The sequence below is a fragment of the Oncorhynchus nerka genome, linkage group LG24 (assembly GCF_034236695.1).
Source record: "Oncorhynchus nerka isolate Pitt River linkage group LG24, Oner_Uvic_2.0, whole genome shotgun sequence".
Classification (NCBI taxonomy): Eukaryota; Metazoa; Chordata; class Actinopteri; order Salmoniformes; family Salmonidae; genus Oncorhynchus; species Oncorhynchus nerka.
Window position 1 is genome coordinate 72,034,231 of NC_088419.1, and position 72,089 is coordinate 72,106,319.

At 43.1% G+C, this 72,089-nt stretch overlaps 2 protein-coding genes across 2 annotated transcripts; both read right to left on the reverse strand.

Moving 5' to 3' along the window:
• Nucleotides 1–10,992: 10,992 nt before the first annotated feature.
• On the reverse strand, nucleotides 10,993–13,118 carry LOC115107425 (regulator of G-protein signaling 5-like). Its single transcript, XM_029630828.2, has 4 exons — nucleotides 13,009–13,118; nucleotides 12,587–12,732; nucleotides 12,007–12,173; nucleotides 10,993–11,844 (listed from the first exon to the last, which is right to left on the reverse strand). Exons 1-4 carry the CDS (start codon nucleotides 13,050–13,052, stop codon nucleotides 11,644–11,646), a joined length of 558 nt encoding a protein of 185 aa, XP_029486688.1. The 5' UTR covers nucleotides 13,053–13,118; the 3' UTR covers nucleotides 10,993–11,643.
• Nucleotides 13,119–23,891: 10,773 nt separating this feature from the next.
• On the reverse strand, nucleotides 23,892–53,533 carry rgs8 (regulator of G protein signaling 8). The gene is made up of 6 exons (XM_029633050.2): nucleotides 53,248–53,533; nucleotides 31,686–31,777; nucleotides 30,475–30,579; nucleotides 30,182–30,243; nucleotides 26,984–27,150; nucleotides 23,892–25,943 (listed from the first exon to the last, which is right to left on the reverse strand). Exons 3-6 carry the CDS (start codon nucleotides 30,573–30,575, stop codon nucleotides 25,749–25,751), a joined length of 525 nt encoding a protein of 174 aa, XP_029488910.1. The 5' UTR covers nucleotides 30,576–30,579; nucleotides 31,686–31,777; nucleotides 53,248–53,533; the 3' UTR covers nucleotides 23,892–25,748.
• Nucleotides 53,534–72,089: the final 18,556 nt, after the last annotated feature.

The window sequence follows — 72,089 nt, forward strand, 5'->3', positions numbered from 1 at the left end:
TTTTCTGTTTCCAAAAATAGAATCTATAAGAAACAGAGTCCTCTAAGTTAGGTAGACTTGACATACCTAATTGTTTATAGAGATGACTTTGTTAAAAACGTCTTATGGCTGCAATCCCGTTAACGGGATCGATATGACAACAGCTAGTGAAAGTGCAGGGCGCCAAATTCAAAACAACAGAAATCTCATAATTAAAATTCCTCAAACATACATGTTTTAAACATACCGTTTTAAAGGTAATCTTGTTGTTAATCCCACTAGTGTCCGATTTCAAATAGGCTTTACAGCGAAAGCACCACAAACGATTATGTTAGGTCACCACCAACTCACAGAAAAACACAACCATTTTTCCAGCCAAAGAGAGGAGTCACAAAAAGCACAAATAGAGATAAAATGAATCACTACCCTTTGATGATTTTCATAGGACTTCATGTTACACAATACATGTATGTTTTGTTTGATAAAGTTCATATTTCTATAAAAAAATCTGAGTTTACATCATCATAAATGTAGATGATAATACAAGTTATACACATGGAATTATAGATATACCTCTCCTTAACCTGTCTAGGACATTCGGAATGCGGACCCCCCCCAACATTCCGCTGAAAAGGCAGAGCGGGAAATTCAAAAATATTTTTAGAAATATTTAACTCGCACACATTAACAAGACCAATACAGCAAATGAAATAAAAACATCTTGTTAATCTACCCATCGTGTCTGATTTTTTAAATGTTTTACAGCGAAAACATGACATATATTTATGTTAGATCACCACCAAATCCCCAAAAACACACAGCCATTTTTCCCAGCCAAAGATAGAGTTACAAAAGCAGAGATAGAGATGAAATGAATCACTGAACTTTGATCATCTTCATCAGATGACACTCATAGGACATCATGTTACACAATACATTTATGTTTTGTTCGATAATGTGCATAATTATATCCACAAATCTCGGTTTACATTGGCGCCATGTTCAGAAATGCCTCCTAAATATCCGGAGTAATTACAGAGAGCCACGTCATATAACAGAAATACTCATCATAAACTTTGATGAAAGATACATGTTTTACATATGATTAAAGATACACTTGTTCTTAATGCAACCGCTGTCAGATTTTTAAAAAACTTTACGGAAAAAGCATTCCATGCAATAATCTGAGACGGCGCTCAGAGGTACACAACATTTCTGCGCCATGTTGGAGTCAACAGAAATATGAAATTACATCATAAATATTCCCTTACCTTTGATGATCTTTCATCAGAATGCAGTGCCAGGATTCCTACTTCCGCAATACATAATTGTTTTGTTCGATAACGTCCATTACTAGTGTCCAATTAGCTACTTTTGCTAGCACGTTTAGTTCACATGTCCAAACGCTGGTGCCAGTCCAGGCGAACTCGGACGAAAACTTCAAAAAGTTATATTCCAGGTCGAATAAACTGGTCAAATTAAGTAGAGAATCAATCTTCAGGATGTTGTTATCATATATATCCAATAACGTTCCAACCGGAGCATTCGTTTTTGACTACAGAGTAATGGAACGCATGGCGATATCATGAGAAATGCGCATGACCAGGAACTGGCATTCTGCCAGACCACTGACTCAAATAGCTGCCATCCGGCACCACATCACACTAGAGGCTTCATTCCACGTTCTACTGACTGTTGACATCTAGTGGAAGGCGTAGGAAGTGTGAACAGATCCATATCTTACTGGGATGTGAATAGGCGATGAGTTGAAATCAACCAGCCCCAGAATTTCCACTTCCTGTTTGGAAGTTTGCCGGCCATATGAGTTCTGTTATACTCACAGACATAATTCAAAAGGTTTTAGAAACTTCAGAGTGTTTTCTATCCAATAGTAATAATACTATGCATATATTAGCATCTGGAACAGAGTAGGGGGCAGTTCACTATGGGCACGCAATTCATCCAAAGTGAAAATGCTGCCCCATATCCCTAAAAAGGTAATGCAACTGCTGTGTCAGATTTCAAAAAAACTTTACGGAAAAAGCAAACCATGCAATAATCTGAGCCGGCGCTCAGAAAAATAATAAAATTATCCGCCATGTTGGAGTCAACAGAAACCAGAAATCACATTATAAATATTCCCTTACCTTTGATGATCTTCATCAGAATGCACTCCCAGGAATCCTAGTTCCACAATAAATGCTTGATTTGTTCGATAATGGCCATTATTTATGTCCAAGTAGCTACTTTTGTTAGGGCATTAGGTACACATATCCAAACGCTCGTGCAGGTCCAGCATAACTTCGGACAAAAACTTCAAAAAGTTATATTACAGGTTGAAGAAACATTTCAAACTAAGTATAGAATCAATCCCTATCATAAATCTTCAAAAACGAGAATTCCTTTGTTTCTAGAGAAGCCATGGAACGCAGGTCGATATCATGTGAAATGCGCGTGACCAGGAAATGCCTCTCTGCCAGTAACCTGACTCATTCAGTTCTTATTCAGCCCCACAACACAGCAGAAGCCTCATTCAAGTTTCTAAAGATGGTTGACATCTAGTGGAATCCATCGGAAGTGCCACTTCATCCATATCCCACTGTGAATTCAATAGGGCCTGGGTTGAAAATCGACCAACCTCAGATTTCTCACTTCCTGTTTGGATTTCTTCTCAGGTTTTTGCCTGCCATATGAGTTCTGTTAACCTCACAGACATAATTTAAACAGTTTTAGAAACTTCAGAGTGTTTTCGATTGGAGATGTTTGATATGAGTCTGGAAGGAGAGTTTGCAGTCTAGCCAGACACCTAGGTACTTATAGATGTCCACATATTCAAGGTCGGAACCATCCAGGGTGGTGATGCTAGTCGGGCATGCGGGTGCAGGCAGCGATCGGTTGAAAAGCATGCATTTGGTTTTACTAGCGTTTAAGAGCAGTTGGAGGCCACGGAAGGAGTGTTGTATGGCATTGAAGCTCGTTTGGAGGTTAGATAGCACAGTGTCCAATGACGGGCCGAAAGTATATAGAATGGTGTCGTCTGCGTAGAGGTGGATCAGGGAATCACCCGCAGCAAGAGCAACATCATTGATATATACAGAGAAAAGAGTCAGCCCGAGAATTGAACCCTGTGGCACTCCCATAGAGACTGCCAGAGGACCGGACAGCATGCCCTCCGATTTGACACACTGAACTCTGTCTGCAAAGTAATTGGTGAACCAGGCAAGGCAGTCATCCGAAAACCGAGGCTACTGAGTCTGCCGATAAGAATATGGGGATTGACAGAGTCGAAGGTCTTGGCAAGGTCGATGAAGACGGCTGCACAGTACTGTCTTTTATCGATGGCGGTTATGATATCATTTAGTACCTTGAGTGTGGCTGAGGTGCACCCGTGACCGGCTCGGAAACCAGATTGCACAGCGGAGAAGGTACGGTGGGATTCGAGATGGTCAGTGACCTGTTTGTTGACTTGGCTTTCGAAGACCTTAGATAGGCAGGGCAGGATGGATATAGGTCTGTAGCAGTTTGGGTCCAGGGTGTCTCCCCCTTTGAAGAGGGGGATGACTGCGGCAGCTTTCCAATCCTTGGGGATCTCGGACGATATGAAAGAGAGGTTGAACAGGCTGGTAATAGGGGTTGCGACAATGGCGGCGGATAGTTTCAGAAATAGAGGGTCCAGATCGTCAAGCCCAGCTGATTTGTACGGGTCCAGGTTTTGGAGCTCTTTCAGAACATCTGCTATCTGGATTTGGGTAAAGGAGAACCTGGAGAGGCTTGGGCGAGGAGCTGCGGGGGGGGGGGGGCGGAGCTGTTGGCCGAGGTTGGAGAAGCCAGGCGGAAGGCATGGCCAGCCGTTGAGAAATGCTTATTGAAGTTTTCGATAATCATGGATTTATCGGTGGTGACCGTGTTACCTAGCCTCAGTGCAGTGGGCAGCTGGGAGGAGGTGCTCTTGTTCTCCATGGACTTCACAGTGTCCCAGAACTTTTTGGAGTTGGAGCTACAGGATGCAAACTTCTGCCTGAAGAAGCTGGCCTTAGCTTTCCTGACTGACTGCGTGTATTGGTTCCTGACTTCCCTGAACATTTACATTACATTTAAGTCATTTAGCAGACGCTCTTATCCAGAGCGACTTACAAATTGGTGCATTCACCTTGTTCCAGTGGAACAGTAGTGCATCTAAATCTTTTAAGGGGGGTGAGAGGGATTACTTTATCCTATCCTAGGTATTCCTTAAAGAGGTGGGGTTTCAGGTGTCTCCGGAAGGTGGTGATTGACTCCGCTGTCCTGGCGTCGTGAGGGAGTTTGTTCCACCATTGGGGGGCCAGAGCAGCGAACAGTTTTGACTGGGCTGAGCGGGAACTGTACTTCCTCAGTGGTAGGGAGGCGAGCAGGCCAGAGGTGGATGAACGCAGTGCCCTTGTTTGGGTGTAGGGCCTGATCAGAGCCTGGAGGTACTGAGGTGCCGTTCCCCTCACAGCTCCGTAGGCAAGCACCATGGTCTTGTAGCGGATGCGAGCTTCAACTGGAAGCCAGTGGAGAGAGCGGAGGAGCGGGGTGACGTGAGAGAACTTGGGAAGGTTGAACACCAGACGGGCTGCGGCGTTCTGGATGAGTTGTAGGGGTTTAATGGCACAGGCAGGGAGCCCAGCCAACAGCGAGTTGCAGTAATCCAGACGGGAGATGACAAGTGCCTGGATTAGGACCTGCGCTGCTTCCTGTGTGAGGCAGGGTCGTACTCTGCGGATGTTGTAGAGCATGAACCTACAGGAACGGGCCACCGCCTTGATGTTAGTTGAGAACGACAGGGTGTTGTCCAGGATCACGCCAAGGTTCTTAGCGCTCTGGGAGGAGGACACAATGGAGTTGTCAACCGTGATGGCGAGATCATGGAACGGGCAGTCCTTCCCGGGAGGAAGAGCAGCTCCGTCTTGCCGAGGTTCAGCTTGAGGTGGTGATCCGTCATCCACACTGATATGTCTGCCAGACATGCAGAGATGCGATTCGCCACCTGGTCATCAGAAGGGGAAAGGAGAAGATTAATTGTGTGTCGTCTGCATAGCAATGATAGGAGAGACCATGTGAGGTTATGACAGAGCCAAGTGACTTGGTGTATAGCGAGAATAGGAGAGGGCCTAGAACAGAGCCCTGGGGGACACCAGTGGTGAGAGCACGTGGTGTGGAGACGGATTCTCGCCACGCCACCTGGTAGGAGCGACCTGTCAGGTAGGACACAATCCAAGCGTGGGCCGCGCCGGAGATGCCCAACTCGGAGAGGGTGGAGAGGAGGATCTGATGGTTCACAGTATCGAAGGCAGCCGATAGGTCTAGAGGGATGAGAGCAGAGGAGAGAGAGTTAGCTTTAGCAGTGCGGAGCGCCTCCGTGATACAGAGAAGAGCAGTCTCAGTTGAATGACTAGTCTTGAAACCTGACTGATATGGATCAAGAAGGTCATTCTGAGAGGGATACCGGGAGAGCTGGCCAAGGACGGCACGTTCAAGAGTTTTGGAGAGAAAAGAAAGAAGGGATACTGGTCTGTAGTTGTTGACATCGGAGGGATCGAGTGTAGGTTTTTTCAGAAGGGGTGCAACTCTCGCTCTCTTGAAGACGGAAGGGACGTAGCCAGCGGTCAGGGATGAGTTGATGAGCGAGGTGAGGTAAGGGAGAAGGTCTCCGGAAATGGTCTGGAGAAGAGAGGAGGGGATAGGGTCAAGCGGGCAGGTTGTTGGGCGGCCGGCCGTCACAAGACGCGAGATTTCATCTGGAGAGAGAGGGGAGAAAGAGGTCAGAGCACAGGGTAGGGCAGTGTGAGCAGAACCAGCCGTGTCGTTTGACTTAGCAAACGAGGATCGGATGTCGTCGACCTTCTTTTCAAAATGGTTGACGAAGTCATCTGCAGAGAGGGAGGAGGGGGGGGGAGGGGGAGGAGGATTCAGGAGGGAGGAGAAGGTGGCAAAGAGCTTCCTAGGGTTAGAGGCAGATGCTTGGAATTTAGAGTGGTAGAAAGTGGCTTTAGCAGCAGAGAGAGAAGAGGAAAATGTAGAGAGGAGGGAGTGAAAGGATGCCAGGTCCGCAGGGAGGCGAGTTTTCCTCCATTTCCGCTCGGCTGCCCGGAGCCCTGTTCTGTGAGCTCGCAATGAACAGTTGCATATCACGGGGACTCTTCGATGCTATTGCAGTCCGCCACAGGATGTTTTTGTGCTGGTCGAGGGCAGTCAGGTCTGGAGTGAACCAAGGGCTGTATCTGTTCTTGGTTCTGCATTTTTTGAACGGAGCATGCTTATCTAAAATGGAGAGGAAGTTGCTTTTAAAGAATGACCAGGCATCCTCAACTGACGGAATGAGGTCAATGTCCTTCCAGGATACCCGGACGGGGTCGATTAGGAAGGCCTGCTCACAGAAGTGTTTTAGGGAGCGTTTGACAGTGATGAGGGGTGGTCGTTTGACTGCGGCTCCGTAGCGAATACAGGCAATGAGGCAGTGATCGCTGAGATCCTGGTTGAAGACAGCGGAGGTGTATTTGGAGGGCCAGTTGGTCAGGATGACGTCTATGAGGGTGCCCTTGTTTACAGAGTTAGGGTTGTATCTGGTTAAGAAGTTAATTAAGGACGAGTGCACTAGATAGCGGGCGTTTTCCTAATGAACGTCATGCATATTCAGCAAGGCACAAATGGTCTTCATTCTCTTTGGTGGTGGCTAGCTAGCTTGTCCCAAGTAGATATTTGGCTAGCTAATTCACATTTATTTTATTTTTAAATACGCACATTTATTTGCAAATTTTCCCACTAATATTAAGTTACTCCTGTGAATCAGCTTTTTTTCACGATAGAAACATATCTCATCAACAAATACCTTGTTTACTGTAAAATGGAAGGGAGTTACATCCTTTTCCCAGTTTTCAACAGACGTTGAAAGGTATGTAATAAACAATGAGAAGATGCATTTGGAGTAATTGTTGCATGGTGAGTCACGCGTCCTTGGCTGTGTAATCAGTAATGTGCTGTATCCATGACTACCCATCGAATCAATCGGCAAAGCAATGATCACTGATAGATAAAACATGCTAGCTACCAGTAATGAAACACATTTATAGCTGGGTTTAACACAACTAAGTAAACTCACCCCATTCCGTACAAATGTGCGCAACCGCAACATTCAAACGAGGCTACAAAGAAAACTAATGGGACTGTAGCGACTGTGTTGACGTCAAAATCAGGGGTATGAACTAGGTTTCTATTCAAGCGTTGATCAACATGGTAATGTCTCTATAGTATTGGAGAAAACTTGATAAAACTGACCCTCTGTTACATCTTGACGTGTCATGTCGTAACGTACCGCACGCATAAAGCAACTATTTCTGTCTTACAATCTCTCTCCACCAGGTGTAGCACTTCTATCATCGTTTAAAAACAAGAAATGGACAGTGACGGGGGTAAGTGGGTGATACTTAGTAATTTTTTGTCATCATTGCATGCGGTCATCATTCTCAAAGCCGCTGTTTACTTCTAAGATCACTTTAGCACCGCCCTAAAAAACCTGATTCAAATTCGACAAAAACCTTCAAATAGGTATGTAATGACACATTATATAACCTCTTTATAGTGTTTTATTTACTTTTTAGAGGCGATAAGGTGATAAGTTGGACAGATCGAGTGAAAAAAAGCAATTGTCCCACACAAATCTCTCCTTCTCACTATCACGCATTAGTTTCGCTTCCCCACCCGCCATTTTTTTTTTTTTACCGACGGGGCTCATTGCCTGCTTGAATTATGCAGAAACGGGCAATGTGGGGGTCATGTAATTGATTCTGTTGGAAAGGGGAGTAATTGTGCTTTATAATTGTATTGACATTACAGTTGATCTGGAAATATGACGTTTTTGGGGCACTAAAATAAGGGCATTTGTACGGACCAAGGCGATGTAGGAGTTTACGTGAGTTTACGTTAGCATGAGGCAGCATTTACCAATGTGCCCAGCCATATTACTATTCTGTAATGAAACAGGGAGGAACCCATCTGACTGACTTCTGATAGACCAATAAACGCGACATTGAAAAACCCATCTCGACACTTGATCCCACCTACTCGGCTCACTTGCCTTCCATTGAAAACGACAGGATGTAGTCGTTAGATAGGCGTGACTGACACTCCTATCTAGCTAAATCGACAACACACATCAATTCGCTCAACTTCAAGGCTAGCTAGCTAACTGAACAACAAGGTGACTCTTTGAGTGAAGTTGCTAGCTAGCCATTGTATTTCAGCCCGCCTTGAGTTAGCTAACGTTACCAAATAGCGTTAACTAGCAACCATGCCAAACATTAACTAGCTAATGTTAGCTATAACGAGTCTGCAGTCAGGCAGCAGCAGAAGATACAAAAAACGATTAGCTTACAACGCAAGTAAATGTTACATGTAGTCAGTCCCACTTACCGGTTGAATAACTAGATTTCCAGCTCCCGTTGTCTTGCCAGGACATCTCCAACGTGAAGCGCCTGAATGAGAAATTGTGTATTGTGCCCAATATTGAATGCGTATGCGCCCCAGGTGGTATATGCAACTGGGTCCCAGAGACAACCTCTGACCATATTCACGCCAGATAGCCCACTGGGGACCTATGTTGCCAACATGGGTTTGCCTGTGTGTGACCAAATTGGTTAACCCGACTAGGTTCCAATCATAATTCCTGAAAAAATAACACCAGATGACTAAGTTACAGCCCATTAAAAATATATATTTTTTGAGGCCCATTTCTGGCCCAAAATATTAACCAGTTAAGATCATCATTAAACCTTTTACCGCAGTGGGCTAAATAAGGTTCACACAGAGTGTTTATTTGTAGCCTTAAACAAATCTACTTTGAAACAAAAATATACACCTCACACACATGGTTATGGGATTAAAAAAAAGAAGACACCTGTACCATGTCAGATATAGAGTTCAGTTTTTATATTTGTTACTTTTACCTTCGAGGTCAAACAACCATTATCTCTGGTTTGGAACATTGCTTTCCCAGTCAGAACATTGCCTGGTGCCCCACTAAAGGGAATTTACATCTGTGAGTCCATGCTGAAGAGGCTTCATCAAAATAGTCCCGAGTACCCCTCTTCATTATCCCCAATGCATTGAACAGCTCCCAGCATTTGCCTACAAACTAGCTTTATTGATACTCCTCGGCTGGGACTAATGGACATTTAGTTCCAAATAAGATCAGATCTAACTTAAATACAAATTCAGCAGCTCTGAGTTCCACCTGCGCTAGGTCCACTCCTCACTGATGACATTTAAATAACCATGACTTGGACACTTGTCATCAAGACATTGGCTGATTAAAAGACATCTTCAAAATTACATTTTCTAAATCAGATAATCTTTCTTATCACATTTGTAGTGGGTACTATGCAATATTGTGTAGTCTACCAACAAATTCATTACTTGAATAGTTACCATGTCGTTACATTGCATGTATTAGTGACAGTACTTTAAAAGTGTTACCTCAACCTTATCTAAATTAAGTCTTAGCAGGATTATGAACCATTGTGGATATGTTAGATGGCTGACGTGGTTGTAGCAGCTGAGGAGTGTCAATAATGCTAGTTCGGTAGGCATATGATATATGCTGAGAACTGTTCTGCCACAATGCTAGTTTGATTTATATCATTGGTTGCAAACATAGATGACTTGATCAAACAATAATAACTAACAAGGCTTTATGACTCTATATTACGTAGATGCTCTCACACTATCTCTCTTTTATTTCCTGTTTCCAAGAACTAGCTTCCAGTTCACACCATATGAAACAAAAGCTCAGATAGTCTACACAATGCACATACAATGCACAGTTAATAGCTGGCAGGAACATTTGGTGTTCCTGGTGATATGGAATACATCCCAAAACGGTTGCCTTGGTGACCCAATTAGTGTAAAGTTAATGTCACTGCCGATTGGGTTTAATGAAAATAATCCCAGCCTCATAATAATCATAGTAATGATAGAGTATGAGCAAACATGTTCTATCATCATCCGAAGATGACCGTTGTATTGCATGTCTGATATCCTGTTACACTGAAATGGATGTTGTCTAGCTTCGTAAGGAGAGGCTCTGATCGGTATTATGAATAGTAAATATATAGAAAATCATCGCTAAATTACATATTTTGTGCTACTTAGTTATTAACTACAGTATATAGTGAACATTTTATTAAATGGCATGTTGCCAGTGTTGTACTACGCAGGCATAATCATGTACTGATCACCACAGTTGGGTAGGCTACTTTATGAATGTAATCCGTTACATTTTGTTGGTAACGTAACTACTGTAGTTACCTGTCCAAAATTGTAATCAGTACCATAACTTTTGGATTAGCCAAATTTAGTAACGTAATCTGATTACTTTCAGTTTCTTTGGGATTGCTTTCCGTCTAAGAAGTATTAGAAGAAGACTAAAATGATCCATCAAACACATTTGATGTGTCATCACAGTGGTCTGAATTGTGGTCAGACTCGCTGAGGTGGAGAAAACTTAAACTTGTGCCTTCTGTAGGGTGGCAAGTAGCCTAGTGGTTAGAGCATTGGGCAAGTAACCGAAAAGTTGCTAGTTTGAATACCTGAGCCAACAATATAAAAAAATCTCTTTATGTGCCCTTGAGCAAGGCACATAACCCTAATTTTCTCCAGGGGTGCAGTACAACTATGGCTGACCCTGTAAAACAACAACCTATGTGGTGTATGTGACAATAAAGCACAATTTATTTTCAATGCTGAATTGAATGTCATTGAGAAAACATAAAGGTGTTAATGTATTTTTTCCCGCATACATTACCAGCAAAAGTATCTGTAATATGATTACCATAATTTTGCTGGTAACGTAACTGATTACAGTTACAGTTCTTTTGTAGTCTGATTACTCCCAAACCCTGCTGATCACAACCTACTATTCAGTTACCTCATCAATATAGTGAACTGACTCAAAAGTGATATTGGAAGTGATATTATATATGACAGACACTGTTTTAATATTGTGGTTTTGTTTTTTATTCAAATAACTTATAATTTTTTACAGTAAAAAACATCACAAATCAGATAACAGTAGAAATATATTGCACAGTTTTTCATCATTTGTTGGTCTTGTCAAACAGAATATTTAACACAGAGACAACAGAACAGAGTAGAAACAAATCAATAGAATAAATACTCAGTTCCCCAAAACATTAAAAAAACATGTAGAAAACATGCCTAGTCATGAACACAGTGTTAGACATTGATGCAGTAGACTGGGCCACTATAACAGTGTGTCTTTGATTGCAAATGTCCAACTTGTCAATGCATCCTTTATCACCCTTCCTTCAGCCCACTCTGTATCTCTGTACATTCACTGATGATAGTCGACATCATGTGTTGATATTGCCACCACAGTTCTTGTTCAAGTCTCATCTTCCATCCTCATGGGGTATCACTTTTCTCTTTCTCTCCTTCAGAGCTTTATGGTGATTGACTCTCATCATCTTTCAGAGTAGCTGGCACCAGAACCTCTGGTTCATGACGAGACATTCGTCCATCTGTACAATTCCCGTCTTGAGGTTTCACGCACGGTCAATGCTCATGGACGATGCATTCATTTTCTTATTTAAAATTTTAGACGACCACAGTAGGTCCTCTATTACTAATTCACGCCTTCTTGGAGATGGATGTGCACTTTGCACGGAGCTGGCTGATCAGGTCTTTGTAAGCTGGGGAACGAAGGAAGCGAGGGTAGCAGTCCTTGGCCATGAGAAGGTAGATCCTATGCTGGGCCATGTCGAAACAGGATGTAGATGGATCTTTCAGGTTGGCCCTGGTGATGTCACGAGTCTCGTGGTCAATGTTCACCTGGAGAGAGATAATGGAGAGAGGGAGGTTAGTCATCTGCTGCAGTTTGAATGAAGGTTTTTTATTTTCACTTTTGAGTTATAATTAAGATTATTGAACGTGGGATGCTATGCAAATTCCATAGGTGAGGGAGAGTAAAGTAAGCTGTTGAGGGATGCATACCTCTCGGGGTGCGTCGGTGCAGATGAACTCATCATAGATTCTCTGGGCTTTTGCCGCCAGCTTGGCAGCAGACTTAGTGCTCCTGAAGTCCTCACAGGCAACGTAGAATGCAATGTTCTCCTCACTGAACTCTGACACCAGGAAAGCTGTAAAGGCCATCAGTCCGTCTGATGAAGAGAGAGAGAAAGAGCGAGAGAGATTCATATTGGTACAGTGCAATAACAATGACGCTGTGCAGTGGGCTATCCTAACATCTGTGTCCTTGCATTATCTGCTGTGTGTCTGTACACGTGTATGCATGTGTCTATATCTTGTGGTATAGCCACCAGCAGAGTGCCAGCACGTGTGTTCTAATCTACAGTAGCGGCTGTGTGATGTGGTGAGGATCAAGTCTTCTCTTATCTTCGTAATTAGCGAGCTCCCAGTAATACTGGGGCTAAAATCTGGGGCAAAAATCTGGGGCTAAAATTGGACAAAATGTCCCACTCTAATCTTAAAGGATTATTTATGTCAGAACTAGGCTAATCGTGTATATGTTTGCATGTGTTTTTGCAGTGTCTTCAGAGTAAGGTTTACTTACGTTTACTGGACAACAGCTTTTCGAAAGACTCTTTCCACCTCATACATTGTTCCAGAGTAGGTCTAGTTTTGCCTATTTTGCATCTTGCTAGACTCCAGTCGGGTTTTTGCAGAAAGCTGCCCAGCTTTGCTTTTAGTTCCTTGGCCCTAGAGAGAGAGAATAACATCATAGGTTAGATAAATACTCCACAAGCCCTTGAATTGTGTCCTTGTTCAGCACAATATTTTGCTACAAACTAGTCACACAAAAATAGACACGTCTCCGCACTGCAAGGTCTAAATTTAGAATCTACCAAAACCGCCTTCACTTTCACCATTACAGAAGCTACAACACCCAATAATGATCCCCTTTAATCCTCTAATCCAAATGCCAGAGACAGCAACAGTAAACCTGTGGATGGTAAAAAAAAAAGTTCTATATACCTTTCCAGGCAGGTGGTAGGCAGTAATGCTAGTCCTTTGCACATAGTTGCTGTGGATGATAGAGAGCGATAGCAAGATAGGTAGATGTGTAGCAGCTGAACTGATATCAACAGAGTGTGTCTGCATTGAGGGAGCAGAGAGCTTTTATCCTCCAGCCTGTGACTCATCATCAGCCTGCTCAGCCAATGACACGGCCTGAGGACTCTGCGTGTGTGAGAGAGAGAGAGAGAGATAGGGAAGGAGGAAAAGGAATAGGAAGGGATGGAGGGTGGGTGGAAAGGAAGGAAGGGGAGAGAGAACGAGAGAGGGATAGAGAGGAGAGAGGGAGCGAGAGATGGAGGGAGGATGAAGCTGGGAAATGACTGTGTGACCTAATGATAAAAGCTTCTGATATTTTTTTATATATATTTTTCGACATCCCTGAAATCACACGTCCTTCATGTTGTTTGTTTTCTTTCTGCTCCCTGAAAACATGTTATTGTCTAATTGGACAAAATTAATCTCCCACTTACATGGGCCAGTGGGCATTTGTGTGTGTGTCCATTTCAGGGTGTGTGTGCATCCATTCATGTGTGTGCGTGCATGTGTTCAGTTCATGTGTGTATGTGTGGCAGTGCTTACTAACCATAAGGAAGAGGTGCCAACATGTGCACTGTTATATCCGCCACCTGTTGGATGTCAGCACAATTATTATGCACTTCCTTTGTCTGCTGTATTTTTGTTAACCTTTATTTGACTAGGCAAAGTCTGGGGCAGCTGTTTTGTCTGCTGTTAATGATCACTGCTTGGACACAAACACACAGGAGATAACAGGGAAGATAAGATGAGAATACAGTAATAATACTACATCTTACAACGGAGGAATTACCCCTCAACAAAGATGATCTCATAGATATAAAAAGTCCAGGGCCTGTTTCAGGGAAGGAAATGTGGTTTGATTATTTTGTAAAGTTTAATGCTCATCACAACATTTGATTGGATAAACAATACCAGTAAAAATGATTTTTACTAAGCATACCATGGATCATTTTGCTACTTGATTTTGAATTTTTGGACCCCTGTAGGTATCAATTTTTCTTACTTTCTTATTTGATTAAACATTGAATTTGACCTTACTGCTATTAGCCCATAGAAACACATTGAATAACATATTTAGACATGGCAAACAGATAGTCAAAAAATAGATCAGAAAGAAGTTTGTGTGGAAGTGTCTCTCCTATATCTGAGCGATATAAGTCAGGAAACAGACTGCCATAAGACTCCTGAACAGCTAATCAAAGGGCTACCCAGACCCCTCTTTTACGCTGCTGCTACTCTCTGTTTATAATCTATGCATAGTCACTTTAACTCTACCTACATGTACTGTACATATTACCTCAATAACCTCAACTAACCGGTGTCCCCGCATATTGACTCTGTACTGGAACCCCTTGTATACAGCCTCGCTTGTTATTTTACTGCTGCTGTTTAATTATTTGTTGCTTTTATTTTATATTTTCATTTTTTTTTTACTTAACACTTATTAAAAAAACTTCTTAAAGCATTGTTGGTTAAGGGCTTGTAAGTAAGAATTTCAATGTCAGGTCTACGACACCTGTTGTATTTGGTGCATGTGACAAATAAAATTGAAATTTGATTTGATATGTATATAATTCAACCCATGTTTAACCCCTTTTTTTGGGGCACTAAACTACTTCCATATATTATAATTCCATAAATTGTTTTAACTAGTACTAGGCCACCTTGTGAGGCTTGTGGGTGTCTTAGAGCAAAACAACCAACATGTACTGTATGTGTTCATGCGAGTCTCATCTTTCCATAGTGGGGAAAACATATTAGTTTGGAGCGGTTTGGAGCTTCAGACGTTTCCGTGAAAAGACCCATTTTCGGGACATCTCCTGCTCTGACAAACACTGCTGTAGCTCTTGCACCGTCCACTGCAGATGCAGAAGGCCGACATCGGCGGATGCGGTGGATTGAGATGCAGCCCATGCAAATCAACAGATATCTCTAGCTACCTCTTAGATGTAAGGTCCCCTTTTTAGGGGCCCTGCGTGGTTCTGGTACCGGTTCCGACTGACCAACATTTACGCTTACAACTTTGGATTATTAACTGTGGATTATAAATTGATCTGTAGATCGAAATGGTTTGCATTTAGCGATAGCCCTGGTTCCCACAGACTAGTAGTCTATTTTTCTGAGCCTGTGTGACATAGGATGTGACATCTGAAACCACTTGAAGCTGGCATGTCCCTCCTACCATTTTGTTTGCTCTTCCAACTGTCCATCAACTCCTGACTGAACCCTACAACACAGCCACTGACAAAGCACATACCTGCAATCGTTACATCGTAGCAAGAGAGTGTGTTTTCATCAGGATAGCACATTCATGGATCAATTTATAGCCATTAATCAAAAATATTGTAAACACAAAAACGGAAGACGAGTTCCTAACGAGTTCAGGAAGCAAAGCAGGAGTTCTGTGAGACGTCCACAGCGATGGGGAAGATATTTGGATCAAGACGGAGCCTTAAAAAATATGCAGATTTTCTCTAACTAAACATAAAATATGTATTTTACAATTATAAGTAAGGTGAAATCTTATTGTGGTTTTATAATTTGATTATGCTATGTTTAGAAAGTGACTACACCTCAGCAATGTATTACTATTTTTTTTAAATCAGAAAGGTGATATTTTAACCTTTCTTTGAGTATGCAGAATTGCTAGTTATTGTTTATGGCCCTCTCATGATAAATTATTCCTTTTGGGGATTACGTAGATTACATTTTCGATTACATTTAGTTACGTTTAACTGATTTAAAACCGATGGATATAGACGTTTTTTAAAATTATTATGCTAATTAGATATCCACATTGACTTTAGGGGGTTTAAAAAATAATGCTCAGGTACTATTTAAAAGAAAGTAAAAAATATCATAAAAAAGCTTCAGAAGGGTTCTAAGTAGAACCTTCTTGCATTCCAAAAATCATCAAAGAACCCTTTCTTCCTAAAATAGTTCTTAGGATTTTAAAGGTTCTAGGTAAAACCCTTTGCCTTACAAAGAACACTACTCTTCCAAAAAGGGTTCTTCAGATGAAAATCGTTCTTGGTAGAAGCCTAACCCTCTGCAAAGAACCCTTTTGGAAACACTTATTTCTAGGAGTATCTTCATAACGTCGTCAGATAGATGCATCATTTGTATTACCCATCCTTCTTATACGATCGTAGAGAAAATAAACATTTGACTGTGCAATACACAAACATAATGACTGCACAATGCACAAATGCCATTTTTTATTGCAGCATTAATCAAGGTTAGTTTGCATTGATGAGGATGATTCACCTGCATCATCAGTGTATGGCTCATAAAATAGACCATGGGGACTGTATGGGTATACCACGGGGAACATTCTGGTAAAAGACCATTCAATTTCATTTGAGGGAATAAAAGGTCTCTCCGGTTCCTAGAAAAGCCTGGGAGAACCTGTCCACACACAGACACACAGTTATCATTGTGATGTCATCACACACAAAGGCCTGTCTGTTCTAACATCGGAGAACGAAGGAGGAAAGAAGTGTCTGGAAGGAAATAATACTGTGCTTGTTGTGTAAGGTGTGGGAATTACAAAAGGAACTCTCCGGAAGCTGTGAAGAAGCTGTCCTTGAGGTCTGACGCTGTCTTCTCTAAGGTTGGAGTTGCCTGGGTGATGTAAGCTAGGGTACTTTCTTCTATTCTTTACTTGGGAGCTATTTGCTCAAGCAGGAGGTGTGGAGGGAGGACATAGCCCTCTGTATTTTCTTTCCAAATCTCTCTTTCTATCTGTCTTGCTGCAACCTCTCAGACGTATTTTTGTTACAGGTAAATGTGCCACTCACGATTTAATTGGCAATTTAATTGACACTGAAACATCACACTAGGAGAAACTACCAGACAATAAGAGTTATTCTTTCCCCTACAATGCATCTCCTCCTGTAACATACTCTACATAGAAGCCTACAGCACTGGCATATACACAAGTAATTCAAGATTTATGCTAGGATAATGGTTTCTTTATAGAGGTGAAGATCAGTTATTGGAAGGCAAACCATATAAGGGATGCTTTACCCAGGTCCAGTAGCAGTTAGTAGTAGCTTTTCAGTCTTTGGTTGGGATTCTGAAAATATACACAAGCAACTGATACTCTGCAACAGTTAGATGCTCAATATAACACACTCACAAAGATCTGATTTGTTAGAAGATCCCCTGATAAGGACCTATTCTGGGTATACAGTACCCTAACCCTGCAGACAAGCAGAGGAGTAGACAAGATATGACCCAAAGATATACGTTCACAAAACAGACAGTCATTGAGAAGGACTGTCACACATAATTTCATGCCTCCAAAGGGAAATATTAATTGAAAGCATCTTTCTTCTTTTATCAATTCTGTTCTGGTCTTCCATGGAATGTTCTTGATAATCTCCTGACTTAGCTTCTCTGAACAGGTTTGCTGGCGTTTTGTAGTTTTCCTGTGTAGCAGCTGAGGGTGTTATTCTGTGCCAAATAACCATCTGTTTACCTAACTGTATATGGTCATCAATGGATTAATAATGTTTTATCATCCTGAAGTTTTTTGACACCGCAAAGCCGAACAACACTGCATAAAACCTAAATTGACATTTCAGTTCAGGGCGGAATACAGTATCACACAAGTTTTATCTGTGGTAATTATTCTTCTCTCCTTGTGTGACACCATGAGGGGTAGCCGTTGAGGACAAGTACCTTACAGTACCTCTCCATACCTTCTTAGTCACATTTGGTATCAGACCACCTGACCTCACCTTACTTAGGTGCTAGGTATCATCATTCTACATTACGCAGCCCATAGGTATTACAACATATTCTACGTTACCTACCCCTGGGTATCATAATTCTACATTACCTAGCCCCTTGGTATAATTACTCTACCTTATGTAGCCCCTAGGTATTATCAGTCTACCTTATGTAGCTCCTAGGTATCATTACTTTACATTATGCAGCCCAGTTGGGATAATCACTCTACCTTATGTAGCCACTAAGTATCATCACTCTGCCTTATGTAGCCCCTAGGTATCATCACTCTACCTTATGAAGCCACAAGGTATAATCACTCTACCTTATGTAGTTCCTTGGTATAATCACTCTGCCTTATGAAGCCCCAAGGTATAATCACACTACCTTATGTAGTTCCTTGGTATAATCACTCAACCTTATGTAGCCTCCAGGTATTATATACCACATATTATTATTACCTAACACAGCCCCTACATAAAGTATCTCACTCTACCTTATGTAGCCCCTAGGTATAATCACTCTACCTTATGTAGCCCCTAGGTATCATCACTCTACCTTATGAAGCCCCAAGGTATAATCACTCTACCTTATGTAGCCCCTAGGTATCATCACTCTACCTTATGAAGCCCCAAGGTATAATCACTCTACCTTATGTAGTTCCTTGGTATAATCACTCTACCTTATGAAGCCCCAAGGTATAATCACTCTACCTTATGTAGTTCCTTGGTATAATCACTCTACCTTATGTAGTTCCTTGGTATAATCACTCTACCTTATGTAGTTCCTTGGTATAATCACTCTACCTTATGCAGTTCCTTGGTATAATCACTCTACCTTATGAAGCCCCAAGGTATAATCACACTACCTTATGTAGTTCCTTGGTATAATCACTCAACCTTATGTAGCCTCTAGGTATTATACACCACATATTATTATTACCTAGCACAGCCCCTACATAAAGTATCTCACTCTACCTTATGTAGCCCCTAGGTATAATCACTCTACCGTATGTAGCCCCTAGGTATCATCACTCTACCTTATGAAGCCCCAAGGTATAATCACTCTACCTTATGTAGTTCCTTGGTATAATCACTCTACCTTATGTAGTTCCTTGGTATAATCACTCTACCTTATGTAGTTCCTTGGTATAATCACTCTACCTTATGCAGTTCCTTGGTATAATCACCTGAAGCCCCAAGGTATAATCACCTACCTTATGTAGTTCCTTGGTATAATCACTCAACCTTATGTAGCCTCTAGGTATTATACACCACATAGTATTATTACCTAGCACAGCCCCTACATAAAGTATCTCACTCTACCTTATGTAGCCCCAAGGTATAATCACTCTACCTTATGTAGTTCCTTGGTATAATCACTCTACCTTATGCAGTTCCTTGGTATAATCACTCTACCTTATGAAGCCCCAAGGTATAATCACACTACCTTATGTAGTTCCTTGGTATAATCACTCAACCTTATGTAGCCTCTAGGTATTATACACCACATATTATTATTACCTAGCACAGCCCCTACATAAAGTATCTCACTCTACCTTAACTAGCCCCTAGGTATAATCATTCTACCTTACCTAGCCCCTTGGTATCATAATTCACTCCAATGTAGCTCCTTGTATCTCATTCTATCATAGCCTTCTCCAGATCTCCCACTAAGCCTTATATGGCAGCTCCATTTGGATCCAGCTGGGAGGGATGCTTTAGTTATTAGGTATTGGATGGGCGGTCGAGACAAATTGTTTGATCACTGCTAGCTCATTCTGGGTCGCAGCTGAAGACAAGGCTGGAACGTTAAAGCATTTTTTGGTTTATTGGGTCATGAAAATATTATAAATGCTTTTTGGACACAAATGGGGAGTGCTTTCATGAAGTCTAATGTACTTAATGTGTTTGTTACAGTCGAACCCCATTCAATATATATATTTTTCTTAAATTCAAAGTAAAGTTTTTGCTAGCAACATAGGAGAGTTTAGCTCCCTCTCCCTTGGACAACATATTTTTTATTTATGTGGCTCCAAAGGGGCTTCCGCTACACAAACATCAATAATTGATTGCATTGATGTAAACCAATCAGCATTCATCACCAAGAGTACTTTTTGCCTCTTCTCTATCAAGGGTACTTTCTGTCCTCGCATGGCCATTCAAAAAAAAACACTGTCACTCACCTCAGCTAGCAACAGAAACAGTTCAGTGTTTCCATCTTAACACAGATGTAACAAAATCCACAGGCATAATTTTATATAATGGTCTGTCTCTCTGTCTCCTGCAAAATCATGGTTTCCCTAGCAACTTGTGTGAATTTCCCAGTGGTGTGATGAGTGTTCTGAAGGCCAGCAGCAGGCACCATAATGCCTGTGAAATCCGGTAAATAAGAAGTGTGTGTGGGGATATGTGTGTGTGTGTGTGCGTGTGTGGGTGTGTGTGTGTGTGTGCGTGTGCGTGTGTGTGTGTGTGTGTGCTGTGTCCGTGTCCTGGAATATAGTTCTCTTCAGTTCAATGCCACCGGAAAGGCCCACAATGGTTCCCGGCAGCACAGACAATTTTTTAATGTTTGTTCGTTTTTGAGGACTTCTAGTCAACAGCAAGCAAAGGGATGGCTTGGTTAATATCATTGAGGCAGAATGATGATAGGAAAAAGACTAATTGCAATTCTCAAGGTAATTGATGAAAGCAGCCAGCTGAAGGAATCATTGAGAACACAGAAGGCTGCTGAGGGAATGACGGCTCATAATAATGGTTGGAATGGAGTGAATGGAATGGTATCCAAAACATGGTAACCACCTTTGATTTGTTTGATACCATTCTATTTATCCTGTTCCTTACTATGAGGCTGTCCTACCCAATTAATGTGTGACCAGCCGCCAGTGCTTGAGACACACGGGAAGTTGCACCTCCATGAACCCAGAGTTGACGGAGTGGGATCAGCTAACCCTAACCCTAACCCTAACCCTAACCCTATTGCTATAGAGATGCTGGACATGCTCTATGGCTCTGGGGTACATAATGTCAGTTCAAAACCTCTATAATTGCAACGTCCATGAGTAGACAAAGATATTCTATGCAGTTTTTTTTGTGTAAACGTATGAAAGGCATCATTGGTATGCGTATGCTTCTTGTATGTGACAAGTATTGGCGGCTCTAGTGTTGATAAAATCAAATATATGAATGCTGTGAAATCACAATCCACTGTAATTCCAAACTTCTAACTGCACCATTGAGAGCATCCCCGCCTGGTATGGCAACTGCTCAGCATCTGACCGTAAGGTGCTACAGAGGGTAGTGCGTACGGCCCAGCACATCACTGGGGCCAAGCTTCCTGCCATCCAAGACCTATATATACTAGAGGGTGTCACAGGAAAGCCCACAAAATTGTCAAAGACACCAGTCACCCAAGTCATAGACTGTTCTCTCTGCTACTGCAAGGCAAGCGGTACCAGAGTGCCAAGTCTAGGACCAAAAGGCTCCTTAACAGCTTCTACCCCCAAGCCATAATAATGCTGAACAATTAATCAAATGGCCACCCAGACTATTTACATTGACCCCCATTTGTTTTTTACACTGCTGCTACTCGCTGTTTATTATCTATGCATAGTCACTTCACCCTACCTACATGTACAAATTACCTCAACTAACCTGTACCCCCGAACATTGACTCGGTACCGGTATCCCGTGTATATAGCCTCGTAAATTGTTATTTTATTGTGTTACTTTTTACAATTATTTTTTATTTTAGTTTATTTGGTAAGTATTTTCTTAGCTCTTTCTTGAACTGCACTGTTGGTTAAGGGCTTGTAAGTAAGCATTTCACGGTAAGGTCTAAACCTGTTGTATTCGGCCCATGTGACAAATATAGTTTGATTTGATTTTGATTGATTTGAAACTAGTTTTCAATCGAATGCCATGCGATTAGTATCAGTTGAAATTACACATTTTTAGTACCAGAATGTTCCCCTCCATCTGTGGTGGCAACATGGCTCCATGTGGTGAGTTTGGGAGCCTTAGGTTGCTCATCTGTCTGATAGTTCCCAAGTGAAGAGGGGAAGAGCGAAAGGGATGAGGTGGAGGAGGGTTCAGCCCCGAGCCAACAGATGCTGCCCAGGCCTCGTTACACAATATTCACTGTACGACTCCACAGGGACAGGCAATCTAACCTCTCCCTATTGGCTCACAATGATTTGAGGGCCCGCTTCAATCAAACCCACTTTGTAGTGTACAGGAAGTGGCATGTGTAATACATGGTATGGGGTGCTGGTAAATCACCAGGTTGACACCTGTGTATGCTTCCGGTATTTAGAAGATGCATGTCCATATGAATATATATAGACCTGCATTAAGCAGCATTCCCATCATACACACTGAAAAATAACATATTTTATATGTTGACATCACATGAACACTACAGACTTTAATATTACAATCAATCAAAAACCACATGATTTCACATGGAAAGTCACATGATTCCACATTCAATTTCAGATGTAAAATCATGCGAAAAAACACTTCATATGTGATCACGATTTCAGATGTCTAGTTTCATTTTATCACACGTTGCTTTACATGTTGTCACAAGTGATCACATGAAAACATGTACTTTTGGAACACTTCCACGTGTTCACATGTGAAATTCATGTGTTTTTTTCAATAAGGGAGTGGCCGTCAATTTTCCTCGTGTTTTGCTTGTCTCCAACACCTCTTGTTGCTATGTACAGTACTTCCCTTGTGTTTGGCTGGTTCCTTCATAGCATATTGACTGGGCTGAGACAGTTGCTCAGTGACTGCATGTAATGTGATCACTGTTTTGTCTGTTTTATTGCCCTGTGATAAAACCATTTCACAGCTCCTCTGCCTCAGAGGAGGGACTGAGCGTGAATAATGTCCAGTTTATTGAACACTACACTAACAGAACCTTGAGGTGTTGACCACATGCTACCCATTGTTTGACTGGGTTTAACGACTGCATAGAGGTATCTCGCCTTTTGGCCATATGATCAACATAGACTGCTAACTGATTAACTCTAGCATGCTGAGATTTGGTGCTTATCTTTCACTACACAATGGAAGCCTGGGAAATAACATGTTGATCACAGGTGTCTTACTTCACTCACACCAATGTGCCATTTTAAGTGATTTTGGCAATAACAATCAATATGTAAAGTCACCATCTTTTGGATGGAGGCATATGGGTTTCTACTCTCTGGGACTGTTGTTGTTGTTTCTCTGTAAATGTGATGAGTGAGGAGCAATCATAACAGCAGCAGGCTCTGGGCAGGTGATGCGTTTGCTATTGATTAGGAAGCTACAGAGAGAGGAGAGAGAGAGTGTGGCACGTTTGTTAGATTACTCATTAGTGAAGTAGAACAAGTGTTGCCTTGCCAACAGTTTGCTTTGGAAATCTGTGCAGCTTGAGTGGGACATTTGTTTCTCTTTACTGCAAATAAATATAGAAAGATTTGTTACGTGGAAATAACATTCAAAAAAGGATCAGCCAAAAACATGATGTTGATGACTTATTTTATGTAAGAAAGGAGTACCATTACTACTGCTATTAGCAACATGCATGCCCATCATAATCATCACAATTACACAACCATCATCATCAATAATATCCAATGTAGCTGAGTGGGTGTGTTGTTTGTCTATTGACCTACATCGGCCCATGTGCTGCCCGTGTGCTGCCCGTGTACTGCTTGTGTGTTTACGAATGAGAACACTGGCCTACATTTCCCCTGGTCCTCTTCCCCACAGTGACTCAACAACTCACAGATACACAGCAGGCGAACTAAGTGGTGCAGTGGGCGAGACCACTGGGCACCTGGCCTACACATTCAAAGGGCACAGATCCCTCATGGCTGGCACAGCAAACACACATTTTTGACACCTGCACCTGTTTTGAGTTTTTACTAAACCCCCTCCTGAATAACCAGATGCTGTCCCTGTCTTCTTTATCTTTATCTTCCCTCTCGCTCTCGCCCTCTCTCCGGAGGTGTTATGTGTTCGTTGGTTTGTTCTGTATCTGTGTGCATTTTGTCTGTGTATAAAATGCAGCTTGACAACAGGTCATTTCATTTTTATAGAAAAAAACTCAAGAGGACATTACTTTCAAGGTATGCACCACTATGAACAAACCATTGCAAATATGTATATTTTATATTTTACTCATGCAGTTTCACTGATCCACAGTAAGTTTAAATCATATCTTTTAAAGTGTGTATATCATCAATAATTCAAATATACTCTATATTCTATGTATTTTTTAAAGAATAATTATCTAAATATTCATAATCTGAAAGAATATTACAGTATATATAGAACATGACGTGCTGCAAAAGTTGAATAAAATTCCCAGAAACTTATCAACTTCAAAATGAGTATACATTGAGAGGATAAATACACATGAACAAAAACAACATGTTGTCTAATAAGAGTAATACAAGTATACACAGTACAAGGTCTTGTGGTATTTTGTTTTCTAAGTGCAAACTAGCTCGACACAATATCACGATATGTCTAAATTCTATGAATCCCTCTGTTAGAATCCTAAGTTGATACTTAAACTTAATCTTTTAACTTAAACTTTCACATGATTCACTATGTCAATGGGAGACTGAAATTGAGTTACGCACATATATCTCAAGTTAGGACTTGAGGAATAATGGTTACTTGTGTTCTTCTAACTACTGAAGAAGTGTGTGTGTGTGTTTGTGTGTGTGCGTGTTTATACAACGGGTGGGTCTAATCCTGAATTCTGATTGGTTAAAACAGCAATCCAGCCGGTGTCTATTCCACAAGTTACCACTGGCTAAATCTATGAACTTAAAATGCCTATTTACTTTGTTCCATCTGACTGTGCAATCCACTGTCTCATCAGCCCAGCCAAGCAATTTATAAACTTGATCTCCACTATAAAAAAGCATCTAGATATTATCTCACATTTATTTTATACTAACATTTCGTTTTCAACAGAGGAGATTTGTATAAACCTTGCAGCATGTCTCTCTGACATTTACAACATTGTTTCAATATTCAATTTCGATCTCCAGCTGTCTCATAGTAATGAACGTGTCGGGAGTCGGAACGAGACCGACAGGCAAGCTGCGTTTCTCAGCCAGTTGAAATAACGAATCAGCTGGCATAATTTTTATGGATATATACAAAGAAATATCAATTGAAACAAGGTAAAACGAAATGAAGTGCAGCTAGTTTGCAGTCTTTCCAGCTTCAGTTTGAAGTGATTGCATTAGCTGTATTGTTGGCTAGCTCCTCTCAACGACCGTATCCTGACGAGTGAGCAGATGTTATATGCCAGGCGAAATTGCGCCTCACTAGCTCATTGTTATGGCTGTATCCAAATAAATGTCACTAGAAAACAGCTTAAACAAATCCAAATGCTTGCTGTTGTTCTGGCTGCACTTTTTTGATGTGACTGTAAGTTAGCCGTAGTTTGCTAGCTAGCAAGCAAGGGATAAGAACGTTGCTAGCCAGTATGGCAATGGAATATCTAGAAGGAACGACTGTGTCGCCTCCATAGATACAGAACAAAAAATCTGAATGACTGGGTTGCGTCTCTAGCAAACCGAACCGATAGAATGAACAACCAGCCAGCTTGGGTAGCAACCCTAGATTTGGGACAATATATTGTGGAAGGATGAAATAGTATGAATACATTTATCAAATGAATGTTTTTAATTAAAATACGTCAATCATTATTTGAATATGTTGCTAACCCGTTGTATAAAAGTGATAATGCCCAAGAAGCTGATGTTAGGGGATATATTGGCACGGTTTGCCGACCCTCGACTTTGTCTCTGGCCTAGCAACACCCGTGCCAATATATCCTCCAAACACTGGCTTCACGGCATTATTACTTAAGTGTGCGTATATGTATCTGCAGCTGCACGTGTGTGTTCTTCAGACAGAGTTCCGTTGGCAGGGTGTGTACTGCGTTTTGAGTAAGTCCTGGTAGATCTTGGAGCGGAGGAAGCGTGGGTAAGAGTCTTTCTCCATGAGGCTGTGGACCCTGGCCTGGACCTCGTTCAGACTGGAAGGAGTGGGCTCCTCAAGGCTCTGTCTCGTCACCTCCCGTGTACGGAAGTCTATGTTTACCTACATTGACCAAGGGAGTGCAAAATAAACATTAGTTATCTGAATCATCTAAGTGTGTCAATGTTCTATGAAAAACAGTATAAAAAATTGAAGACAGTATCAAAATTACTTTTATTCCATATAATCAAAGTATGTGTATTCATGTGTACCTATGTGTAATATTGCAGAGTTGTGGATTGTTACACATAGTAACTCCAGTTTACAAACAAACAACCCTTAGCATTGATACTTAAAGTAACTGTCCAGGGAAAACAAACTTTTAAAAGTTCATATTCTGTTAACTAGAACCAAAATTATGTTGATGACTCATCCTATACTCGTTTTTGTGGCCAAAGCGTGAATTGGGGAGAATTTTTAATTTTTTTAAATGCTTGCTATTTCCTGATGGAACATAGTGTCATGTTGGCTCATTGGCTGAGCTGGCCAATCAGCGGTCTACTCGCATGAATATGTTAAATGACCGGTATAACCATTCTGTTGGAGGATTAAATCTACACCGTTCCAACACAGAAAAGCTGCTTTATAACATACTTTATGGTGACACGTTATCCCATATAGATGATTTACAGATAGGTTGTTGATAGTATGACTATGTTTTAATAAGCAATTGCCTGCAGAAGTTACAGTTAGGGTTATGTTTAAGAATAATGTACAGTTAGTTAAAATGTTGCTGACAGTTATTGAACATTTACATTTGAGTCATTTAGTAGATGCTCTTATCCAGAGCGGATGCGTATATTTTCATCATGGGAATTGAACGCACAATCATGGTGTTACAAGTGCCATGTTGTACCAACTGAGCCATCTACTGAACATCTACAACAGCTGAACATCTACAAACCATCTAAAAGTCATCTACTTGGGACTGTTCCAATAAAGTGTTATCTACTTTAATACCCTGTTTTGGAAGGAAAACTATTTTACTCATATTGTAATTAATTATAGGTCATATTTCATAGAAATCTGGAAACACTGCACAGTCACAATATAACAGACAAAATGTGTATTTTGCATCATTAGCTGGTTGATCCAACACAAACCTCTCTGGGAGCCTTGACATCGATAAACTCATTGTAGATCTTGTTGGCTTTGGTCACCAGTTTAGCGGGAGTCTTGATTTTTTTATATTCCTCGCAGGCCATCCAGAACTCAATGTTCTCGTCGCTGAACTCCGTCTTGAGAAAAGCCCGGAAGGCAGCCAGGCCATCTACGACACAAAACATCCATCAGCCAGTTAGAGGGGCTAATGGACAGCAAGTGTGTGTGTGTCTGTGCGAGAGAGAGAGTGTGTGTGTCTTTACAAAGATCTATATCGTATCCCAGCACCTATTTCTGAACATGGGCCGTTTTTTTTGGAACTGATGTGTTTTTGCCACAGAGAGCACCTGTAGTTCCTTTGATGCATATAATAACAGGGTTGATTATCATGCATTGATATTGTCTGAGATGAGGAGTGTTGTCACGTCCTGACCTTAGTTCCTTTTTTTTTGTTTCTATTTTAGGCTGATCGGGGCGTGTTTTGGGGTGGGCATTCTACAGTATGTGTTGTTCTAGTTTTGGTTTTCTATGTGTTTGGCCTGGTATGGTTCTCAATCAGAGGCAGCTGTCAATCGTTGTCTCTGATTGAGAACCATACTTAGGCAGCCTGTTTATCCCACTTGAGTTGTGGGTGATTGTTTTCTGTGTCTGTGTTTCCTCCATACAGAACAGAATTTTGTATTTTCGTGTTCAGTGACTCTTCATAAAAAATGACAAACACTTTCATTCTCAGTACATTAAACTGCCCTGCGACTAGAACACAAAAATGTGTCCCACAACCTTCCAATTAACTTTTTGTCTTCATCAATCAAAGATGAGATCAATTTGTCTGACATCAATGATAACATGGAGGGAGGTCTTGTTTTACAATCGGCCGTGTCATGATGACATGTTTTATCCATCCTCTCTCCCTCACTTGCTATTTTCTCTTGCCTGTATTTGCTTAACATTTGCCCAGCAGGAGCACCAGGAGAGTAGGCCATCAGGCCCAATCACCAACATTAGCCACACACTCTTACGAAACAATGGTTTTAGGAAGATCACCAGAAGGACACTTACTGCATGTAGCCTTGTCAACAGACATTGTTAAAAATAAAAATAGATCCCTGAGGCATTGAACCTTTCTTGGAAGAAGATTTTCTCTCGCTGCTTTATTTTTAATCAGTGTCTTTAGGAATAGTCTATGATGTGTTAATGAAGCCAAGGCCTTCTAATGTGTGAATGTAGGTCAGTGTACATTTCAAACCCTGAAAGGATTTTCGATTTTCTTTAAGTAATGTTTACATACACATAAATGTTATAATTAAATATTGAAAAACATATACATGAATGTTGAATTGAGGCTTGTTTAGTTCAGCATAAAATGGACTCCCATAGAAATGAGAAGCAGTCACAAACCACATCATCACAGATAGGTTGCCTAAGGTACCCAGCCAGAAGCAAAGGGCAACCAGATAAATAGGATTAGCTGTGATACAAATGGGCTGTGGTTATATGATTGGCCGGGTGAATGTGATAACTGTGTTCTTCTGTTAGATCCAATAAGTGCTAAATCAGGAGGTGAGGACAGAGCCAATGTGGCCAAGGCATGGGAACAAATAGTACTGCTTCTGTTCCTCTTATGTGATTATAAAGTTGTGTGTGTGCGTGTGTCTTGATTCACTCCTTTATGTTTAGTGAAGCCGGATACTAAAGTCTGTCTCTTTGCCCCCTTGTGTCTGAAGATAATATTTGTCATTTGAAGATAATATTTGCACCTGTACACACTCTACACAGCCCATCTGTAAATAGCCCACCCAACTATCTCATCCCCACATTGTTATTTTTTGCTCCTTTGCACCCCAATATCTCTACTTGCACATTCATCTTCTGCACATCTATCACTCCAGTGTTTAATTGCTCAATTGTAATTTATGGCTTATTTATTGCCTTACCTCCCTAATCGTATTACATTTGCACACACTCTATGTAGACTTTTCTATTGTGTTATTGACTGTACGTTTGTGTTACCCCATGTGTAACTCTGTGTTGTTTGTGTCACACTGCTTTGCTTTATCTTGGCCAGGATACAGTTGTAAATGAGAACTTGTTCTCAACTGGCCTACCTGTTTAAATAAGGTGTGGATGCGACTTCAAACCATCAAGTTCACACCAATTTGTCTATGTTATACAAACTACACCACCTGTTAAACAGTTGGCAGTGGGGTCTACAGGATAATGTATACAATGCTTGATTAACTCATTACTTACAAATACTAACATGAGACATGCACACCTGCAATGTTTTTGCAAATGTCCATTAACATATGACTTGATTTGTGTCCATGTTTATATCTCTAGTTTGGACAACATATTTATTGACCTATTAGGTATCCTAACAAAGGAACAGCACAATAAGACAACAGAAAATGTAAGACATTTAGTTTGCTTTTCAGGAACACTGGAAGAACAAAGCCTGATATAATGATTATGAAGCCAGAATCAGTCAGCGGTTTAGAGGTCAACTTTTTCTAGTGCAAAACCTGCCCCACAACATCCAGGTTCTGGTTTTGGAAGGAACAACTAGTAATATTCAAAAGCAGCTAGGTGGTGTTCATTGATGCACTACAAAATCAAAACAAATATAATACAACCAAAGTCTTCTGTGCAATGTAATTTCCCAATCCCTGTGGAGAGCCTAGTTATCACAGCTATTTCTGCATGTACATGTGTGTGTGTGCACGTGAACATCTGCATGTGTTTGGATGTGTGTATTTGCGGGTGAACATGTGTTTGTATGTGTGTTATTGTGTAATACACAGAGAAGGTCACAACCAAGAGTGTGTCTCATTGTGTGTTGTGGAGTGCTACACATCAATAACCAGACAGACAGGGGATGTTAAATAAGAAGGGTTTAGGGGAAGAGAAATGGGCTGATGTGGAAAGCCATCCTCAGATAGGGAACAGATAAACAATCCTCTTGTCAAAGGAAATACATAGGCAAGCATTTTGTCAAAGGGACAAACAGAAAGAGTACAGAATGGGATGGAGGAGAAAATGTCATCGGTACAGTTGCCTGGTTTGCTTCGAACAGTTTGCTAACAATGACATGGACTCCCAGGTTGGTTGATAAAAGGTGAAATATTTATATCTAACTCTAAAGAGAAGGATCGACTGTTACTTTTTAATATAAAAGGGACTATCCTTTAAATTTCACTTACACTTGTGCGATAGAAGAACATCGAAGGAATCTGCCCATCGAATGACCTCGTCTTTTGTCAGCCTGAAGGAAAGACAGAGATACTGAGACACACGTTTTTAAATGTGTATGCAAATATGCAGTTGCAGGTTTTCAACACACAGATAGTCACAGTTTCAAAAAAAAAAAAGACCCTACACCATCTATTGTGTAGTAGTCCTATTACACATCCCTAGTTTTGGGAGAAATAATATCTAAATACTATATGAATGGGAGAGACTGACACCATGCAATCAGATATAAAGGTCTACTTACTTTAGGCATCTGGTGGTCCTGTCTTGGGCAGGAGGCAGGAACTCAGTGAAGTCGGTGTAGGAGTCCGACTTATTGGACAGGCAGGCTAGTCTGGTCTTCATGGTTCTGCTCAAATGACGGGAAGAATAGAACACAAGCATTTAAGAAAGTACAGTACATTTCTCAATATTGATCACATAACATCAAAACACATGATATCAGATGCAGATCACATTGATTGTCTTTTGATGTATACATTTCTCTTCACAGCTTTTTTCTACAGTAGCTAAAGACTGAGCTATTTCCATGTACACCTACAGCTTGCAGCTCTGAGCATAGTCTTCTCAGAAAGTGCCCGGATCCAACTGAGCCACACGGTTGTCCTGTGTGGCTCAGTTGGTAGAACATGGTGCTTGCAACGCCAGGGTTGTGGGTGCAATTCACATGGGGGACCAGAAGGAAAAGTATGCACTCACTGCAGTAAATAGCTCTGGATAAAAGTGTCTCCTAATGGGTGAACAGGTAACAATGTTAACCTCCTGCCTATAGGCAGTATGTTAATGCATCAGTCATAAGCAAGGCCATGGTCTTCACTCAGTGTACTGACCCTTCGAATGACTGCATAAGAAAATGGATTCAGATGTTGGAGGAGGTGGAGAGCAGGTTCAGGATGTGCCTGATGAAGTTTGCTAAACATCACTTCACATTTGTTTAGTCTGCACCGACCTGATGACGCATGGTCATTTGCTTTCAACATTTTTCTGCTTACTCTCTCACACTACAGTACATATCACACAATCAATCTGATCAATGTTTTGTCTATGGTGTTTCATGCACTCCAGTTGTAGATATAATCAAAAGTGATGTTTAATATCATTACCTATTGGCCAGCTGCTGTAGGATTAGACACATCAGACATACTGATGGGTCTGATAAGAGTCATTGCTCTAAATGCCCAGATAGACATTTACAGCAGGTGTAGCTCCATATGGAGCAGGCAACATACCCATCAGCTAGCCACTAGAGAACATCCAATCTGGGTAGTGAGCCACGAGATTCTCTACCATGCATCTAGTCCCCCTGATAACACACAGACCAAACAAACCAAGCAATGCAGTGAATGCCTAATATGCTGGAATGGAATGAGGGGAATGAGTACTCCCATCAATAGTTGGTTACATAAGGGACACAATCTCCATCCCGCTGGTGGGTAAAGATGTTAGATTACTCACTGTTGCTTTGCCTTTTGGTTTTGTTAGAATGGTCAGTCAAGCTTCAGTAATCCAAGGACTCCTCTAAGATCACTGGTGGTTGCTGGAGTTCTCTGTTGAAGAGAAATAAAGTCATGCATTTTTATAGTGAACAACAGCAAGGTAGTTAGTGTAATTATTACTCCCATTGGTGCTCATTGTCCTAATGCCAGATGCCACCTTAAGTCCCACCACAATATCAACAAACTGATTGGGTCCCTAAAGCTTATCTTATTCAATAAGCTTGATCCCTAAAGGCCACTAGTTTCCAAAACAATTTGTGGTTAAGATGGTTCAGTTGGATGGAGCATGGTGCTGCTAGCAACACTGGGGTTGTTGGTTTGATTCCTGCATGTGCCACACATACTGAATACATGATGTGTAAACTCTAGGTCAATTTGGTTGGAAGTGTCTGCAAAAATGTACTACATTACTGTATTTTAGAATCTATCTGAACAAACACTTCCTCTACAAACATTGATGGGTGTTGAAGGAGGCGATATGGTGGATTGCTTTTCCGTCTGCTGTAATTGGGAACATTGCATGAAACGTACCACTCATGTTTCTAGAGAAAAGCACTTTACTGGAATTAATGGGCTTTCTTATCATGTACTCTTAAGATTCCACTCATAGATTCTATCTAGGCAGAGCTGATTTGTTATGATGCTCGGTGTGTGTTTATGTGTGTGGTGTGTCCGTTAGTCCTTGTATTTGTGTGTGTGTGGTAACTTGATGAAATAGAAAGAGACTGGGTATACAGCTCTTCCGGGAGTCTCTTGAGAAAAATAATTGTTATTTGGAATCAAAATCAACAACAGGGAGATGTGGAATTGATTTCTAAGCTTTTTAAGCATTTCATTTTTTCATTTTTCTGAAGATGTTCTGATGACAATGATATATCTTCTACAATGTTTTGTTGCATTAGTCATATATAGTTTTAGGCGTCAGTGATACGATTTCATTGAAGTATGGAGGTCAAATGATGAAACTACAGTATATAAAACCAAATGATGTCACAAAGTGTGAATTTTGAACCCTTTTGAGACTAATGACATTAATAGCTGCTTGTATTATGAGAAACTAATGATGCTCTACTGATTACTGTGCCATAGATTTTTGAAGATAACTGCAAACGAATTACCACAGATATATCACAAATATTAATGCATTTCAAGATGCATATCTTTTCCAGGTATCAATCTTTTTGGAATATACGTCTGCTAATTGCAGGTTTCAAACCAGTCTGCAGTCTCTCTGCAGTGGAAAGCAGATCTGTGTTTTCCTGTTCTCTTTCTACTCTACTTAGCAGCAGGCGGAATCTTTTTTTGCCTACATGGGGTGGGTACACGTGCCTGCCTGCCTGCCTGCAGAGCTATTTATAAAGTTCTCTGACAAATCCGTGCAGTCAGGGGAAGCCACTTTATGTTTTATTCAGCCATGCAGCAAGCACAGACTCCTGGAGGGGCTGCTATAAAAAGGAGTCTCAATTTTAATGTATCTGAAAAAATGGGGATGTCATGTTGCATCATGAATTTTGAACATGCCAACATGATCAATTCCTCTTCAAAGATGCCTGGTTGCTTTAAAGGGACCCTGAAAGTACTGAGTCTTGAAATTCCTTTGATGTCATTTTGGTGCATTGCGATTTTTCAACTTTTCCTTTGCCCTGGTTTTCTTGTTCTTAGTGTGGAGAATGTAGTTGGAGAGCAGATCCTGGCATGTCCATCTGTCAAGCAAACATCACTCTCAGCAGCCATTTGGCAATGAACATGTATCACTTCAAATCAATCTATTACTTGTTGAAAAAAATTACCCAGCACAGTATAAAATGCTGCATGAATAACAACAACCCTGAATTGATGCAAGCAGTCTCTCACCTTGAAGAGTTTCTCTCTGTTGCTACAGTACAGTATTATCTATCCTAAATGTTGCATTAGAAATGAAGAAAAGCATTTCTTGCATTAAATATCCCAGTGTGTTTATCAGTTAAACAATGGGAACACTGAAGAACTCTGTGTCCTTTTTTGCACCCCCACTTTTTACCAGAGAATGATCATGATCCATTGGGTAAATTGTCATTTTGAATAATTAGTGGTGTTTTCAGCTAGTCGGTATTAAAATAGATATGCACATTTTTTATATAGTATAATTAAAAATTGTATTTTGCACCACCGCCCCCGTCCTTCAAGATGAATGGTTTTGAACTCTGGAAAGTTTTGCTTCACACCCGCACGCCACTGTTTTGGTTCAGTGCATTTAGAAAGCACAAGTTGCACCACTGGTGTTTCAAATGAAAAGGCACCTGCAAAATCAAATTGTTTATGTATTTTGTTGTGCTGTTCTTACATTTGTATCACTGTTTCATGTCAGATGGTGTTGGTCCAATGGTGTTGTTAAATATAATTTGAGATGAGGGCACCACAAGCAAATTCATTGTATTGTTTCACTTTGCCTATAACAACCATGATGCATGGTATTTCTGATTAGGCTTCGCTGTAGCGCAGGCTCTTTATTTTTAATTTTTAATTTCAACTTTATTTAATCAGGTAGGCTAGTTGAGAACAAGTTCTCATTTACAACTGTGACCTGGCCAAGACAAAGCAAAGCAGTGCGACACAAACAACAACACAGCATTACACATGGAAAAACAAACATACAGTCAATAATACAGCAGAAAAAGTATATATACAGTGTATGCAAATGAGGTAGGGTAAGGGAGGTAAGGCAATGAATCGGCCACAGTGGCTAAATAATTACAATATAGCAATTAAACACTTGAGTCATAACATGTGCAGAAGATGAGTGTGCAAGTAGAGATACTGTGGTGCAAGGGAGCAAAATAAATAAAATAAATAACAGTACGGGGATGTAGTTGGATGGGCTGTTAACAGATCGGCTATGTTCAGGTGCAGTGATCTGTGAGTTGCTCTGACAGCTGGTGCTTAAAGCTAGTGAGGGAGATACGAGTCTCCAACTTCAGAGATTTTTGCTGTTTGTTCCAGTCATTGGCAGCAGAGAACTGCAAGGAAAGGCGGCCGAAGGAGGAATTGGCTTTGGGTGTGACCAGTGAAATATACCTGCTGGAGCACGTGCTACGGGTGGGTGCTGTTATGGTGACCAGTGAGCTGAGATAAGACGGGGCTTTACCTAGCAAAGACTTATCGATAACCTGGAGCCAGTGGGTATGGCGACAAATATGAAGCGAGGGCCAGCCAATGAGAACATACAGGTCGCAGTGGTGGGTAGTATATGGGGCTTTGGTGACCAAACGGAAGGCACTGTGATAGACTGCCATTTTCTGAGTAGAGTGTTGGAGGCTGTTTTGTAAATGACATGGCCGAAGTCAAGGATCGGTAGGATAGTCAATTTTACTAGGGTATGTTTGGCAGCATGAGTGAAGGATGTTTTGGAAGCCGATTCTAGATTAAATTTTGTATTGGAGATGCTTAGTGTGAGTCTGGAAGGAGAGTTTACAGTCTAACCAGACACCTATGTATTTTTAGTTGTCCACATATTGTAAGTCAGAACCGTCCAGAGTAGTGATGCTGGACGGGCGGGCAGGATTGGGCAGTGATCTGTTGAAGAGCATGCATTTAGTTTTACTTGCATTTAAGAGCAGTTGGACGCCACGGAAGGAGAGTTGTATGACATTGAAGCTCGTCTGGAGGTTAGTTAAAACATAGTGTCCAAAGAAGGGCCAGAAGTATACAGAGTGGTGTCGTCTGCGTAGAGGTGGATCAGAGAATCACCAGCAGCAAGAGCGACATCATTGATGTATACAGAGAAAAGAGTCGGCCTGAGGATTTAACCCTGTGGCATCCCACAGAGACTGCCAGAGGTCCGGACAACAGTTCCTCAGATTTTACACACTGAACTCTATCTGAGAGGTAGTGAAACCAAGGCTGTTGAGTCTGCCGATAAGGATGCGGTGATTGACAGTGTCGAAAGCCTTGGCCAGGTCGATGAATACAGCTGCGCAGTATTGTCTCTTATCGATGGTGATTATGGTATTGTGTAGGACCTTGAGTGTGGATGAGGTGCACCCATGACCAGCTCGAAAACCAGATTGCATAGCGGAGAAGGTACGGTGGGATTCGAAATGGTCAGGGATCTGTTTGTTAACTTGATCTGTTTGTTAACTTGGCTTTCGAAGACCTTAGAAAGGCAGGGTAGAATAGATATAGGTCTGTAGTAGTTTGGGTCTAGAGTGTCTCCCCCTTTGAAGAGGGGGATGACTCCGGCAGCTTTCCAATCTTTGGGGATCTCCGATGATACAAAAGAGAGGTTGAACAGGCAAGTAATAGGGGTTGCAACAAATTCAGAGCAACATTTTTGAAAACTAGAGCTCCGTAGACTTCCAAATGTTGCACCTTAGCAGAAAACTGCATGTCTGTCATGGATCAGGCTAAGACCAGGTGCAGACACAGGAGGTGGATAATACGAGTCTCAGAGTTTATAACAGTACAAGTGGCAGGCAATCGGTAGGCAAAGAGTTGATATCAAATCAGAGTCCGGCAGGTACAGGACGGCAGGCAGGATCAGGGTCAGGACAGGCAGAAAGGTCAGAATTGAGAAGACTAGTAAACACTAGACCACAGGAAACACAGGAACACATTTACATTTAAGTCATTTAGCAGACGCTCTTATCCAGAGCGACTTACAAATTGGTGCATTCACCTTATGACATCCAGTGGAACAGTAGTGCATCTAAATATTTTAAGGGGGGTGAGAGGGATTACTTTATCCTATCCTAGGTATTCCTTAAAGAGGTGGGGTTTCAGGTGTCTCCGGAAGGTGGTGATTGACTCCGCTGTCCTGGCGTCGTGAGGGAGTTTGTTCCACCATTGGGGGCCAGAGCAGCGAACAGTTTTGACTGGGCTGAGCGGGAACTGTACTTCCTCAGTGGTAGGGAGGCGAGCAGGCCAGAGGTGGATGAACGCAGTGCCCTTGTTTGGGTGTAGGGCCTGATCAGAGCCTGGAGGTACTGAGGTGCCGTTCCCCTCACAGCTCCGTAGGCAAGCACCATGGTCTTGTAGCGGATGCGAGCTTCAACTGGAAGCCAGTGGAGAGAGCGGAGGAGCGGGGTGACGTGAGAGAACTTGGGAAGGTTGAACACCAGACGGGCTGCGGCGTTCTGGATGAGTTGTAGGGGTTTAATGGCACAGGCAGGGAGCCCAGCCAACAGCGAGTTGCAGTAATCCAGACGGGAGATGACAAGTGCCTGGATTAGGACCTGCGCCTTTTCCTGTGTGAGGCAGGGTCGTACTCTGCGGATGTTGTAGAGCATGAACCTACAGGAACGGGCCACCGCCTTGATGTTAGTTGAGAACGACAGGGTGTTGTCCAGGATCACGCCAAGGTTCTTAGCGCTCTGGGAGGAGGACACAATGGAGTTGTCAACCGTGATGGCGAGATCATGGAACGGGCAGTCCTTCCCCGGGAGGAAGAGCAGCTCCGTCTTGCCGAGGTTCAGCTTGAGGTGGTGATCCGTCATCCACACTGATATGTCTGCCAGACATGCAGAGATGCGATTTGCCACCCTGTCATCAGAAGGGGGAAAGGAAAAGATTAATTGTGTGTCGTCTGCATAGCAATGATAGGAGAGACAATGTGAGGTTATGACAGAGCCAAGTGACTTGGTGTATAGCGAGAATAGGAGAGGGCCTAGAACAGAGCCCTGGGGGACACCAGTGGTGAGAGCACGTGGTGTGGAGACGGATTCTCGCCACGCCACCTGGTAGGAGCGACCTGTCAGGTAGGACACAATCCAAGCGTGGGCCGCGCCGGAGATGCCAAACAAGGAGAGGGTGGAGAGGAGGATCTGATGGTTCACAGTATCGAAGGCAGCCGATAGGTCTAGAAGGATGAGAGCAGAGGAGAGAGAGTTAGCTTTAGCAGTGCGGAGCGCCTCCGTGATACAGAGAAGAGCAGTCTCAGTTGAATGACTAGTCTTGAAACCTGACTGATATGGATCAAGAAGGTCATTCTGAGAGAGATAGCGGGAGAGCTGGCCAAGGACGGCACGTTCAAGAGTTTTGGAGAGAAAAGAAAGAAGGGATACTGGTCTGTAGTTGTTGACATCGGAGGGATCGAGTGTAGGTTTTTTCAGAAGGGGTGCAACTCTCGCTCTCTTGAAGACGGAAGGGACATAGCCAGCGGTCAGGGATGAGTTGATGAGCGAGGTGAGGTAAGGCAGAAGGTCTCCGGAAATGGTCTGGAGAAGAGAGGAGGGGATAGGGTCAAGCGGGCAGGTTGTTGGGCGGCCGGCCGTCACAAGACGCGAGATTTCATCTGGAGAGAGAGGGGAGAAAGAGGTCAGAGCACAGGGTAGGGCAGTGTGAGCAGAACCAGCCGTGTCGTTTGACTTAGCAAACGAGGATCGGATGTCGTCGACCTTCTTTTCAAAATGGTTGACGAAGTCATCTGCAGAGAGGGAGGAGGGGGAGGGGGAGGAGGATTCAGGAGGGAGGAGAAGGTGGCAAAGAGCTTCCTAGGGTTAGAGGCAGATGCTTGGAATTTAGAGTGGTAGAAAGTGGCTTTAGCAGCAGAGAGAGAAGAGGAAAATGTAGAGAGGAGGGAGTGAAAGGATGCCAGGTCCGCAGGGAGGCGAGTTTTCCTCCATTTCCGCTCGGCTGCCCGGAGCCCTGTTCTGTGAGCTCGCAATGAGTCGTCGAGCCACGGAGCGGGAGGGGAGGACCGAGCCGGCCTGGAGGATAGGGGACATAGAGAGTCAAAGGATGCAGAAAGGGAGGAGAGGAGGGTTGAGGAGGCAGAATCAGGAGATAGGTTGGAGAAGGTTTGAGCAGAGGGAAGAGATGATAGGATGGAAGAGGCGAGAGTAGCGGGGGAGAGAGAGCGAAGGTTGGGACGGCGCGATACCATCCGAGTAGGGGCAGTGTGGGAAGTGTTGGATGAGTAGGACTTGACTGGACAAGACGAACTGGCAACAGACAAACAGAAAACACAGGTATAAATACACATGATGTACTGGGAGACATTTGGTGGGGGTTGGACACAATCACAAGACAGGTGAAACAAATCAGGGTGTGACAGTAACCCCCCCCACCACCACCAGGCGTCCTTCCCTGGGACAAGCCTGGTTGACCTGGGTGTCAATGGAGGAAGTCTGCCATGAGTGCTGGTCCAGGATATTCCTGGTTGGGATGCAGCACCTTTCCTCCGGGCCATAACCCTCCCAGTCAACCTGTTACATCTGCTCCTGCCACGCCCTCTACTTCTCATCATGGACCTCCCTAACCTGCCACCAGTCCCCCAGTGCCCTCTCTCTCTCCCTCTCTCTCTGTGTGTATGTGATTGTGTGAGGGGAGACAGGTGTGTTGGAAGCAGAGCAGATTCCCACCAGCTGCAACCTGTTCCACAGTCAAGAACGCTACAAATACTCAGCCCTGCCACTTCCACGCTGCCAAATCGTAGCCTCTACTCAGTCAGTCTGCATTTCTCACTGTTTGTGCCTGCATAGATCCTGTTGTGCTTGTTTGCCCTAGCCTCACGCTGCTTTTTCTCTCCACTACAGTCCCGTCTGCTCTGACTCTGGTACCTGTCTCCAGTCCAGAGTCTCCTCAGTCCTGCTTCCCTGCCCTAGGTCCCTGCACTACTGCTTCATTGGATTCTGCTCCAGACCTGCTTTCTTGGTCCTAATCACCTTGCCCCCAGCCTCAGCCTCAGTCCGGTTTCCCTACTACCCGGCCAAGATTTCCCTGGACTGCACCCCATCTCCTCTCCCACTTTTCAATACATACATTGGTTACCTATCCTTATCTCCTCGTCTGAGTCTGCATTTGAGTTCACCTGCTCCACCCCGCATAACACAACCAGGTTCTGGAATCCCCTGCCTGGAGTTTGAACACTCAGGTGGTGCCTCACCGTGTACGCCGAATAGCTGTCGATGAGACTGGGGAGATGGGTGGGCCTGGAAACAGGAGACAAAGGGCTGTGAGAAAGGGGTATAATTCTAGATACATGGAAAGTTTAATATATACGGAGGGTGCGGGGCAACAGAAGATGAACAGCAGAGGGGCTAAGGACCTTAGAGATGGGGAAAGGGCCAATTAAACAGGTGGAAAGTTTGCGGGACTCCACCTGGAAGGGCAGATCCCAAGTGGAAAGCTATGCCCTCTACCCAAGACAGTAGCAGGGATCAGGGGTCTGGTGTCGGTCCACCTGTCATCAATACCTGGAGGTGGTCTTGAGAAGAGCGGCCCAGGCTCTCTTCCAGGTACGGCGACAGCGACAGACAAACATCTGGGCAGAAGGTATGCTGACCTCTTCCTACTTCTCCGGGAAGGCTGATATCCCAGGGAACACTCAATAGGTGAAAGACCAGTAGCAGAACAGGGAAGGGTGTTGTGGGCTCCAGGTGGGTGGAATTGGTGGAGACGAGGCAATGAAGAGTCGTCTCCAGGTCCTGACTGGCTCGCTCCGACTGGCTCTTAGACAGGGGATGAAAACCAGAGGACAAGCTGGCCAATGACTCAATGAGGGTGCAGAAAGCCTTTTAGAATCGGGATGAGAGCTGAGGACCACGATCAGAGACCATGTCAACCAGAAGTCCGTGGATCCGGAAGATGTGTAGCACCATGAGCTGGGCCACCCTTAGCTGAGGGAAACTTAGGAAGGTGGATAAAATGGGCAGATTTGGAAAACCTATCCACCACCGTAAGGATGGTGGTGTTGCCATCTGATGGAGGGAGACCCATGATGAAGTCCAAGGATATCTGGGACCAGGGGTGGTGATGAACAGGGAGCGGTTGAAGGAGGTCAGCCGGAGCTTGCCGCAGTGTCTTGTTCTGCGCACACACAGTTCAGGCGGCAATGAATGCGGAGACATCAGAAACCATAGTGGGCAACCAAAAACGTTGTTGGATAAAAGCCAAGGTCTGACGTGAGCCAGGGTGACAGGTGAGTCTCGAGGAATGTGCCCATTTCAGGACTGGAGCACGGACAGAGTCCGGGACAAACATCCGGTTAACGGGCCCCCGCCTTCCCCCGGGGTCCAATTGGGAACACTGTGCCTTGCAGACCATACTCTCTATTCCCCAGATGATTGCAGCCGGTAGAAAAGAAGTAGGGAGGATGGTCTTGGGGTCTGATGGTGTAGTAGCAGGGCTGTACAGATGTGAGAGTGCGTCAGGATTCACATTCTTGGACCGCGGGCGGTAGGAGATAGTGAAATGGAAATGAGTGAATAACAGGGCCCGTCTTTGCTGAGTTGAGGCGCTTGGCAGTGCGGAGATATTTAAGGTTCTTATGGTCCGTCCACACAAAGAGTGAATGTTCCACCCTTTCTAATTCTCGATTCCCACGTCATAGTTCCTCTCAGCGGGGTTAAGACGATGGGAAAGGAAGGCGCAGTGATGCAGCTTCTGGTCCTGGGCAGAACGCTAGGAAAGGACAGCCCACACTCTGACGTCTGAGGCGTCGACCTCCACTACGATCTGACGGGATGGATCCGGATGGATTAAGATGGGGCTGTAGTGAATCGCTGCTTGAGGTCTGAGAATGCCCGGTCATCTGCTGGAGACCATATGAACATAACCTTGGGAGAGGTGAGTGCAGAGAGGGGGGAAGCAAGGGTGCTTAAACCCAGGACAAAACAACAGTATAAATTAGCAAACCTCAGGAAACGTTGCAGTTGCACTCTGGATGTGGGTTGAGGTCAATCCACCATCGCTATCACCTTGTCAGGGTCCATCTGAATTTTCTCTGCATCGATGACGTATCCTAGGAAGGAGATGGTGGAGTGATGGAACTCACATTTCTCCTCTTTCATGAAAAGCTGGTTCTCCAGGATACACTGGAGGACCTGTCGGACATGGAGGACATGCTCTTGAGCTGACTGGGAATAAATGAGGATGTCATCGAGGTAGACAAACACAAATCGGTTAAACATATCACTGAACACATCATTGACCAGGGCCTGGAACAGTACGAATGTTATCACCATTGTCATCGTAGTGCCTGCTATCCGTATTAAAGGCTGTCTTCCACTCGTCTCCTTTCCATATCCGAACCAAATGGTAGGTGTTCCGAAGATCCAACTTGGAGGAGATGACCGCCCCCTGGAGAGGCTCGAAAGCCAAAGAGATGAGTGGTAACGGGTAACGTTTTTTAACCTTAATGTCATTAAGATCCCGGAAGTCAATACATGGATGCATGGTTTTGTCCTTCTTCTCCACGAAGAAGAACCCGGCACCGGTTGGGGAGGCAGATTTCCAGATCCCTGCTGCGAGAGAGTCCTCAATGTACCCTTCCATTGCTTTGGTCTCCAGACCCAACCGAGAATAAAGTCGCCCCAGAGGCGGTATGGTGACCAGTGGAAGGTCGATAGCACAGTCGTAGCACGGTCGATGTGGAGGAAGAGATGTGACATGGGCAGAAATGAAAACCTCCCTAAGTCCTGGTACTCTGCGGGAACGGGGGAGAGATCTGAGACTTTACCCAAGCTTGCAGGAAGACGTCCTGGGGCAGGTTTCGCTGACTTCAGACAATGTGCATGGCAAAATGGACTCCAAACCACGATGGAACCCGTAGCCCAGTCGATTAGGGGGTTGTGCCTTTGGAGCCATGAAAACCCCATAGATTCACTGCATAGATTTACTGTGGTTGTCTGACACGCAGGTTGATAGGAACAGAATTGTGGGTGACTCTGCCAATAGAGCACCCATCCAGCGCTCTGACGTCCATCGGGAATGAAAGGGGTTGAGTGGAGATGCCCAGCTCCGACACCAGGGTAGTGTCTATAAAGCTCTCGTGAGCACCCGGACGGATTTGGACTGGTCTCCCCACAACAGGGTAGCATAGAGGGGCTTTCGAGTAGTGAGCGATTGGAAAATCCCCATACGGCTCACCAGTGTACTTATACCTACTGATGAGCCTAGCCTTTTAATGGCCAGGTAGATAAGAAATGTCCCAAAGCTCCATAATACAGACAGCTCTTGGTGTTCCATTTGTGTAAGCGCTCAACATGAGACAATCTATCCCTGCCCAGATGCAGGGGCTCCGGAGGAGGCGGGTCGACAGCCCTCTGTGATTTCCAAGGGAACTCGGGTGACACTGGATTCTCTTGGAAAGGGATTCCTTGGAGGCGAGGTGAAATTCGAGGACGAGCAAGGGCAAAAAGGAACAGACCCCTTTCCCTCCTACGTTCCTGTATCCACCCATCGATCCGGACGGTCAAGGCAATGAAGAAGTCAAGGTCCATGGGCAGCTTCCGGGCTGCAAGCTTGTCTTTAATCACCTCCGATAATCCGTGAATAAACGTGTTGAACAGGGCTTCCAGGTTCCAGGCACTCTCAGACCCCCACGTGCAAAAATCCACCGCGTAGTCTGCCACACTACGGGAGTCTTGACGTAGTTGGAGCAGCTTACGTGTGACATCTGCTCCTGCCACGCCCTCTAGTTCTCATCCTGTGTCTCCATAACCTGCCGCCACTCCCCCAGTGCTCTCTCCCTCTCTCTCTCTCTGTGTGTGTGTATGTGATTGTGTGAGTGGAGACAGGTGTGTTGGAGGCAGAGCAGATCCCCACCAGCTGCAACCTGTTCCATAATCAAGGTCTTTACAAATACTCAGCCCTGCCACTTCCACGCTGCCAGTTCATAGCCTCTGCTCAGTCAGTCTGTGTTTCAAGTCATTTGTTCCTGCATAGATCTTATTATCCTATTTGCCTGTTCCCCTAGACTGACGCTGCTTTTCTCTCAACTACAGTTCCGTCCGTACACTCTGGTCCGTGTCTCCAGCCCCGGACCCCCGCTCTACTCCATCTACTGCATCTTTGCATTCCACTCCGGACCTGCTTACCCTGCCCCTACTTCCCTTTCCCCAGCCTCAGCCTCAGTTCCTGGTTCCCTGCTACCCGCCCGAGCTTCCCCTGGCCTGTACCCCCCCACACTTTTCAATAAATACCTTAGTTACCTTATTTCTGTCTCCAAGGTCTGAGTCTGCACTTGGGTTCACCTGCTCCGCCAAGCGTATCATTACGAGCAGTCTCTTTCGGACAATGGAGAATTTAACACTTTTCGTACTTCCGCCACAAACTCCTCCAGACTGAGGCAAATGGTGGACTGTTGCTCCCACACCACCGTAGCCCAGGCGAGTGCCCTCTCAGACATCAGCGTTATCACGTACTCTATCTTTGAGCGGCTTGAGGGGAATGAAAAAGGCTGCAGCTCGAAGATGAGGGAGCACTGGGACAGAAACGACTGGCAGGTTTCAGAAGCTCCAGTGTGAGAAATAATCAATATTCCTATATGAATAAACCTTTGATATAACCCCCCCCAAAAAAGCTGTTTACAGGCATCTAACACCATTGTGCATTTTTGCTATCTATTTTCCCAACTTCAATATGTTAAATCTCATTGTTAAAATGTTTTCATTCAGTTACAAAGTAACAGTCTTGGCTGAGCCTCATTTGCAAACGCAGCAGCATAGCTGTGTCTCTGTTCAAATGGAAAAGCGCAGGATATTTGAGTCTTGATTAAACAGCTCTGCTAAGCCATTTCTAAGCTTGTTGCATCAAATATGTATGCTGCTAAGACAAGTTCATTTTAAACATTGTCATGGTGACAGCGCTTCAAACAACAGCGTCAATTAAAGTCAATGTTGGAGGAAAAGCCGAACGGTCAATTAATATGCTTGCTGAGATAACACTTTTGCTTTCCTCATAGTTTTTATTATTAGTCTGTTTCTTCATGATTTGTTGTCAAATATGTAACCTACTCACTGTGGTTGCTGTTCAAAAGGCTACTATTAAACAGAATTACCATTTTATTGTCTTTCATCTTAACAAGGTAAGATTCTCAAGATAGACTTACAGTAGAATATTTGTTCAAAATGTGTGGTTTTAAAAACCAAAACGCAATTACATTATTTATGCAGTGCTGTTCTTTGTTCTATTCATCAAATTTGGCCTACATAATTTAAAAGAATATGCAGGCTGTATATGAGTAGCTTGCACATTTTCTTGGGTATGAAGTAGCCTTTGAAATAAAGTGTTGGAGACACCTACTCCAAGCCAAACTATACAACTATGACTCATATTAACAGAGCTACATTTGATTCTTTCTATTGCAGATTCAGGGCCTTAATTTATGGATATACAGTGTGTTGGGAAAGTATTTAGATCCCTTGTCTTTCTCCACGTTTTGATACTATATAGCATTATTCTAAAAGTTTTTCCTCGTCAATCTATTCACAATACCCCATAATAAAAACTCAAAAACTTTTTTTTTTAAACTTTTTTTCAAATGTACAAAAAAAAAATGTAAACAGAAAAACCTGATTTACATAAGTATTCAGACCCTTTGTTATCAGACTCAAAATTGAGCTCAGTTTCCATTGATCATCCTTGAGATGTCTGACCAATCGGATTTCATGCTTCAAGATTGCTTCGATCACGTGGACTGGGATATGTTCCGCATAGCGCCGAACAATAACATTGATGAATACGCTGATTCGGTGAGCGAGTTTATTAGCAAGTGCTTCGGTGATGTTGTACTCACAGCATCTATTAAAACCTTCCCCAACCAGAAATCTTGGATAGATGGCAGCATTCGCGCAAAACTAAAAGCACAAACCACTGCTTGAATTAGGGCAAGGTGACCGGAAACATGATCGAATACAAACAGTGTAGCTTTTCCCTCCACATGGCAATCAAACAAGCTAACCATCAGTATAGAGACAAAGTAGAGTCGCAATTCAACGGCTCAGACACGAGAGGTATGTGGCAGGGTCTACAGTCAATCAAGGACTACAAAGGACAACCAGCCCTGTCGTGGACCACGATGTCTTGCTCCCAGACAAACGAAACAACTTCTTTGCTCACTTTGAGGACAATACAGAGCCACTGACACGGCCCGCTACCAAAACCTGCGGGCTCTCTTTCACTGCAGCTAATGTGAGTAAAACATTTGAATGTGTTAACCCTCGCAAGCCTGCTTGCCCAGACTGCATCCCCAGCTGCGTCCGCAGAGCATGCACAGACTAGCTGGCTGGTGTGTTTACGGACATACTCAATCATTCCTTATCCCAGTCTACTGTTCCCACATGCTTCAAGAGGGCCACCATTGTTCCTGTTCCCAAGAAAGCTAAGGTAACTTAGCTAAATGACTATCGCCCTGTAGCACTCACTTCCGTCATCATGAAGTGCTTTGAGAGACTAGTCAAGGACCATATCATCTCCACCCTGCCTGACACCCTAGACCCACGCAATCGCAATAACACTGCACACTGCCCTAACCCATCTGGACAAGAGGAATACCTACGTAAGAATGCTGTTCATCGGCTACAGCTCAGCATTTAACACCATAATACCCTCCAAACTCGTCATTAAATTACTATACATTTTAAACTTTCATGAAAACACAAGTGCAATACATCAGAATAAAGCTTAACTTGTTGTTAATCCAGCTAAGGTGTCAGATTTCAAAAAGGCTTTACGGCGAAAGCAAACCATGCGATTATCTGAGGACAGCATCCAGCACACAAATGCATAACAAATCATTTTCAACCAGGGAGTTGCGACACGAAAGTCAGAAATAGTGTAACCTTTGAAAAAAGGTTTACCTTTGAAGAAAATACCTTACCTTTGAAGATCTTCTTCTGTTGGCAGTCCAAACGGTCTCAGTTACATTAAAACGGTCCTTTTGTTCGATAAATTCCTTCTTTATATCCATAAAAACTCAGTTTAGCTGGCGCGCTTCAGTCAATAATTCACTCGGTTTCCCTTCATCACAATATATACAAAATTAATCCCAAACGTTACCAATAAACTTATCCAAACAAGTCAATCAACGTTTATAATCAATCGTTAGGTACCCTAATACGCAAATAAACAATAACATTTAATACGGAGAATTGTTATTGTCTTTACCGGAGATAAACAAGAAGAACACCTCTCTCGGCCATGCGCTTGGCCGAAATGGGAGCCACTTAGAAAAACTACAACTTGGATAAAAGTAGAGACTCAGAGCTAGACAATTCTGTATCATACACTACAGTTGAGGAACAATGGCAAGGTAATTCTGCTTTGAAAGTTGGAAAACTTGTAACCTCACTTTTGAGAAAATGGCACTTGAATGTTTTGGTACACCCATTCAGCATAATTCACACCCTCATAATCTTTAGCCCCATTGATCTCTTTAAGGATTCACATGTAAGGCCATGTACTAAACAAACAAAAAAATCAAGACTAAAGGCTGGTTTATACTACTGGTGTGTTCATCAATTTAGTCTGGAGTGCCAGAGTGTGCTCTGGGTGTTCATAAACTCAGTGTTGTCAGATTTTCAGTTCATAAAGACAGAGCATTTCTCTCTTGGAGCATTCAGAGTGCACACTGGATGCGCTGGCTGAGGAGTAGGGTTTATCTGAGCGTTTTGACATAAAAACAGCAGTCAAGCACCTAAGCTAACTGGCTAACGTTGGGTAGCTTGCTAGGTACTTCCAGACACAAATGAGAGAACAGCTCACCCTGACCATTTTACTCGCCCTAGCAGAGCTGGTTAGGCTGCTTTTATGTTATCCAGAGTGTTGGTGACTGCAACTGTGCTGCTGGCAACAATGTAATTACTCTTTTTTGGCAACGTTTACTGACACAGGTATTGAGCATTCGTAAATTCGTCAGTTATTCTGGCACAGTCAGATGAGAGTGATCTGAAATCAGAGTAGACAGCCAGAGCAGAGGTTGTCACAGTGACATCGTGAACATTCAACTGAAATGATTACTTGCATAGTGTCTTTTGTTTAGACATGTAGCAAGTTAGCGAAACAATGAACCATAATCCCAACGCATAGCATTTACCACACTGCATGAATCTGCAGGTAGCTAACCAACCAGGTGCAATGTTAGCTAGCTAACATTAGGCTATAACTAGCAATGCAAATGGCTCTGAGATACAAATAATATTACTGCACAGATCATACATATAATGTTAGCTAGCATTTTAACTTCAAATGAAAACAACTTTCTGGCAAAATTAGAAATGTGTAATATTTGAAAATGTAGCTAACTAGACTATCTTACCCATATACATGGATGGATGCTTCTCCCTCTCTGTCATGGATGTCATTGTTGCCCTTAGTTTGAAGATGTAATCTGGAGACAGATGTTTTATACAACAGCCTTCTGTGCGTTCTCTTTTCGACTCTGTCTGCATATTTGCAATCACACGCCATAAATGTCTCAATCTCCTTACCTATCATACTCTAATTCCACTGATTTCAAAACTCCGTCCTCCAAAAAGTGGAGAGCAAAACTTATGTAGTTCTACCAAGTGATTCTTCCAAAAAAGTCTCGTTAGAAAGGGTTACCTACATGGCAGACCAATCTGAACTCATCTCTCGGCATGTCCAGCCCACTCATTTTCTCAGCCATCATGGCTAGCTTGACGGTTCCTTCTTTTTTCCGAGGCAAACACAACTACGGTTGTAATTTAACCATTTTATTGGAATTTACAAATGGCATACAAGTTTGTTATTAAGGCAGATGAAAGTTCACATGTTCCAGAAGGCATTTCTGCATGGTGGCTCTCCTGTGAAGTAGTGAGCCGCGACATACCCATAGTTTCTTGAAAGGAGTCACAAATATGGATTCCCCCAAGAATTGCAGGAAATGCAAAAAACAAAAAATCCCCTGGGAACCACCCCCCTTTTTGCACTTCCACTTTCAGACACATTCAGACGCCTATGTTTGTGTGTTAATGTGTGCACTTGCACCTGCGTGCATTTGGCTACCCTCTATGTCACTGTCTGAAGGAAAAGTGCCTCCTGCGGAAGCCGTGCTGCCCACAGACAGTGTGTCAGGCCATCTGATGTGTAGCCTCCGGCGGGAGGACCGTTTGGGTAATTTCTGGTCTTACAGACCTATGCTGCTCTCCTTTCTCTGTTTCAGCCTGGAGACTGTCTGTCTGTCTAATGTCCACTGTGTCTCTGAGGGGAAAACCTGACTCCGCTTGAACTGATTCTGTCGCTCTCTCTGTACCCCCTCTCCATCTCTCCCTCCATCAGTCTTTTCCTCTTTCTCCATCCCTTCCTCCCTGCCCCTCTCTATCTCTTCTTCCCTCCTTGTTTGTTTACCTGTAGCCACTGCCAACAGCTACCCTCCAACATTGTTATGTGGACCTCCAGCTATCATGATTTATCCACAGAGGCATTGACCTTACCCACTCAGGTAAAAATAGCCCTGTTGTCTGTTCTGCAGCTAGCAGTCTCACTGATGTCCTTGCCTCACGCCAGCTTAGCACTTAGCCTACACTTGTTATTTAAACACTCTCATAGAGTAGGCTTAATCCTGATGAACACATCAGCCCTGATTTATGGCTCATCTAGAGAGGCATGGGGTAAAGCCAGGACAGAAGCCTCTCAGTCTCAGCTCATCAAACGAATACAGTCTATCTATTTTTACTCTTTGCTCTCTTCAGGTACATCGATGTACAGTCCTGTCAATGTCACTTTGTTCCCCCACAGTGGTAGTTTGCTTCTGATTGATTTTAATAGTTACTGCTGCCCAGTAGGCTACAATAAACTCTAAGGCACTCTAAACCAGGACAAATAAGTATGAGTAAGACACACACGCATGCACACATGCATGTGCACCTGCGCATCTCTTGCTAGCACGCACACACACATATGGAGGTGGAAGTTGAGGATTGAGGCATAAGACACAAGGTTTGTGATGACCCTGAGATTGGCCATACCCATCCAGCCCTGAGTGATGAGGATATTACTATTTAAAATAAATATATGCACAGAGTGGTCACGGTAATTGGGACATTCTGCAGAGCATCAGATAATAAGCTTTGGTTTTTGTCTCTGTTTTAGAATCATTGTATGCTTTACAACAAAACTTGTTTAGCATTTTAGCACATCAAAAAATATATACCTAACAAAAATATAAATGCAACATGCAACAATTTCAATGATTTTAATGAGTTACAGTTCATATAAGGAAATCAATCAATTGAAATAAATAAATTAGGCCCTAATCAATTGATTTCACATTACTGGCGCAGCCACTAGGGAGCCAGGCCCACCCACTGGGGAGCCAGGCCCACCCAATGGGGAGTCACGTCCAGCCAATCAGGATGAGTTTTTCCCCACAAAAGGGCATTATTACAGACAGAAATACTCCTCACCAGCTGTCCGGGTAGCTGGTATCAGAAGATCCTGCAGGTGAAGAAGCCGGATGTGGAGGTCCTGGGCTGGCGTGGTTACACTTGGTCTGCGGTTATGATGTCAGATGGACGTACTGCCAAATTCTCTAAAATGACGTTGGAGGTGGCTTATGGTAGAGGAATTACATAAAATTCTCTGCCAACAGCTCGTGTGGACATTCCTGCAGCCAGCATGCCAATTGCACGCTCGGTTAATACTTGAGACATCCGTGGCATTGTGTTTTGTGACAAAACGGCACATTTTAGAGTGCATTTTTATTGTCCCCAGCACAAGGTGTACCTGTGTAATGATCATACTTTTTAATCAGCTTCTTGATATGCCACACCTGTCAGGTGGATGGATTATCTTGGAAAATGAGAAATACTCACTAACAGGGATGTAAACTAATTTGTGCACAACATTTGAGAGAAATCTGTTTTTTGTGCAAAATGAACATTTCTGAGATCATATATTTCAGCTCATGAAATATGGGACTAACAAGTTGCTTTTATATCTTTGTTCAGTGTATGTGTGTGTTTTGGGGTCTGGATTCATGCTCTATGTGGTGATAATAACCACTAGTATAATGATTATCAAGTTTATGATTACAAGTCGGACCATTGCTCTTCTGTTGGAATGATGCTCTTAATCCTGACTTTAGCTTTTTATGTCATCAATTTATTTGGGGGATTAGGTTTGCAGACCACTCCACCCAGAAAGTATAAATTTGACAGCTCATTATGTTTAAAACCTTCACAGTTGCTCACCATCTGTAGGGTCAGTTGTTTTAAAAGTATTGTAGCTGCATCTATGTTTAGGCAGCTGTTTGCTCTTTTAAACCCATCCTGTTCACAGTTTGAATGTAGACTTTCATATAGTGTTTCTGTGTTGAGAGTGGCCACACAGAATCTTTGTTGGATTAGGGGCAAGTGCTTGTGTGAGATATGCAGGAGAGGGAGGAGTACTGAGATAAGGGAAGAGGGAGGGTTAAGGGAAGAGGGAGGAATGGAGAGATGGAAGAGAGGGAGGGAAGAATAGAGGGAGAGATGTTGATTCTCTCTATACACAAGGATGAGACAGTTAGGTCCATAATTATTGCCACCCTTGATAAAGTTGACCAAAAAAGACTGTAAAATAAATAAATAATATATTGAGCTATATTATTGTATGCTCACAAATGCGGAAATGTATATTATTTCATACTAATACAATTGCTCAGCGAAAGAGATAATGTTTAACAAGTAATGAATTCAATTTTTTTTAAGATATGGGAAAAAATGATTATCACCACTGTTTTAATTCTATTGCGCCCTAAAACTCAACTCTGGACCTTGAAGCCAGTTCCCCTGCATTTTTTCATTGTTACCCTCTAATCAGGGACGGATTAAATTCGGCTTGTCACCAAAAGCACTCACAAACTTCTACAGATGCACAATCGAGAGCATCCTGGCGGGCTGTATCACCGCCTGGTACGGCAACTGCTCCGCCCTCAACCGTAAGGCTCTCCAGAGGGTAGTGAGGTCTGCACAACGCATCACCGGGGGCAAACTACCTGCCCTCCAGGACACCTACACCACCCGATGTTACAGGAAGGCCATAAAGATCATCAAGGACATCAACCACCCAAACCACTGCCTGTTCACCCCGCTATCATCCAGAAGGCGAGGTCAGTACAGGTGCATCAAAGCTGGGACCGAGAGACTGAAAAACAGCTTCTATCTCAAGGCCATCAGACTGTTAAACAGCAATCACTAACATTGAGTGGCTGCTGCCAACACACTGTCATTGACACTGACCCAACTCCAGCCACTTTAATAATGGGAATTGATGGGAAATGATGTAAATATATCACTAGCCACTTTAAACAATGCTACCTTATATAATGTTACTTACCCTACACTATTCATCTCATATGCATATGTATATACTGTACTCTAGATCATCGACTGCATTCTTATGTCACTAGCCACTTTAACTATGCCACTTTGTTTACTTTGTCTACATACTCATCTCATATGTATATACTGTACTCGATACCATCTACTGTATGCTGCTCTGTACCATCACTCATTCATATATCCTTATGTACATATTCCTTATCCCCTTACACTGTGTATAAGACAGTAGTTTTGGAATTGTTAGTTAGATTACTTGTTGGTTATCACTGCATTGTCGGAACTAGAAGCACAAGCATTTCGCTACACTCGCATTAACATCTGCTAACCATGTGTATGTGACAAATAAAATTTGATTTGATTTGATTTGATTTGATTTATACCTGGGACACCAGGTGGGTGTATTTTTCTGAAATATTTCATGAAATTGGAGAACATGTTGGGTGGGATCATAGAACATTCCTCCATGCAGAATGTTTACAGATATGGAAATGGGGTTCAAGTCCGGAGACTGAGATGGCCATTGAAAAATGTCAGTTTTGTGGTCAACTAAACATTTCGATGTGGACTTTGCTTAGTGCGTGGAGTTATTCTCTTGCTGAAAGATCCACATAATTTTGATCCCTATCTTTTTAATATATATTTTTAATGACTTAAACATTATCTCTTTCTCTGAGCAATTGCATTAGTATATAAAGTAACATCAATTAGCATTGTTTTTGCATGCAACATAGCTCAGTATTTGTATTATTACTTTTATGCAGTCATTTTTGCATCTTTATCAACATTGCCAAAAATGATTGACCTGTGTGAGAAACTGAATGGAAGAGGGATACCTATTGAGAGAGAAGAGAAGGGAGGAAGGAGAAGAAAAATAAATAGGAAGGAAGAGTTGCTTTGACTTTCTGAGTAGGGGGATGAAAAATCTGAGGGAGAGAGAAAGGGAGAGAGAGACAGAGGTGTGAAACATGTAGGTTGGATGTGTGGGTGCTTCAAAGCCGCCTCTCTCCATCTGTGACTCCTTCACTGTTTGACATTTACACACACACACACACACACACACACACACACACACACACACACACACACACACACACACACACACACACACACACACACACACACACACACACACACACACACACACACACACACACACACACACACACACATTTCAAAACTTGTAAACAGTGCACTGCTGTAGTAAATAATCAATAACCAATTTTACCTAACAAGTAGCAAACACACTCTCCACTTACGTCTCTAACGGTATGTATTTTCCAGATGATGACAGTTGCCTGTCCTGTAAACAAACAGTCTCCATCTTTTATATTCTGATGTCAGTCAAGATCAGACAGACATACAGTACATTAAAACAGCAGATGTACATAACGGCAGCCTGCCTCCCATCCCTTATCCATAGTGGACTTACTTACGTAATGAAACTATCTACTAGCCAGATGAATATGGATGATGCTTTACCTTAGCCCTGTTGTGTATGAGATAAGCGCAGGTGGACACTCTCTCTCTCTCTACCTCCCCAGCGTACGTTTGAGAAGAATAAGCCGATGTTCATCCAACGTTGGTGTGTGTGTGACTGTGTGTGTAGATGTCGGCGATGGCACTCCTCTTGAGTGGCGATATCTCTGCTGTTACTGTTACAGTTGCAGTGATGAGTAGGAGGCTAGGAGCCACACAGCGTGCTCATCGGTTTGAAAACATTGGAGAAAGAGAAACAGAGACAGGCGTATGGAGAGGGGAATATGGAGAAAGGGAGAAACAGAGGGAGGGAGAGGTAGAGAACGCTGTTAATGCTCAGAGAATTCTCAGAGGACAAGCCAAGCTTCAGCAGAGTAGTTGTTTTAAACAATATATGGGCAACAATACAGTGTGTAGAAATATACAGTTGTACACAGGGGCTGTATAGAAATATACAGTTGTACACAGGGGCTGTATAGAAATATACAGTTGTACACAGGGGCTGTATAGAAATATACAGTTGTACACAGGGGCTGTATAGAAATACTGTTCTGGACAGAGAATGTTGAGGCATTTTCAGGATAACCACTGAGGTGAGGTAGGACAGAAACATTATTCAGCTGATAAAAAAGTATAATGATGCTGGCAGATGGACTAAAGCCTTCCTTTCATCCACCTCTCTCTTAGAGGAGGGAGAGGTGAGGAGGGAGAGGAGAGGAAGGAGAGGGAGAGGATAGGAGAGGAGAGAAATTAATTTGATATCTTTCAGCAGAGGGAGATATACACAGCAAGGATGTGACCACTGTGCTGCTTCCACATCGAGAAACATCCAACTGAATATCTAATAACTATGTGGTGTAATGTGGTGTATGCATGTATTTCCTTAAACCTTTATTTTAGCAATACGTGTCATAAAGAAATCATAATGACATAATGTTTTGGCCAGTAGGTGCCCAACATATCAACACAGTAGCTCAGATAGATAGAGCCTGTCTACATTCCGGATTCATGTAACTGCTAGATTACCTGTGTAATATTGACATAAACTCAGAACCCCTTGTGTGTCAAAAATTGTCCTGTTTTATCAATTGCTGTGCTGATCAATTGACAATTCATTACCCCTGTCAAAATAATATGTTGCTTAAAGTTATGTTTGTACTTTAATTTATTTCTGCAATAAAGATGGTGATGTAATGTTAATACACATTTACAATAGGCCTATATCTAAAAATACATACAGCCAAATTATATACAGTGCTTTCAGGAAGTATTCAGACCCCTTGAAGTTTTCCACATTTTGTTGTTAGAGACTTATACTAAAATGCAAAAAAAAGGGTTTAATACATTTTTGCGAATGTCTTACAAATAAAAAACTTAAATATCACATTTACATAAGTATTCAGACCCTGTCTGAGGTCCTGAGCGCTCTGGAGCAGGTTTTCATCAGTAATATCTCTGTACTTTGCTCTGTTCTTCTTTCCCTCAAACCTGACTAGTCCCCCAGTCCCTGCCACCGAAAAACATCCCCACATCATGATGCTGCCACCACCATGCTTCACCGTAGGGATGGTGCCAGGTTACCTCCAGATGTGACTCATGACATTCAGGCCAAAGAGTGCAATCTTGGTTTCATCAGACCAGAGACTCTTGTTTCTAATGGTTTGAGAGTCCTTTAGGTGCCTTTTGGCAAACTCCAAGCAGGCTGTCATGTGCCTTTTACTTAGGAGTGGCTTCCATCTGGACACTTCCATAAAGGCCTGATTGGCAGAGTGCTGCATAGATGATAAAAATCAGCATGTGAGAGTGATAACGACGCCAGGACAGCGGAGTCAATCACCACCTTCCGGAGACACCTGAAACCCCACCTCTTTCAGGAATACCTAGGATAGGATAAAGTAATCCTTCTCACCCCCCCCCCCCTTAAAAGATTTAGATGCACTATTGTAAAGTGGCTGTTCCACTGGATGTCTTAAGGTGAACGCACCAATTTGTAAGTCGCTCTGGATAAGAGCGTCTGCTAAATGACTTAAATGTAAAATGTAAATGTGATAAATTATAAATGTAATCAAAAATGTTGCACCTACAAACTTATTCAGTCCGAAAGGTGTCAAGTCTAATGGTCCCTTTATGGACTCTGTTGCCTTGTTCTTATCCAACGGCAAGATATTGAGCTAGTTCCTGGCTAAAGATTTTGCTAACGAACCTGTAAAAAATTTGGTGTGTAGTTTTTGGCAACGGACGTACGGCTCATGATGAATGGCGCGGAGTGTGTCATCGAGATTGGTGTCATATTGCCCTATATATGATTGTAGCGACATTATAGTAAATTATAGTAAACAAAATTGAAACTGAAATAATAACTAAAAGTGGAAAAACTATTTAGTAGACTGAAATAAAATAAAAAATAAAAACATTTGAAAAAAATAAAACTACCGAAGCTATAATCTTTGACTGCAAAACAAACTAAATTAAAATCAAAACAATCATAAATTATGTTTAGTTAAAAAAAAAATCCCTTCTAAACCTTGGGTTTTAAGCTTTTTTCTAATGGGGTTTTCAAGGTTCTGAATCTGGTGAGTAAAATTGCTGGAAAGTACAAAAGCAAATGCGTTGTAGTGTCAGAAGATGGCAGCTTTAGTAGAACAGAGATAAAAGGGACAATCCCAATCAAACCCAACTTTAATCTGAACAACACCCACAAAACATTTATTGGATAAAGACCTAGGTACGACAGCTATACTGTCCAAATATTTTTTGAATTTGGTAAGGATATAAACACAAATAAGACACACATTTTTTGGGAATTGCAGGGGAAAAAAATTGCTAAATGTTTTGTTTGCTTGATGGCATAATAAGCTTTAAACTGCTAATTTGTCTCTCTGCCAACAAGAAGGGTGTGAACAGTTTGAACAGTTTGGGGTCCTAGGGATTGCGAGGTGGGGGTTTGTTACTACGCCAATAAATCAAAATATCTTTCCGGGCCTTTGCCACCTAGGACATTTGTGTGACTGGACCATCTCAAATACTACTTGAGAACCCCTGCTATAGGCCAACAGCACATAAGTGACTCCTTACCTTCCCAAGCACTAAAACTAAAACTAAAACCAAAACTAAAACAGCTTCATTAAATTGTACCTGCAAAACACCAGTCTCAACGTAAACAGTGAAGAGGCGACTCTGGGATGCTGGCCTTCTAGGCAGTGTTGCAAAGAAAAAGCCGTATCTCAGACTGGTCAATAAAAATAAAAGATTAAGATGGGTAAAAGAACGCAGACACTGGACAGAGGAACTCTGCCTAGAAGGCCAGCATCCCGGAGTCGCCTCTTCACTGTTGACGTTGAGACTGGTGTTTTGTAGGTACAATTTAATGAAGCTGCCAGTTGAGGACTTGTGAGGCGTCTGTTTCTCAAACTAAACACTCTAATGTGCTTGTCCTCTTGCTCAGTTGTGCACCGGGGCCTCCCACTCCTCTTTCTATTCTGGTTAGAGCCAGTTTGTACTTTTCTGTGAAGGGAGTAGTTTACAGCGCTGTATGATATCTTCAGTTCTTGGCAATTTTTCGCATGGAATAGCCTTTATTTCTCAGAACAAGAACAGACTAATGAGTTTCAGAGGAAAAGTTTGTTTCTGTCCATTTTGAGCCTGTAATCAAACCCACAAATGCTCATGTTACAGATACTCAACTAGTTTGAAGAAGGCCAGTTGTATTGCTTCTTTAATCAGGACAACAGTTTTCAGCTGTGCTAACATAATTGCAAAAGGGTTTTCTATTGATCAATTAGCCTTTTAAAATGATAAAATTGGATTAGCTAACACAACATGCCATTGTAACACAGGAGTGATGGTTGCTGATAATGGGCCTCTGTATGCCTATGTAGATATTCCCCCCAAAAACAGCCGATTCCAGCTACAATAGTCATTTACAACATTCACAATGTCTACACTGTATTTCTGATCAATTTGATGCTATTTTAATGGACAAAAAATGTGCTTTTCTTTCAAAAACAAGGTAATTTCTAAGTGACCCCAAACTTTTGAACGGTAGTGTAAATCTAAAAATGAATAGAAATAAAAATGAATAGAAACTCACAAAACTATAATAACCTTGCTCAGAACCCACCAATGTTTAAGTGAATGTGCACACAGACATAGACGGATGCACTTATACACAAACACTACACACACATAACTCAGCCATCCAGTGCTGCGATGCCAAATGGGGAACAGGGACACTCATCCACAGCAGGAAACAACAGGGGGGTGGCTGTAGCGGAGTGAGGTCTCATGGTCAGGGTGTTGGGAGGCAAACACAGCAGCAGCTCAGATACATGTTAGCAGTGTTTTTCTTAGACAGTAGAGAAAGAAGAAAACACATTTCTAAGCATGGGAAATGTTTGGATGTGTTTCTTTTTATTTCACATGGTGGAGCAGAAATACTTCCCATTTTCCAGCAACAGCACAAACGAAGTGCAGAGAGCCAGGGTTGTCTCTTTCTCTAGCGCTTTATTTCTTTCTCCCTTTGCTTCTCTTTCATTGTCCCTTCTCTCTATCTATCTCTCTCTTTATCTGTCTCTTGTTCAGGGGCATAATTGGCACGTGCACTTCACTGCTGAACAACCCTTTCTAGTCTCCTGTCAAATCATTGGGGAGTCGGAAGAATGTAGCTGCCAATTACTGAACAACAATGAACATGCCATCCCTTGATATCACCAATGACAATTGTGACAGTATGCACAAAGAGAAAAAACAGTGCTTTTCATAGCATATTCAATCAGAAATATACATAGCTGTCAGAATGCTCACCCTTAAAAGCCCTGAGCCAAAGTCTTTTTCCTTTAACTTCCCTCCACATCAGGCAACGTCAGACAGAAGCAAAGTTTGTTTGTCACAAGGAGAGAATCAGCCGCAAGCAAATCAAATGGGGCCCTTTTCAATACTAGGAAGAACCGTACAAAAGGAAAGTGATGAGAGATGTCCGCCCACTTGGTACCAAGGACACACACCTTTCATACGGCTACTACAGTCAGAGCTAACTAATGCTGCTGGCATCGCTGATGTCATTCAAATCACACAGACACTTCTTTCTCTCTCAATCGTTCTTTCTCTTTACCTCTGCTGTAGATGACTAATCGACATGGAGAACCTCCCCGGCAATTGTGTGAGAGTGTGTGTGTGTGTGTCATGTGTGTGCACATGTCACCCCCCTTTCTCTTTCTTTAAACATTTAACTAAAGTGAATCCCTGTTATTATTGCTTCCTAACCATTGACCTTTCATCTCTCTGCCGTCTCTTTGTCTGTCTCACGTGGCCGCTGTCTGCTGGAGCTGCACATGTCACATGCTGAGAAGCCTACATTCAGTATTGTAGCTCTGCTCTATCAGGCACACTGCTCCTCACAGCCTCACAGCAAACAGATTATTCTACAGATGTCTGACTTCTGTACCCGTGACCAGCTATGTTCATTCACATAAAGCACACACATTCACTTCACTTCCAGATTACATTATTGGGGAAAGTTAGAAGGCATCATTGGACCAAAATAGCACAATTAAAGTATTTACTCATCATGCACATATTATACAAGTAGGTCAGCTTAGAGTATTGTATATCTAGGATTCAGATGTGGGATCCATGACAAAAAAAGACGTCAAATTTGCAGTTGAAAATAACTGTTTTCACATGTTGATCTTAAATTTCAAATCATATTTTCACGTGTGTTCAATCTAGAGTTTACATGTTAACACCACCTATTCACTTGAGGAGAACAGCATGTTTTTAGATCACATGTGAATTGCAGTTCCCTTTCAGACAGACAACTTCGGTACAACACACTGTGGGGGAGTCCCACAGTACAATCCCGCCTGACAAGGCCAATAAAATCCTTGCCTCGGTGGACACCCCGCCTGTCAAAGGTGATAAGCGCGAGGCTCGGATTTATTCCTTAAATGATTCCGCTCTTCACCTCGGTGTGAAAAGGAACGATTCATACTCCAACTAATCTGTCCCATAGCAGTAGAGCTTGCTCACCCCCTGGACATTGTGTGCTGAAGTTTGTACTTGTTCTCATAAGTTTCCTAATCACAAACAATTTGTTATTCTTCAATTTGCTAACGAAATTAGTAAGATTGCTAAGAAAGCAACAGAGACGACGATGGCTAAGTCTGGTTTGGGGTCGAGATCGTGCCCCCAGTCATGTGGTTATAGAATTTCTCTGAAAGATACTCACAATTTATGTGTAGTTTGTGGAGATGAGGTGAGAGATGGTCCTGCCACAGCACAGGGAAGGAGACAGCCCTAGCTCGGGGATGGGAGGTGGCGCAGGATCGATCGGGTTCTCCCTTGCCAGCCCCCCCAAACACCCATGGTGACAACAGTACCCCCAAGTGGTCTGGTTCACCACCATCGACCTAAAGGATGCATACTTTCACGTGCCCTTGTACCCCAGTCGCAGAAAGTTCCATTATGAAGCGATAGTCTTTGGTCTCATGCGTAAATCACTTTTTCTGCCCAATTTTGATTGGGGCATACCGTACGTTTTCGCCAGTTCCTGTGCTTACTGGGGATAATGGCTTCTATGATAGTGGTCATTCCCCTGGGACTATTTTTAATGCGGGCATTCCAGGCTTTGATGCATCTCGCCACCTAAACCATTCGATTAAGCTATCCCTGATATGCCTTCAGGACTGGCCCAGCGGAGGGATACCCTGTTGCTGTCACAAGGGGTTCTCATGAGTCAGGTGTTCTCCCGCAAGGTGGTCACAACAGACGCATCCCTACAAGGGTGGGGCGCGTTGTGCGAGGGTTAATCAATTCTCGGGGGATGGACGGTGTCACAGAGTGCCAGGAATATCAATTACCTGGAACTTCTGAAGGTGTACTTAGCACTCCTCTCCCATTTCCGGGCCGACATGTGCTGGTTATAACCAACAACATGACGACGGTGGCATATATCCACAGACGGGGGGACTCAGTCCCTCCCACTCCTCACATTGGCTCGCTCCCTGTTGCTGTGGAGCAGTTCACATTTGCCTCAACTCGAGTGCGGATCTGCTATTCGGGGGTGGGGGTGGGGGGGGGGGGGCTCGTCCTCAGGAGTGGGAGGTTGTCCATATATGGGAGAGGTTCGGCAGGGTCAACATAAATCTTTACTCATTGCTGGAAAACAGACAGTGTCGTCTTTTTGTCTTGATAAGGGATTGAATGCCCCATGGTGAACGAACGTTCTGTCATACCAGTGGCCTCAGATCCTCCTTTACGCGTTTCCACCAGTGGTTCCGATTCAGCCTACATTAGAGAGAGTGTGCCGGGAGGACTTATAATTCATTATTGTGGCTCCCCATTGGCCCATGCAGGCTTAATTTGCGAAGATCTGTTGTCCCACGTGAAAGGACAGGTTTGGCACAAGATTCCAGAGATTTGGTTCCCTTGGGCCTGGCCCCTGAGAAGGCCAATCTGCTAGCTAGGGGTTTACCTCTGAATGTTATTTCTACCATGCAGTATGCAAGGGCGCCCTCCACGAAAGGTCTGTATTTGTATAAGTGGCAAGCGCTTGAGCTCTGGTGCCAAAATAAAGACCTGTTCCTTTTCAGTGCTCTGCTAGGGACATCCTTGTGTTCCTAGAGGAGCTTTTTGAGCAAAAAGTGAACATGGCTGCTATCTCAGCTGTCATGTGGGAATTGATGGAGCCTCATCTGGGGATTGCCCCCTGGTAGTGCGGTTCCTGAAAGGTGTACATTGTCTCAGACCAGTATCTAAACCTATTGCGCCCACATGGGACTTGACGCTGGATTTGGAGGCATTGTGTGAGATCCCCTTTGAGCCTCTGGAGTCAGTGGACATGAAGATACTCTCTTACAAAATCTCTCTGCTCATGGCTTTGGCTAAATGGTTAAATGTGTTGGGGACCTCCACCCGTTGTCTGTACACCTTTCCGGTACTCAGTTTGCCTCAGCCGACTCTAAGGTGAGTCACCTTATGCATTGGGGTTGGCTTGGGGAGGGATTATATTTCCCCATAATATGCACCGAAACTGACTGACTGAAAAGGAATGTAACGTTATGACTATAACTACTGGTTCGCTGATGGAAGGAAACGAGGTACAACACATGTTTGACCCGCACTGACAACTCCTGGGCTCTGTAAAGAGAGGTGTTAAATTGAAGGAATGAATCCGAGCCACACGCTTATCACCTGTGGAATGCGGGGCTTGAAGCGAGGCGCAGATTTCATTGGCCTTGTCGAGCGTGATTGTAGATCCTTCAACCTAAGTTACCAGAGTGCGACTCCCCCATAATATGTCGTACCTCGTTTCCCTTCTTCAGGGAACAGTACTTAAAGTCATAACATTACGTTTCACATGTGAAATTTGCAGTTTCCGGTACATCAAGTCTGACACCAAAAGGCTCCTGAACAGTATCCAAAAGTATGTGGACACTGCTTCAAATTTGTGGATTTGGCTAGTTCAGCCACACCGATTACTGACAGATGTATAGAATCGAGCACATAGACATGCAATCTCCATAGACAAACATTAACAGTAGAATGGCCCATACTGAAGAGCTCAGTAACTTTCAATGTTGCACCGTCAAATGATTCCACCATTCTAGCATGTCAGTTAGTCAAATTTCTGCCCTGCAAGAACTGCTGTTATTGTGAAGTGGATGTCTAGGAGCAACAATGGCTCAGCCTCGAAGTGGTAGGCCACACAAACACACAGAATGGGACCACAGAGTGCTGAAGTGGGTATTGTGTAAAAATCGTCTGTCCTCGGTTGCAACACCTACTACTGAGTTCCAAACTGCCTCTGGAAGTGAAATTAGAACAATAACTGTTTTTCTGGAGTTTCATGAAATGGGTTTCCAAGGCCGAGCAGACACACACAAACCTAAGATCACCATGCACAATGCCAAGCTTCGGCCTGTGTGGTGTAAAGCTTGCTGCCATTGGACTCTGGAGCAGTGGAAACGTGTTCTCTGGAGTTATGAATCATGCTTCTACATCTGGCAGTCCAAAGGACGAATCTGGTTTTGGCGAATGCCAGGACAACGCTACCTGCCCCAATGCATAGTACCTCCTGGTGGAGGAGGAATAATGGTCTGGGGCTATTTTTCATGGTTCGGGGTAGTGCCCCTAGTTCTAGCGAAAGGAAATCTTAATGCTACAGCATATAATGACATTCTAGACGATTCTGTATTTCCAACTTTGTGGCAACAGTTTGGGGAAGGCCATTTCCTGTTTCAGCATAACAATTCCCCCATGCACAAAACGAGGTCCATACATAAATGGTTTGTCGAGATCGATGTGGAAGAACTTGATAAGCCTGCACAGAGCCCTGACCTCAACCCCATTGAACACCGTTGGGATGAATTGAAATCCCGACTGAGAGCCAGGCCTGATCGCCGAACATCAATGCCCAACCTCATTAATTAATGCTCTTGTGGCTGAATGGAAAGCCTTCCCAGAAGAGCAAGTGTGCACATACTTTTGTAGTGTAGTTCTGCTATATGAAGGTCACTGCCTGTTATTAAAGGGGCATTCCTTAGTTACTACATCCATTTTTGAACTCATACATTAATGATATTTTCAGTATGTGGGGAAGGGTATAAAACCATTTATAAAGTTTTGAAAGTTTCCAAGAGCACAGTGGTCTCCATCATTGTGAAATATAAAAAAATACAGAACTACCCAGGCTCTGTCTAGAGTTGGCCATTGGATCAAACTGACCAACTGGGCAAGAAGGACCTTGATCAGGGAGGTGACCAAGAACCCAATGACCACTCTGACAGAACTACAGAGTTTATTGGTTGAGATGGGAGAACATGCCAGAAGGCAGCAGTCTCTGCAGCACTTCACCAATCTGGGCTTTATGGCAGAGTGGCCAGACAGAACCCACTCCTGAGAAAAAGGAGCATGACAGCAAGCCTGGCGTTTGCAAAAAGGCACGTGAAAGAGTCTGAAGGCATAAGGCAAAATATTCTGTGGTCTGATGAGACTCTTTGTCCTGAATGCAAAACGCTATGTCTGGAGAAAACCAAGCACAGCTACAGCACCAACTACAGCCAAAGCAACGCTAGAATGGCTTCAGAACAATAATGTGGAGTGGCCCAGCGAAAGCCCAGACTTGACTCCCATAAAACATCTGTGTAAAGACTTGAAGATTGCAGTTAACCGCTGCTATCGATGTAAGTTAATAGAGCCTGAGAAACATTGCAAGGAAGAATGGCAGCTTCATTAAATAGTACCCGCAAAACCCCAGTCTCAACGTCAATAGTGAAGCGGCAACTCCTGCCATTCTAGGTAGAGTTCCTTTGTCCAGTGTCTGTGTTCTTTTGCCCATCTTAATCTTTTATTTTTATTGGCCAGTCTGAGATATGGCTTTTTCTTTGCATCTCTGCCTAGAAGGCCTTCTCACCCCCCCCCCCCCTTAAAAGATTTAGATGCACTATTGTAAAGTGGCTGCTCCACTGGATGTCATAAGGTGAATCCACCAATTTGTAAGTCGCTCTGGATAAGAGCGTCTGCTAAATGACTTAAATGTAATGTAAATGTAAGGCCAGCATCCCGGAGTCGCCTCTTCACTGTTGACGTTGAGACTGGTGTTTTGCGGGTACTATTTAATGAAGCTGCCAAGTTGAGGACTTGTGAGGCGTCTCTTTCTCAAACTAGACACTCGAATGTACTTGTCCTCTTTCTCAGTTGTGCACCAGGGCCTCCCACTCCTCTTTCTATTCTGGTTAGCGCCAGTTTGTGCTGTTCTGTGAAGGGAGTAGTCCACAGCGTTGTATGAGATCTTCAATTTCCTGGCAATTTCTCGCATGGAATAGCATTCATTTCTCAGAACAAGAATAGAATGACAAGTTTCATTAGAAAGTGCTTTCTTTCTGGCCAATTTGAGCCTGTAATCGAACCCACAAATGCTGATGCTCCAGATACTCAACTAGTCTAAAGAAGGACAGTTATATTGCTTCTTTAATCAGCACAACAGTTTTCAGCTGTGCTAACATAATTGCAAAATGGTTTTCTAATGATTAATTAGCCTTTCAAAATGATAAACTTGGATGAGCTAACACAATGTGAAATTGTAATACAGGAGTGATGGTTGTTGATAATGGGCCTCTTGTACGCCTATGTAGATCTTTCAAAAATCAGCTGTTTCCAGCTACAATAGTAATTTACAACATTAACAATGTCTACACTGTATTTCTGATCTATTTATTTTATTGGACAAAAATGTGCTTTTCTTTCAAAAACAAGGACATTTCTAAGTGACCCCAAACTTTTCAACGGTAGTGTATTTTTCAATGAAACATAATTTTATGATAACACTATTAAATAAAACGCCTCCCTCTTCTTGCATGTTTCCCTATCTTTGGTTATGTTACCCTTGCCTTTGTTTTCACTGCGGAAAACGTAACGTGATTTGTTGACACACGTATGTTCACATGTGATTTTTCATGTGTTCTTTTTGTAAGAGTTTGCATTCAGACATACAGACTGTAGGCTCCAGACTAGATAGATCAAGACAGAAAGCTGAGGTCCACTCTAGGACATATGAGACCTCGCACAGTCTCATAACAGTGTCATTATAAGGTTATCACATGGTCTTCTGTACCTCAGCTGGCAGAGCATGGCACTTTCAATGCCAGGATAGAGGGTTTGGTTCCCAGGACCACCATATGCAAAAGAAAATGGATGTACGCATTACTGTAAGTGGCTTTGGATAAAAGCCTCAGATAAATGCCATATACTATAACATGAAGCATTAGATTTATGACCACAGCATCATTCAAATAATACAGGATCCACTGGGTTCTCTCAAGCCAAATACATTTTTTCATGGGCTGGCAAGTGCACTGTCCCTTTTTATAATTTCATGGGTCTCTTTATGAACGTCACAAGCCTCTATCTTTCATAATGCATCATCTTTTTTTATATGCAGAATTTGTTAACTGTTACATCACAAAAATACGTGGGTCAATGGGATGTTTCTCTAAAACACACTTAGACCACAGTGTGTGGATTGTTCCTTTTCTTTTTGCCTGCAGTGACTAAACTAGAGTTCAGCCCTCTTATTCTCAGCCATCATCACCTTTAGGGTACATTGACACACTAACTGCAAAGACTACTGCAGTCATAACATAACACTTACACAACATCGAGGCCTAATACTTTCAGATATAGAAACATTAATGTATTGATTGCAGGGTTGGAAAGTAATGGATTACAAAAAACTGAAACTGTAATCCGTTACGTTACCAACAAAAATATTGTAATCATATTACAGATACTTTTGAAAAACTAGATGTTTATTTCGAGGATTAATTTTATATTCAGAAAAGATGTTTGCGGAAATACATCTTTGACACTTCTCTGTTTTCTCAATGACATTCAAATCAGCATTGAAAAAAGGCACAACTTTAAGTTTGTTCCACCTGAGCAAGTCTGACCACAAGTCAGCGACCACTATGATGACACACCAAATGTGTTTGATCAATCGCAGGAAAAGAGCAAGGATAGGCTTTTGTAGGCTACAGTACAATCTATGTCTTCCAATAGTGTGACTGCTGTCAGCACCCAAAGAATATCCAACTTGAATAAGCACTTGGATGACAGCAGTGGTGTCGTCTACGGTGATACGTATACCACTTATTATTGATATCTACATAGCACATTGATGTGAATCACACTGCTGATCTCTCATTCAGCTATTTGCACCTTACAGATTGTGGTTGTTGAGGATGGCTGTTCACATATATAAATGTGTATTTGAACCCAATAATTGTTGAATTCAAGAAGTTAAGCTGCCTATCAATCATTGTTTTTGAAACCAGTGGAAAGCCAGTAAAAAAATGCGCTCTTGCAACAGCTGCATAGTGCGGAACCCAGCCTATGGAATAAAAGTGGGGCTTTTATTACTCAATGTAATTCATGCTGATAAAATAAATAAATCCATAGGCCTAATGTATAAGGGCACAAGGCAAGACCGAGATGCAGACACGGGAGGCAGATGGTTTGAGTCTTTGATATTTATTACTTCCAAAAGGGGTAGCCAAAAGAATGGTTGTGGACAGACAAAAGGTCCATACCAGTTCAGAGTCCAGGAGGTACAGTGTGGCAGGCAGGCTCGAGGTCAGGGCAGGCAGAATGGTCAGGCAGGCGGGTAAAGAGTCCAGAAAACAGGCAATGGTCAAAACCAGGAGGACTAGTAAAAGAGAATAGGAAAAAGGCAGGAGCACGGGAAAACCACACTGGTTGACTTGAAACAGCCAGCTAGCTAACGTCCACCGTCTACCGATTAGCAGCACAACTATTACACTCAACTGAACGACTTGATTAGTGTAGTGTTAGCTAGCTACATAGTTGTCTTTGCTGTCTTCGTATCCAAGATAATTGTGTAGTTTAGAGTGTGTAGTTTTAGAGTGATTATCTTAATTTACCGAGGTTAGCTAGCCAGCTATTTGTCGTCCTTAACGTAGGAGACACTGCTAGCTAGCCAACAGCTAGCCAACGTCTACCGAACAGAACTTCCGCACTCAACAACCCGGTCGCATTTCGCTTCGCTCCAAAGGTAGTATCACATTTTTCATTTCATTTCATTACAGTACAACGGCTTGATTTGTTTGATCGTAGCTAGCTACATAGCTAGCTACATAGCCGTCTTTGTATCAAAGATAATTGTGTAGTCTAGAGCGATTTCCTAGGTTAGCTAGCCAGCTATTGTCGTTCTTTTAACGCAACGTAACGTAATCAACACTGCTAGCTAGCCAGCTAGCCCCGAATAGCAGCACAGTAGAAACTATTACACTCAACGGAACGACTTGATTAGTGTAGTGTCAACAACGCAGCCACTGCCAGCTAGCCTACATAGTCAACAACGCAGCCTCTGCCAGCTAGCCTACTTCAGCAGTACTGTATCATTTTAATCATTTTAGTCAATAAGATTCTTGCTACGTAAGCTTAACTTTCTGAACACTTGAGACGTGTAGTCCACTTGTCATTCCAATCTCCTTGTCATTCCAATCTCCTTTGCATTAGCGTAGCCTCTTGTGTAGCCTGTCAACTATGTGTCTGTCTATCCCTGTTCTCTCCTCTCTGCACAGACCATACAAACGCTCCACACCGCGTGGCCGCGGCCACCCTAATCTGGTGGTCCCAGCGCGCACGACCCACGTGCGGCCAACAATGCAGAGTTCATCTCAGCCTATGCCTCCCTCCAGTCCCTCGACTTCTTGGCACTGACGGAAACATGGATCACCACAGACAACACTGCTACTCCTACTGCTCTCTCTTCGTCTGCCCACGTGTTCTCGCACACCCCGAGAGCTTCTGGTCAGCGGGGTGGTGGCACCGGGATCCTCATCTCTCCCAAGTGGTCATTCTCTCTTTCTCCCCTTACCCATCTGTCTATCGCCTCCTTTGAATTCCATGCTGTCACAGTTACCAGCCCTTTCAAGCTTAACATCCTTATCATTTAGCGCCCTCCAGGTTCCCTCGGAGAGTTCATCAATGAGCTTGATGCCTCGATAAGCTCCTTTCCTGAGGACGGCTCACCTCTCACAGTTCTGGGCGACTTTAACCTCCCCACGTCTACCTTTGACTCATTCCTCTCTGCCTCCTTCTTTCCACTCCTCTCCCTTTTGACCTCACCTCTCACCTTCCCCCTACTCACAAGGCAGGAAATACGCTCAACCTCATCTTTACTAGATGCTGTTCTTCCACTAACCTCATTTCAACTCCCCTCCAAGTCTCCGACCAATACCTTGTATCCTTTTCCCTCTCGCTCTCATCCAACACTCCCCACACTGCCCCTACTCGGATGGTATCGCGCCGTCCCAACCTTCGCTCTCTCTCCCCCGCTACTCTCTCCTCTTCCATCCTATCATCTCTTCCCTCTGCTCAAACCTTCTCCAACCTATCTCCTGATTCTGCCTCCTCAACCCTCCCTCCTCCCTTTCTGCATCCTTTGACTCTCTATGTCCCCTATCCTCCAGGCCTGCTCGGTCCTCCCCTCCCGCTCCGTGGCTCGACGACTCATTGCGAGCTCACAGAACAGGGCTCCGGGCAGCCGAGCGGAAATGGAGGAAAACTCGCCTCCCTGCGGACCTGGCATCCTTTCACTCCCTCCTCTCTACATTTTCCTCTTCTCTCTCTGCTGCTAAAGCCACTTTCTACCACTCTAAATTCCAAGCATCTGCCTCTAACCCTAGGAAGCTCTTTGCCACCTTCTCCTCCCTCCTGAATCCTCCTCCCCCTCCCCCTCCTCCCCTCTCTGCAGATGACTTCGTCAACCATTTTGAAAAGAAGGTCGACGACATCCGATCCTCGTTTGCTAAGTCAAACGACACCGCTGGTTCTGCTCACACTGCCCTACCCTGTGCTCTGACCTCTTTCTCCCTCTCTCTCCAGATGAAATCTCGCGTCTTGTGACGGCCGGCCGCCCAACAACCTGCCCGCTTGACCCTATCCCCTCCTCTCTTCTCCAGACCATTTCCGGAGACCTTCTCCCTTACCTCACCTCGCTCATCAACTCATCCCTGACCGCTGGCTACGTCCCTTCCGTCTTCAAGAGAGCGAGAGTTGCACCCCTTCTGAAAAAACCTACACTCGATCCCTCCGATGTCAACAACTACAGACCAGTATCCCTTCTTTCTTTTCTCTCCAAAACTCTTGAACGTGCCGTTCTTGGCCAGCTCTCCCGCTATCTCTCTCAGAATGACCTTCTTGATCCATATCAGTCAGGTTTCAAGACTAATCATTCAACTGAGACTGCTCTTCTCTGTATCACGGAGGCGTTCCGCACTGCTAAAGCTAACTCTCTCTCCTCTGCTCTCATCCTTCTAGACCTATCGGCTGCCTTCGATACTGTGAACCATCAGATCCTCCTCTCCACCCTCTCCGAGTTGGGCATCTCCGGCGCGGCCCACACTTGGATTGCGTCCTACCTGACAGGTCGCTCCTACCAGGTGGCGTGGCGAGAATCCATCTCCACACCACGTGCTCTCACCACTGGTGTCCCCCAGGGCTCTGTTCTAGGCCCTCTCCTATTCTCGCTATACACCAAGTCACTTGGCTCTGTCATAACCTCACATGGTCTCTCCTATCATTGCTATGCAGACGACACACAATTAATCTTCTCCTTTCCCCCTTCTGATGACCAGGTGGCGAATCGCATCTCTGCATGTCTGGCAGACATATCAGTGTGGATGACGGATCACCACCTCAAGCTGAACCTCGGCAAGACGGAGCTGCTCTTCCTCCCGGGGAAGGACTGCCCGTTCCATGATCTCGCCATCACGGTTGACAACTCCATTGTGTCCTCCTCCCAGAGCGCTAAGAACCTTGGCGTGATCCTGGACAACACCCTGTCGTTCTCAACTAACATCAAGGCGGTGGCCCGTTCCTGTAGGTTCATGCTCTACAACATCCGCAGAGTACGACCCTGCCTCACACAGGAAGCGGCGCAGGTCCTAATCCAGGCACTTGTCATCTCCCGTCTGGATTACTGCAACTCGCTGTTGGCTGGGCTCCCTGCCTGTGCCATTAAACCCCTACAACTCATCCAGAACGCCGCAGCCCGTCTGGTGTTCAACCTTCCCAAGTTCTCTCACGTCACCCCGCTCCTCCGCTCTCTCCACTGGCTTCCAGTTGAAGCTCGCATCCGCTACAAGACCATGGTGCTTGCCTACGGAGCTGTGAGGGGAACGGCACCTCAGTACCTCCAGGCTCTGATCAGGCCCTACACCCAAACAAGGGCACTGCGTTCATCCACCTCTGGCCTGCTCGCCTCCCTACCACTGAGGAAGTACAGTTCCCGCTCAGCCCAGTCAAAACTGTTCGCTGCTCTGGCCCCCCAATGGTGGAACAATCTCCCTCATGACGCCAGGACAGCGGAGTCAATCACCACCTTCCGGAGACACCTGAAACCCCACCTCTTTAAGGAATACCTAGGATAGGATAAAGTAATCCCTCTCACCCCCCCTTAAAAGATTTAGATGCACTACTGTTCCACTGGATGTCATAAGGTGAATGCACCAATTTGTAAGTCGCTCTGGATAAGAGCGTCTGCTAAATGACTTAAATGTAAATGTAAACATACAAGACGAACTGGCACAGAGAGACAGGAAACACAGGCATATATACACCAGGAATAACAAGCGACACCTGGAGGGGGAGGAGACAATAACAAGGACAGGCGAAACTGATCAGGGTGTGACATAATGGACACATGCTCAAACTCGTACACTTTTGATAGACTTAAAGGGGCATTCTGTAGTTGCTACATACATTTTTGGACTTATACAATATATATATATATAAATATATATATACATATATATCCATTGCTTCTTGAAGAATATAACTTATAAATGCCTCATGAGCTTGGTTCAACTGTCACACTCAACTGTCACAGAACCCAAAATATAAACTTGTTTTTCTCCAATGTTTGTAAACATTGTAAATGTAAACAAACACTCTATAGCTTCATAACATGGTTAAAATAATAATTTTGATATCATTGATGGTCAGCCCATGCATCCGTAGCTCTGTCTATTAATCTGAGAGTGGTTACATTTCTCCAGGCCCATCCCTCAGACTTTTACCAAAACAGAGGCAGGGTGTCCATTTTGTTATTGGATTTGCCCTTTAAACAGCTGCATATTATCAAGATATAAAAGTGTCACCAACAAAAAGTTAAACAATTGGCCTATAGAAAATGCAGCATATGGCATACATTTTTCACATGTAAATAGCACTTTTCAAAAGTGAGCCCAGCATTTATATTTGAACTCGAAGCAATGAGCCCAATCAGTCCTCCATGACAACAAAATCATAAACAACAAAGTAGGGTTGGCTAATAAGTCCTTCATTTTTGGGTTATGCTCAGGTAAAACAATTTGGTTAATATATACTTCTATATTTCAAAGTCCTATTCTTGAAGATCAAGGGGTTTAAGATTTATTGGAATGACTGGAATAGACTGACTGTGGTTTTTAATGTAAATATATAATTTAATCGTATTATATGTAGTAGAAAGTGATGGGTTAGAAGAAACCTACTTAACCAACCCATAAAGTAAAATTGAACATCCATATATGGTCAGCTACAGTATGTAAACGTTAACATTGATTTATCCTGCAATAGATGTCGTTCAATTGGTAACATACATTTTTGTCTTCTTCTAATGCCTCTTAAAAAGGAAAGTAATCTAAAAGTAACTAAACGTAATCACATTACTTTACTGAGTTTGTTTCCCTGACACCCAAAAGTACTTGTTACATTTTGAATGCTTAGCAGGACAGGAAAATGGTCCAATTCATGTACTTATCAAGAGAACATCCTTGGTCATACCTACTGCATCTGATCTGGCGGACTCAATAAACACAAATGCTTAATTTGTAAATTATGTCTGAGTTGTTGGAGTGTGTTTCTAGCTATCTTTTTAACAAATTGTGCCATCTGGTTTGCTTAATATAAGGATTTTTTAAAATGATTTATACTTGTACTTTTGATACTTAAGTATACTATCAATTACATTTACTTTTGATACTTAAATATATTTCAAATTAAATACTCTTAGACTTTTACTCAAGTGGTATTTTACTCTGTAACTTTTACTTGAGTAATTTTCTATGAAGGTATCTTTACTCTTACTCAAATATGACAATTGGGTACTGTTTCGACCCCTACTGGCGAGTCCTAAAATAGCCCAGGGGATGAAGGTAACTGAGACACTAACCAGTTTTCCTTCCAACCTTTTTATGCGAGTAAAGTACATGTTGGATAAAAAATGTAATGACAGGCCTGATGGAAACAGAAACACTTTCGGTAAACTTTCCAAATGTCGA

Coding starts and splice junctions, on each gene's coding strand:
- LOC115107425 (XM_029630828.2), bottom strand. CDS start 13,052: ATGTGCAAAGGACTAGCATTACTGCCTACCACCTGCCTGGAAAG. Junction 12,174..12,586: donor AAAGCTGTTGTCCAGTAAAC/GTAAGTAAACCT, acceptor TCTCTTCATCAG/ACGGACTGATGGCCTTTACA. Junction 11,845..12,006: donor GCACCGACGCACCCCGAGAG/GTATGCATCCCT, acceptor ATCTCTCTCCAG/GTGAACATTGACCACGAGAC.
- rgs8 (XM_029633050.2), bottom strand. CDS start 30,575: ATGAAGACCAGACTAGCCTGCCTGTCCAATAAGTCGGACTCCTACACC. Junction 30,244..30,474: donor AGGACCACCAGATGCCTAAA/GTAAGTAGACCT, acceptor TCTTTCCTTCAG/GCTGACAAAAGACGAGGTCA. Junction 27,151..30,181: donor TGTTCTTCTATCGCACAAGT/GTAAGTGAAATT, acceptor TTTGTGTCGTAG/ATGGCCTGGCTGCCTTCCGG.